Source organism: Lolium perenne, chromosome 2 (genome assembly GCF_019359855.2).
Source record: "Lolium perenne isolate Kyuss_39 chromosome 2, Kyuss_2.0, whole genome shotgun sequence".
NCBI classification, from domain to species: domain Eukaryota; kingdom Viridiplantae; phylum Streptophyta; class Magnoliopsida; order Poales; family Poaceae; genus Lolium; species Lolium perenne.
The window spans coordinates 216,330,588-216,399,339 of NC_067245.2; the positions used below are offsets into that span (position 1 = coordinate 216,330,588).

General features: G+C 44.7%; 4 protein-coding genes across 4 annotated transcripts; 2 read left to right on the forward strand and 2 right to left on the reverse strand.

Annotated features, from left to right (window-relative positions):
* Window positions 1-1,848: 1,848 nt before the first annotated feature.
* On the forward strand, window positions 1,849-2,513 carry LOC127334849 (histone H2A). Its single transcript, XM_051361392.2, has one exon. The coding sequence runs from the start codon at window positions 1,918-1,920 to the stop codon at window positions 2,386-2,388; it is 471 nt and encodes a 156-aa protein (XP_051217352.1). The 5' UTR covers window positions 1,849-1,917; the 3' UTR covers window positions 2,389-2,513.
* A 3,348-nt stretch (window positions 2,514-5,861) lies between these two features.
* LOC127329141 (uncharacterized) lies at window positions 5,862-8,735 on the reverse strand. Its single transcript, XM_051355684.2, has 3 exons — window positions 8,154-8,735; window positions 6,530-7,841; window positions 5,862-6,088 (listed from the first exon to the last, which is right to left on the reverse strand). Exons 1-3 carry the CDS (start codon window positions 8,733-8,735, stop codon window positions 5,862-5,864), a joined length of 2,121 nt encoding a protein of 706 aa, XP_051211644.2.
* Window positions 8,736-23,603: 14,868 nt separating this feature from the next.
* LOC127334850 (small ribosomal subunit protein eS10z) lies at window positions 23,604-25,977 on the forward strand. Its single transcript, XM_051361393.2, has 5 exons — window positions 23,604-23,764; window positions 23,855-23,903; window positions 24,341-24,623; window positions 25,164-25,299; window positions 25,711-25,977. Exons 1-5 carry the CDS (start codon window positions 23,762-23,764, stop codon window positions 25,804-25,806), a joined length of 567 nt encoding a protein of 188 aa, XP_051217353.1. The 5' UTR covers window positions 23,604-23,761; the 3' UTR covers window positions 25,807-25,977.
* Window positions 25,978-27,485: 1,508 nt separating this feature from the next.
* On the reverse strand, window positions 27,486-31,835 carry LOC127334852 (PI-PLC X domain-containing protein At5g67130). Its single transcript, XM_051361395.2, has 6 exons — window positions 31,701-31,835; window positions 28,790-28,888; window positions 28,394-28,697; window positions 28,092-28,315; window positions 27,900-27,986; window positions 27,486-27,777 (listed from the first exon to the last, which is right to left on the reverse strand). Exons 2-6 carry the CDS (start codon window positions 28,868-28,870, stop codon window positions 27,622-27,624), a joined length of 852 nt encoding a protein of 283 aa, XP_051217355.2. The 5' UTR covers window positions 28,871-28,888; window positions 31,701-31,835; the 3' UTR covers window positions 27,486-27,621.
* Between the last annotated feature and the right edge of the window lie 36,917 nt (window positions 31,836-68,752).

Consider the following 68,752-nt stretch of genomic DNA (forward strand, 5'->3'; position numbering starts at 1 on the left):
GAGACACACAGCTCCGCGAAATACAGATCGACCGCTTCAGAGGCTCCTGGCGTGGGCAGTCAGGGCATCTTGTCAAAGGCATGGGTCCATACTGCGACCATGAAGAACGGGAGGTCGAAGAGAAACTAGACATCACCCGCCTGCCGGAGAAGGGCTGCCGCTGGCGGAGAAGAAGAACAATGGGGCACGGGGAAAGAAAGGGGAAGCAATGGCATGGGCACAGGCGCGGGGCTGGCTCGGGCTCCCATTTTGCAACGCTAACGTGGACAAGTTGTGGGTCCGGCGCGCTAACGTGGACAAGTTGTGGGTCCCACAATAATATGGATAAGTGGAGATGTGTCCACTGCGGGGACCAATAGCGGCCCCACTTGCCAGCACCAACCAACGATCAACTAAACGGGATTCTTCCCGTCCGAGCTCCTTGTGAGGGTTTCAGACAAGGGCTTGAGCAAAACTAAGGAAAAACTAAGCGGCTGGGGAAAACTGAGCACAACTAAGGACCCGAGGGCACGAAAATAGAAATCCCTTTTTTATAACGTTTTTCTGTTTTATTTACTTTATATTCAACCATTTACAACACCGCCTTTAAACATTTTGAGATTAGAAAACAATTGAAAAGTAATATTTAGTAGAAAGTAGCAAGGGGCATTAAGACCCTAATCAGTAGCTCCTCGTGGTTCGATACTCTTATTTTGAAACTACTTACAACTGATGTGTGTTCTTGCAGTTATCAAGATATTTTATGGCGCCGTTGCCGAGGAGCTCATCGCTTTTGGTCTTTGTTCTTAGTTGATTATCTATTATTATTTTTACTAAAGTTGTTTAATAGTTTCAGGTAATACCATGGCTGCTCTCGAGCTTATGAATAAGCTTGATGCAAATGAATACCTCCGGAGATTCAACCGAGGGTTCGTTAAAGAATTCCCAAATGGGAGTGACGTGGAGCATGCTATTCAACCGCGATTTATTGCTATTATGAAGGAGAATAATTTTGCAGGAGATGATCCCGATGAGGATCGTTATAGTCATTTACATTTTTTACTGAGTTGTGTTGGACAATTGAATTGAGAAACTACACTCATGATGAACTAAAACTTAAATTGTTTAGTCAATCTCTAACCAACACTGCATAATCTTAAATATCTTAATGAATATTTTTTTGGGACCGTTGTATGGGGGATGCCGGTGTGGAACATCATCCCCAAATGGAGGATGCAGCGCTGACCCCTATTTGGAGGGCACCGGTGGAGATGCTCTCAGTGCTGATCATTAAGTTATCATACCAATGGTTAGGTTTCTCCTTCACATTACCTAGCTCGACAATTATATTTATTTTTTCTTGCTGAACATAGTTAAATTTATCTTTTTAAACAGTCTGAGTCCACCGATCGCACGAGCACCAGCGAAAAATTACATTTAATCAGGCGCATAAATCAACTATCTCCTATATTACTCCAGCCATTTCAACCTCACGCGTTGCCAAGTTCCAAAAGTCCTCGTCGTGAATTAACCTGTTTAATTTATTATTAATGCTACCGCATGTCGACCGAGCGAAATTGGGCGTGCGTTGAGGCCGAAACCGGCCTCTGCTGACGCTTTGCCACTCGCGGCGAAATTCACCCTGGGCGGGAGAACGGAGGCGCGAAACTTCCAGGCCCCAAAATTTCCCTCGCACCTGATTGGTCCAAACCTGAATCCCACGGATCGGTCTCACCGAAACCGCATCCCGTCCGTCCAGTCCTCTCCCGATCGTACCGCCCAGCGCCGCACGCCCACGGATCGACGGGCCCACCAGTGGTGCTCCGCACCGTTTAAATACTTCCCCCACTCTGCCGCATTCCTCCACCACAATCCTCCATCCCAATCTCGAGCTATCTATTCTCATCTCCTCCTCGCCGCCGAGTTCCAGCAGCAGCCATGGACGTCTCAAGCACCGCGGCCGGATCCAAGGGCAAGAAGGGAGCCGCGGGGCGGAAGGCCGGCGGCGGGCCGAGGAAGAAGTCTGTAACGCGGTCCGTGAAGGCCGGGCTCCAGTTCCCGGTCGGCCGCATCGGGCGCTACCTCAAGAAGGGCCGCTACGCGCAGCGCGTGGGCACGGGCGCCCCCGTCTACCTGGCCGCCGTGCTCGAGTACCTCGCCGCCGAGGTGCTGGAGCTCGCCGGGAACGCCGCCAAGGACAACAAGAAGAGCCGCATCATCCCGCGCCACCTGCTGCTCGCCATCCGCAACGACGAGGAGCTCGGCAGGCTGCTCGCCGGCGTCACCATCGCGCACGGCGGCGTGCTGCCCAAGATCAACCCCGTGCTCCTGCCCAAGAAGACGGCCGAGAAGGCCGCCAAGGAGCCCAAGTCCCCCAAGAAGACCGCCAAGTCGCCCAAGAAGGCTTAGAGCGACGCGTTCGGATCTGTTACTTCCTTCACAGAGTAGTCTGCTAGTGTTCGGCTGGTTGTGTAGCTGTACCCTGTTATGTCCTTTGTTAAATGTTAATGAAATGCTAGAAATTTCTTTGGATATGATATTGCGTTTGCCATCGTAGTTTTGCATTGGTATTGACTTGTGCATCACCGTGTTGGGGTCATAGGCTGGATATGTGATTGTGCGAATCTCTGAAATTGCCCCAAATTTTGTCAGACAACATGCTTGATACATACGATTTCGGCTCGGTAGCTTGCTTTGATTCATGTACCCCACGATGTGTCCGACACTGCGCTGAATCGAGCAGATGGCACACCCACAACTACGGTTCGCGTGATCGACGGGGATGCTGTCCATCGGCTGAGCGCGTTACGCACTTCCTACTCCTGGGCGAACATGTTCTCTTCGGCACGCTCCCATGTATGCCTGAATTCTTTTCCTCTTTATGTTATTCCGTGTGTCGGACTAGTTCGTTGTGCATGTCGAGAGGTCTCGTTGGGGCGACTCCTTTCGTTCGTGCTTTGGATGCTTTGCTCGGATAGGAGCATGTATGGATTGTTCGTGTTGTCTGTCATGTGTACTCTGCTGTTGTGGCTTCATTAATTTAAAGCCGGACTCATCTTGAGCCTTCCGTCTAAAAAAAAAAAAATATTTGCCTGAATTCTTAGGTAAATTGTTGGTTCTCTTGCGCCATTTGCTCCACGGAATGCCTGACAAGAGCAACGGTATCTGCAGGATACTCGTTGCATTGCTTATGTAGACGGGAATGATCGGTGTGCTTCAGAGTAGAATGTTGCTGCTTGTACAGGGTGTCGTTGTACCTTCCGATCTGTAATTTTAATGTTGCAACGAGTTGCTTATTAGACATTTTGTCCTGTGGTTCTATCGCTTTGGCCTGGAGATTTTTCATCCGGTGGCTTGCGTGGTTAACTGCAAAGGTTCTGAACATTGGCGGAAAGTAAATTATCTGGCGCGTGTTCGGCCTATCTGGTTGTGGGATTTCCCGCTCAAGTATCGTATAGCACTTCCTGGACAAATCGTTTCAGTTTTACGCGTGTGGACTAATTTCTGCTTTGGCGACGAAATTTGCTGCTCTGGTTTCAGTTCAGTTTAGAGGGTTGGACAAAATTGCATCCTCGCGTCGCCGTTCCTGTTTCCTCGATCTTGTTGGAACTTCAGCGTCTTGTGCACGTTGTCCACCATTAGTGATATCTCCAACGCCAACAATGTCGATTTTATTTTTACATGTGACCACCCCGCCCCGCTCTGTATCCTGCATTCCGGTTTAACAAGTTAACAAACCCATCACCTCCGCACGATCATAGTCAACATTATGGGAAACAACAGTTGTTAGGCCACTTTTGAGTATAACAAAAAAAAGGTTAGGTAAAATCCGCAAGCCATGCCTCCTGTGAAGAAGTAAGGATGTGTTTGGCTAGGTGCAACATCCTGCCCCATAGGCCGCAATGCCCAGGCTAGCACAGCTTCTTCTAGGACTTTAAGGACGCGTTTGGTAGGTTGTATGCCCCTTGGCTCGGGTCATCAATTTTCGGTTCGTTTGGGTGCCTGGCCGAGCCGTGTTTTTCAGGAACCGGTTCTCAAAGCAGCGTCGGGCTAGGTCCTGGAGGAACGCCCGGTTTGGCAGTTTCTCCAGGAACAGGTCCGTTCTCGCGCCACTTTGCATCTAGGGATGCAACAACTGCACGAGCGGTTGCTTATGCTCACTCTTCCTTACACAACTCAACACACCCTCTTTCAAATCAACACAAACATAGTTCGAATCGAAAAAAGATGTACACGAAAAAGATGCGAACCAATTCACACAATCGGTTTCAAGTTTCGCTGGTCGTAAATTTGTGTATGATGTTCAACCGTTTCAGATTTCCTTTCAGGAGTAGATTCACCTCACTATTCCGCATGACTTTCATGTTGACAGGTTTTTGTTTCGGTGTACATACACTGATACATAATTGACTCACAAGTATACTATAATCTGTACACATGTGTGACTAAGGTTTCGAGTACTTTTGCTCAACTTCTCCCTTCCCATTTTCATGAAGGGCGACATGGTGATGATAGGTGAGAAGTGAGAGGTGATAATCCATGGTGGTGGAGTCATGGTGGTTTTCGTCTTCGTGGTCGGCGGCGTGTTGTGTGACCGATGTGACCGACTGTGTCATGGTGACGTTCGTTTTCGTGGTTGGCGATGTGCACATGCTTGTGACCGGCGGTGTCCTGGTGATGTTCGTCTTCGTGGTCGGCGACATGGTGATGCTTGTGACCGGCGTCACCGACGGTGTCATGGTGGTGTTCGTCTTCGTGGTCGGCGACATGGTGATGCTTGTGACCGGCGTCACCGACGATGTCATGGCGGTGTTCGTCTTCGTGGTCGGCGGCGTGTCCATGCGTGTGACCGGCGTCACCGATGGTGTCATGGTGGTCTTCGTCTTCGTGGTCGATGACGTGGTGATGCTTTTGACCGGCGTGACCGGCGCTGCCATCGCCGACGTGCCGAAGCTTGTGAAAGGTGGTGCCATGGTAGTCTTGTGATAGGTGAGGTAAGATCACCATGTTGCCATATAGGTGAGGCTACGAAAACCATGCGACCAACCAATCAAAGTGTCACTTGGGTGCCACCCGATGCAACACAGCCTACCAAACGATATGCCATTCGTAAATCGAAGCTCGGCCGGAACGAGATGGGAGTCCCATCTCGCTGGTGCAGTGAGCCATGATTCTCATGCAGGCTACCAAACGCGCCCGCGCAACGACCAGACAAAACAAATCAATCATCCTCTCGTAGAAAAAAAGCGTCCCAATCGATCCGTGAATTCTCCAGCTGCCGCGCAGGTGCCTTCGGGTTTTCGGTCGGCCGGTGATACGTGGAGCAACAGCCTACGAGTTCCGACTCGTTCTGAAGGCCTCCGAGGACAGTGGCGACTGTTCCCGTGCCACCAGATGTGAGGTTTCTAGCCTAGTATAAAAACGGAAACACCTTTTAAACTTCCTGTGAGAGAAGATCAGCAGAAGAATCCTTGAAAAAATGCCAGATTTTGCGTGAGTTATTCGGCTGACAACTTGGGTCGTACGATCTGCAGAGACGACCATCAGGCGGCTGGTGGCGGAGAAACCGTGGCTCCTGAAGTCGATCTGCAGAGTCAACAACGTCAGGCAACTGGCGGCAGAGAAACCGTGGCTCTGCCAAAGGCGAGCTCAATCATCATCTCCAGCGCTTCCTGTGCAGAAGCCTCGTACATTATCACAGTTGAGCGACTCGGCTAGGGCACGCTTCATGTCAGGGAGGAGGTCCGACCTGGAACTCGTCATAGTCAGCGGCGGAGGGAACAGACTGGATAACGCTGAATTTGTATGCCCGACCCTGACCTGATCGCTGGAACTCGTATGACCGACGGTGACCTTGTTCAGAAGAGAGATGCCGCGATCCCTTAACTTTCGGATGCTAGCGCGTGGAGGAGCATTGGCACCGCGTCGGGAGACAGCGGCGAGGGGATGAATCGATCTAGTTCCTCGATGCCATTGTGTTGCCTCCTGCGGTCGAAAAGCTTGGCAAGAACACCCGTGACATCGCATGTAGGCCGATCGTCGTCGGGCGACACTGGGGCAGGCGTGAGAGGAAACTTTGATGGCGGCACGAAGGGTGGCCCTGCGGTGGCTGTAGCGGAGTGCGTGATCTCGAAGCACCCACCCTCAATCGGAGCGCTCACCTCGCGCAAGACCTCCTCTCTTCGACTTTGATCGTGTCTGCCGTGGTCGCCACCGTGGGTGAGGCAAGAAGAGAACGATCGGGTCTGATCGGGATAATTTATTTGCGAGTTCTTTATTTGCATATATATAGGTCTCCTTTTGGCCGACCCGGTGACAATATCTGAGAGGGTGCATGGTCTCTTTTATCTTTTTTTTTTTGAGACTTCACATGCCTTTATTCAAGTAGATCCAAGGATTACAGGCATGCCTAAACCAGGAGGTGGCCCTAAAAGCCACACAAAACGACCTACTGGTAAGGAAGAAGCAAACCTTGCCAAACGGTGAGCTTCAACATTACACTCCCTTCTCTCATGACAGAAAAAGGTAAAGCCTCTATCTCTACTCCTACCCTTGATCTCGGTGATGATGCTCCCTAAGTATCCCTTGTAGTCACTATGAAGGGCATTCACCACCTCGAGGCAATCCGATGCCACCTGCATCGGTCCTACTAGAAGATCATCAGCAATGTCCAGAGCTTCTCGACACGCCAAAGCTTCCAAGCATCTGGGGTCAGTAATACCCTCATAAACCATTGCCGAAGCTCCCAGATATGTGCCATTACTGGCCCTGCAGACCGCGGCGACCGCACCCTTTGCTTCAGATTTCGCCACCGCCGCATCTACATTGATCTTGCTCCTGCCTTCAGGTGGAGCGATCCAAGCCGCCTGCCTCGGAACAGGTACAGGCTTGCGCTGCTGCACTGGGCTTGCTCTCTCACAAAGAGCTGTGTCCGACAGGAAGTTGTTGACAAAACCCATCGTCGCCATTGGACTCTGGTATATGTCCTCATGCACTGCCTTCCTCTTCGCATGCCAAATCGCCCATAAAGTTACAAGCATACGAGTGAGGTCGTCCTTTCCCATAGACTCTATCATATGGAACAGCCATTGCTTTGCCGTGGGCTCTGTCGACAAAGCAATATGCTCAGTGATATCCTCGGCTGTTAACGCCCACACACAGCGTGCAGGATTGCACTCAATTAATGAATGTCGCCATGAGTCCTCCAACCCGCATATAGAGCATGCCGGCGTCGGAGCCATCTGACGATGATGTCGAATGTCCTCTGTTGGTATCGAGTGTTTTGCCAACCTCCAAAGGAACAGACGTATTTTGGACGGCACATAAATCTTCCATAGTTTGCTCCACGCCTTTTCTTCCTTGGTTGTATCCGATGCTGCCGAATTACCATCCAGCCAGTCTTCACGTACCCGCTTCGTCGCTGCAAGCGCCCGATAGCAAGAGCGCACTGAAAACTGTCCGTTATTCTCGAAATGCCAAGACCAGAAGTCATCTTGGAACCGAGTACACAGCGGAATATTTCGAATTATCTCCACATCCATCGGAAGGAAATACTCTTCTAGCTTCTCCGTGTTCCAAGCTGCAATATGATGATGGATATAATCACCAATCATCTGCGGTGCATCAGCTTTCCTTGGCGCTACAGGTCTCAGCCGTTCATCTCTAGGCAGCCAATTCTGCACCCATGCATCAGTAGAGCGTCCGTCTCCGATGCGCCTAATTAGCCCGATCTTCAGAGCATCGCGTCCCTCTATGATCGAACGCCAGACTTGAGACGGATGAGAGCCCAGAACTGCTGACAGAACATCCCCATCCGGGTAGTAAACAGCCTTCAAGATCTTTGCACACAGAGAGTCTGGTACCTGGAGTAGACGCCAAGCCTGGCGGGCTAACAGAGCAATATTGAATAACTCAATGTCTCTGAATCCCAAGCCACCTGCACACTTCGGCTGTGTCATAGCCTCCCACGATACCCAGCACACACGCCTTTTACCATCTTTACTTCCCAACCAGAACTTGCGAATCATAGAATTAATATGCTCACACAAGCCCCTCGGTAATTTGAAACAAGACATAGAAAAAGTCGGAATAGCCTGCGCTACCGACTTTATTAAGATTTCTTTACCTCCCACAGATAGGAGTATTTCCATCCAGCCTAGAATCTTCTTTCATACTCTGTCTCTCAAATATTTGAATGCTCCATTCTTCGAACTCCCCACATCGGCAGGCATGCCCAAATACTTTTCATTAAGAGTCTCCCGGTCAACTTCCAAGATCCCCTTGATCCCTTCTCTAACTCCCCCTGGACACCCTTTGCTAAAGTAGACAGATGATTTGTCCACATTGATGCGTTGCCCTGACGCATTGCAATACTTATTTAGTAACTCTTTCATCTCCAGAGCACCCTCATTATTTGCATGGAAGAACAGCAGGCTGTCATCAGCAAAGAGCAGGTGGTTTACCGCCGGGGCGGACGCCGCCACTTTAACTCCCTGAAGCGCTGGTGACTGGTTAAACTTGAGGAGGCCCGAGAGGCCCTCTGCTGCCAACAAAAACAAATAAGGGGACAAAGGATCTCCCTGACGAATCCCTCGAGAGGGACAGAACTCTTCCTGCGGTACTCCATTGAAAAGAACCGAGAAAGATACGGTGGACACCAACCTCATCACTAGGGCAACCCAAACAGGACTAAACCCCAGCTTTAGCATGATGGCCTCTAAATAACTCCATTCCACACGATCATACGCCTTCCGCATATCCAGCTTAAGAGCACAACTACGATGTTTCTTCGCTTTGTTTCGCTTCATAAAATGCAAACACTTATAAGCTGTAATAATATTATCAGTGATCAATCTCCCTGGTACAAAGGCCGACTGTTCCTCTGAAATAATCTGGGGTAGAACTACTTTCAATCTGTTTGCAGCCACCTTCGATGCAATCTTGTAGATTACATTACATAAACTGATAGGGCGAAATTGACCCATCTCCCTCGGGCTTGCTACTTTTGGAATCATCACTATGAAAGTCTTATTTATCTCAGCCGGGCTGTCCTCTCCCGACAGCACCCGTAGAACTATCTTAGACACTTCCTCCCCACACACATCCCAGTGGCGTTGAAAGAAGTGAGCCGGAAAGCCATCGGACCCCGGGGCTTGATACGTCCAATTTGCATCACTATTTTATATCATAATTTGCTGTTATTCATTGATATATTTCATATTGGGACACAATACTTATGTTATTTCATCTATTTTGCATGTTTCATCATTATTGGAGGATCAAGCACCGGAGCCAGGATTCTGCTGGAAAAAGCACCGTCAGAACGCAATATTTCGGAAGATCAACTGTGGGAGGAAATTATACCAAAAATCCTATTTTTCAAGATGACGAAGGAAGCCGTAAGGAGGGGCCAGAGGACCCTGTGGTGGGCCCACACCCTAGGGCGGCGCGGCCTGTGCCCCGGCCGCGCCGCCATGTGGTCTGGGGGGCCCACAACCCCTTTCGCCTCCTTTTCTTCGCGAAATCCTTCGTCCCGAAAACCTAAGCCACAGAGGGTACCTCGCGAAGAGTTACAGCCGCCTCTGCGGGGCGGAGAACACCAGAGAGAAAGGAGCTCTCCGGCGGGCAGGAATCCGCCGGGGAAATTCCCTCCGGGAGGGGGAAATCGACGCCATCGTCACCGTCATCGAGCTGGACATCATCGCCATCACCATCATCATCATCTCCACCATCATCACCGCCGTCATCACCGCTGGACACCGTCACCGCCGTAGCAATTTGGGTTTGATCTTGATTGTTTGATAGGGGAAACTCTCCCGGTATCGATCTCTACTTGTTGTTGATGCTATTGAGTGAAACCATTGAACCAAGTTTATGTTCAGATTGTTATTCATCATCATATCACCTCTGATCATGTTCCGTATGATGTCTCGTGAGTAGTTCGTTTAGTTCTTGAGGACATGGGTGAAGTCTAAATGTTAGTAGTGAACTATGGTTGAGTAATATTCAATGGTGTGATATTTAAGTTGTGGTGTTATTCTTCTAGTGGTGTCATGTGAACGTCGACTACATGACACTTCACCATTTATGGGCCTAGGGGAATGCATCTTGTACTCGTTTGCCAATTGCGGGGTTGCCGAGTGACAAACCTAAACCCCCGTTGGTATATCGATGGTGGAGGGATCGCAGGATCTCGTAGTTTAAGGCTGTGGTTAGATTTATTCTTAATTACTTTCTTGTAGTTGCGGATGCTTGCAAGGGGTATAATCACAAGTATGTATTAGTCCTAGGAAGGGCGGTACATTAGCATAGGTTCACCCACACAACACTTATCATAACAATGAAGATTATTTAGCCGTATGTAGCGAAAGCACTAGACTAAAATCCCGTGTGTCCTCGAGAACGTTTGGTCATTATAAGTAAACAAACCGGCTTGTCCTTTGTGCTAAAAAGGATTGGGCCACTCGCTGCAATTGTTACTCTCGCACTTTACATACTCGTACTTTATTCAACTGTTACATCAAAACCCCCGAATACTTGTCTGTGAGCATTTACAAGTGAATCCTTCATCGAAACCGCTTGTCAACACCTTCTGCTCCTCGTTGGGATCGACATTCTTACTTATCGAAGATACTACGATACACCCCCTATACTTGTGGGTCATCAAGACTATTTTCCTGGCGCCGTTGTCTGGGAGTGAAGCGCTATTGGTAAGTGGAATTGGTAAGGAAAACCTTTATCATTGTGCTGATTTTATTTCTGCCTGCCTGCTATAAGTCATTATGGAGAGATCTTCTCTTCAATTTTTATTTGGGAAATCTACTACTACCGCAACGGTAGTGGATGAGGCGCCAGTGAGGAAGTAATACCATATAAAATACCTATGAAAATTATTGAACGTGTTATGGATAACCGCTATGAAGGGGATGGAACCGTCCACCCCGGTGATCATTTACTGTTTTTGCATGAATTATGCGGGTTATTCAAATGTGCAGGTATTGCTATGGATGAAGTGAGGAAGAAATTATTCTCTTTATCGCTGTCTGGTAAGGCGGCGCATTGGTATAAATTATCGGATAATGGGGATTCTCTTGAATGGAATGATATTGTGCCCCGGTTTTATTCTAAGTTCTATCCTCCAAGTGAAATTCATAAGGATCGGAATCGCATATATAATTTTTGGCCTCATGATGGAGAGAGTATTGCCCAAGCTTGGGGAGATTGAAGTCTTTAATGCTCAAATGCCCCATTCATGAGCTTCCCGGTAATGTTATTATTGATAATTTCTATGCAAGACTTTCTTTTCAAGACAAGACCTTGCTGAATACTTCTTATTCTCGATCATTTACACGCAACAAAGAAGAGTTTAAAAGGGACCTTCTTGATCGGATCCAAGAAAATACCGAAGGATGGGAGAACGACAAGGATAGAGAATCGTATAATTTATGATTATAAATGCATTGAAGCTTTTATGGATACCGATAAATTTCGTAATATGAGTGCTACATATGGTCTTGATTCTCAAGTTGTCAGAATCTTTATAAAGCTTTTTGCCTCTCATTATGAATTGCCAAAGAAGAATTTTGATAAGTATCATGAACCGTATAAAGATAAAATTGATTCATCTATTAATAAATGCGTTGTAGTTGAAAACCGCCGATCATGTTATTCCTGAAGCTTATATTGAAAAAACTCCTTTCCCCGCTAAAATGAAAGAGTACTGTTATAAATAGTGCGGTTCATAAAAGTGAAAAGAAACCTGTAGAACCCGAAGAACAAATAAAAGTTGAACTCACTTTGTTGCAATAGTTAAAGATCTTGTGACTGAAAATGTGGAGGATGGTCATATTATTTTCTCGTGAAGATGCTTCTAATATTGTTTCACATCCTAATAAACCCAAACAAGCTAGTGTTCCTATGCTATCTGTTAGAATTGGTGATCATTGCTATTATGGATTATGTGATATTGGTGCAAGTGTTAGTGCTATTCCGTATGAGCTTTACACGGAGATTATGCACGAAATTGATTCTTGTGAACTTGAAGATATTGATGTGGTTATTCAGCTGGCTAATAGAGAAACTATTTCTCCAATTGGTATTGTTCGAGATGTGGAAGTTTTATGCGGTAAGATTAAATATCCTGCTGACTTCTTGGTACTTGGTTCTGCTGCTAGTGATTATTGTCCTATTATTTTTGGTAGACCTTTTCTAAATACTTGTGGAGCTATTATAGATTGCAAGAAAGAGAAAATTTTGACTAAATTTGCTGGTGAATCTTATGAGTTTAACTTCTCTAAATTTACTAAAACTCCTTATAAAGCTGATTTGCCTAGTAATGATTTTAAAATGGAGCAATGTGCATCTATTGTTCTTGTTCCTAATAATCCTTTGCAGCAACATTTGGAGGATAGCGAGAGTGAAATTTTTAGGAAAGAAAGAGATGAGCTTGAGGAAATTTTTCTTCGCCAACCTATTCTCAAGCATGATTTACCGGTGGAAGATTTGGGTACAACACCGCCACCAAAGGAAGATCCTGTTTTTGATTTAAAGCCTTTACCTGATAATCTTAAATATGCTCATATTGATGATAAGAAAATATATCCTGTTATTATTAGTTCTAAGCTTTCAGAGATTGAGGAAGAAAGGTTATTGGAAATATTGAAGAAACACCGAAGCGCTATTGGCTATACTCTTGATGATTTGAAAGGGATTTCTCCTTCTATTTGCCAACATGCTATTAATATGGAGGATGATGCAAAGCCTGTTGTTGAACATCAGCGTCGTCTAATTCCGAAGATGAAGGAAGTGGTAAGGAATGAGGTATTACGACTTCTTGAAGCTGGTATTATATATCCTATTGCTGATAGTAGATGGGTTAGTCCTGTGCATTGCATTCCCAAGAAAGGAGGTATGACTGTTGTGCCTAATGATAATGATGAGCTCATCCCTCAAAGAGTAGTTGTAGGGTATAGAATGTGCATTGATTTTCGAAAAGTTAACAAAGTTACTAAGAAAGATCATTACCCTTTACCATTTATTGATCAAATGCTGGAAAGATTGTCTAAAAATACTCATTTTTGCTTTCTTGATGGTTATTCTGGGTTTTCACAAATTGCTGTTAAAGCTAAAGATCAAGAGAAAACCACTTTTACTTGTCCCTACGGAACTTATGCTTATAGACGCATGCCTTTTGGTTTATGTAATGCTCCTGCTACTTTTCAAAGATGCATGTCTGCTATTTTTCATGGTTTTTGTGAAAGTATTGTAGAAGTATTCATGGATGATTTTTCCGTCTATGGGAATTCTTTTGATAGTTGCTTGCGAAACCTTGATAAAGTTTTGCAGAGATGTGAAGAAACTAACCTTGTTCTTAATTGGGAGAAATGCCACTTTATGGTTAATGAAGGAATTGTATTGGAACATAAAATTTCTGAGAGAGGTATTGAAGTTGATAGAGCTAAAGTTGAAGCAATTGAGAAGATGCCCTATCCGAGGGACGTTAAAGGTATTCGTAGTGTTCTTGGTCATGCTGGGTTTTATAGGAGATTTATTAAAGATTTCTCCAAGATTTCAAAGCCTCTTACTAATCTTCTTCAAAAAGATGTACCATTTGTTTTTGATGATGATTGTAAGGAAGCTTTTGAAACTCTTAAGAAAGCCTTAACAACTGCTCCTATAGTTGAACCTCCTGATTGGAACTTACCCTTTGAAATTATGTGTGATGCTAGTGATTTTGTCAGAGGCGCTGTTCTTGGACAGCGAGTAGATAAAAAACTGAATGTTATTCATTATGCTAGTAAAACTCTTGATGCTGCTCAAAGAAATTATGCTACAACTGAAAAAGAATTATTAGCTGTAGTCTTTGCTTGTGATAAATTTAGATCTTATATTGTTGATTCAAAAGTTACTATTCATACTGATCATGCTGCAATTAGATACCTTATGACAAAGAAAGATGCTAAGCCGAGGCTTATTAGATGGGTACTTCTTTTGCAAGAATTTGATTTACATATTGTAGATAGGAAAGGTGCTGATAATCCTGTTGCTGATAATTTGTCTAGATTGGAAAATATTGCTTATGATCCTGTTCTCAAGTTAATGATAGTTTTCCAAATGAACAATTGGCTGTAATAAAGGTGAGCTCGCGAGACAGTCCTTGGTATGCTGATTATGCTAACTTTATTGTTTCCAAGTACTTGCCTCCAACCTTTTCAGCTCAGCAAATGAGGAAATTCTTTTATGATTTGAGGCATTATTTCTGGGATGACCCACACTTATATAAAGAAGGAGTGGATGGTATTATGTGAAGATGTGTCCCCGAATATGAACAACAGGAGATATTGAGTAAATATCATGGTAGTGCCTATGGAGGACATCACGCCGGAGAAAGAACCGCGCAAAAGGTTCTACAATCAGGTTTTTATTGGCCAACTCTCTTCAAAGATGCGAGAAAATTTATTTTATCTTGTGATGAATGTCAAAGGGTTGGTAATATCTCCAGACGTAATGAAATGCCAATGAATTATACTCTTGTTATTGAACCATTTGATTGTTGGGGATTTGACTTCATGGGACCTTTTCCGTCTTCGGAAGGTAACACTCACATACTTGTTGCTGTTGATTATGTTACTAAATGGGTGGAAGCTATACCTACAAAAAGTGCTGATGGTGAGACCTCTTTAAGAATGCTTTTAGATATTATTTTTCCTAGATTTGGAGTACCTAGATATATTATGACTGATGGAGGTTCTCACTTTATTCATGGAGGTTTTAGAAAAACTCTTGCTAAGTATGGTATTAATCATAGAATTGCTTCCGCTTATCATCCTCAAACTAGTGGTCAAGTAGAATTATCAAATAGAGAGATTAAATCTATTTTGGGAAAGACCGTTAATAAAACTAGAAAGAATTGGGCTGGTAAATTGAAGGATGCACTTTGGGCTTATAGAACTGCTTACAAAAATCCCATGGGAATGTCACCTTATAAAATGGTTTATGGGAAAGCTTGTCATTTACCCTTAGAACTAGAGCACAAAGCTTATTGGGCTGTTAGAGAATTAAATAAAGATCCTAAACTTGCCGGTGATAAGAGGTTGTTGCAATTGAGTTCTCTAGATGAACGGAGAAGTGAAGCTTATGAAAATGCTAAACTCTTTAAAGAGAAAGTTAAAAAATGGCATGATAGGAGGATTATCAAAAGAGAATTTAATATTGGGGATAAAGTCCTATTGTATCGGTCTCGTCTCAGATTCTTTGCAGGAAAATTACTCTCGAAATGGGAAGGACCATATGTTGTCGAGGAGGTGTATCGTTCAGGAGCAATCAAAATTAGCTCTCTCCAAGGCAATGCTACGCAAGTGGTGAATGGACAAAGACTCAAGCATTATATCTCGGGTGATTCTTATAATGTTGATGTTGATATTATTCAAATGGAAACACCGGAGGCTTACATCAAAGGGCAAATTGACAGTCCGCCAGAACTCGACTTTGAATAGGTAACAGTACTGGTAATGAAAAGTACGCAATTTACTTTCCGAACAATATTTTCGCTGTTTTTGGAAAATATGAAAAATTACGAGTTCGAAGCGGAGTGGAAAGGACGCACGAGGGCGTGGCACCATAGGCCGGCGCGGCCTGACCAGGGCCCGCGCCGCCCTATGGTTTGGCCGCCCCGTCGCCCCTTTCCGACTCTGGTTCGATCTGGTACTTTCCGTTTGTCGTGAAAATTTTTGCTATATAATCCCCCGGACCCCTGGAGGTCCGTATATCGTGTTTTCGACGTGTTTTGTTTCGAGTTGTTTCTGCCAGGATTTGCTTCGGATCTAGAGCCATCATGTCTTCGTCGGAAACTCCGAAGGACAGCTCCAGCAAGGATGTTGGCAACTTGTACATGGAGGAGCTGAGGATGCACCCCAAGGAGTTGCTGCTCGTTGAAGGAGAACTGCAGGTCAAGGATGTCCAGGGTCCTAAAGGAGAAGGAAGCCTGGAAGACAGGATGGAGAAGCTAGAACAAGAGGTTTTCAAATACAAGAAGATGGCTGAGCGTGAGGTGGATATCTTCCACAAGATTGTGTCTGAACTCATTGCTGAACATGAGAAGGAAACTGCAAAGCTTTGGAGCGACATCCTCTCACTTCACGACACCACCAACAAGCTCCAAGCACAACTCTATGATTTTCAGAATCAGAACTGTGAGTATGAAAACAGGTTTAAATACATAAGCCGTGCTACTAGTTTCAGGATCCCCGAGACCAAGATGTCGTTTCTTGATGGAGAGCCTCTTCCTTGGAAGTTTGATGACGGGAATTCATCACCACCATCGCCGCAGGAGTAATTCATCATCGGTATTGGCATCCCCTTGGTTTGTTCCAAGCTTGGGGGAGTGCCGCGGTATCACATTATCACTACCTTTTACTTTTATTGTCAAGTAGTGTCATATCATGAGTAGGGAAGTTATCATATAAGATGGGTTGCGTTTGGAAGTATCTCTCCTTTAGTTGGTTATCTATGTATCCCTTGGTGTGAGTTATCGTTATGGAATATTAATGAGAAGTCTTATCATTTACATATTGCACATCTTATTTTAGTTTGCAATCTCTACTATATGATTCACCTTGTTGTTAGTATTGGTATCACTTTGGGAGCATTGAATAAATCTATTTGGTTTTGGCAAACTTAGCATTGGTCAATAGCAACAACACTTTGAGGTTTAAGTAGAAAAGAGAAATACATGTAGATGTTTCATTGTCTTTCTTGTTAGCTCATAGCTTACTATTCTGAAGTTAAAATTGTTTGTGCTTACAAGGAAAATGCATGATTGTTTCTATCACATGTATGTTTGTTTGTTTCCCTCGACTCTTATGCTTGCTAATTAACCTTGCTAGCCAAAGACCTGTACTGAGAGGGAATACTTCTCGTGCATCCAAACCTTAACCCAAACCTATGTCATTTGTGTCCACCATACCTACCTATTATATGGTATTTTCTGCCATTCCAAGTAAATACTTCATGTGCTACCTTTAAACAATTCAAAACTTAGTATCTCTTATTTGTGTTAATGTTTCATAGCTCATGAGGAAGTATGTGGTGTTTTATCTTTCAATCTTGTTGGGCAACTTCCACCAATGGATTAGTGGCTTCATCCGCTTGTCCAATAATTTTGCAAAAAGAGCTGGCAATGGGATTCCCAGTCCCAAATTAATTAAACTAAATAGACACTCCTCCATGGTATGTGATTGATGGACGGCACCCGAAGGATTCGGTTAGCCATGGCTTGTGTAAGCAAAGGTTGGGGGGAGTGTCATCATCATAATAAAACTAAAATAAAAAGGCACTCCTTCATGGTATGAGATTGTTGGCAGGCACCCGAGGATTCGGTTAGCCATGGTTTGTGAAAGAAAGGTTGGAAGGAGTGCCACACAAAATGAAAATAATATGGGAGCCGCTCTTAGGAGGTTGTCCGGGCAAGGGGGTTAGAGTACCCGCTACCAACGTTGACAACAACAAACACCTCTCAAAATGTTACTTTTATTCTCTTTATATGATTGCAAAACTGAAAAAGCTCTAGCACATGATTTAATCCCTGCTTCCCTCTGCGAAGGGCCTGTCTTTTACTTTATGTTGAGTCAGTAAACCTATTTTCCCTCCATCTCAAGCAAGCATTTGAGTAGTTGTGATCAAACCATTATATTGTGATTTGCTACATCATGTCTTTTATTCTTCCTTGTTTAGTACAAGTTTTATCTGAATGAATATAGCTTTGCAAGTTATCAATGATCATGAGAAGACCATTATGATTGTGTATGCAAGTTGTGCCTTATAAACTTTAACATGAGAGCGCTGCTCAATGAGATAAATATAATCTGTTAATTGTTCTCTGACCAAGAACGAAGTTTGCCATCACCAATTATGATTTCTTATGCACCTTTACTTGTGATTACCTTATACTTGTTTCAAGTTGAGTTATAAGAGGTTGTCTACTATAATGTCCTGTGTGAATGAATATGATTCTTCTTGTCCGTATTTTATTTATCGACTCTTCACTCCATAAACATGTGGTCATGTCTATCGAGTTCAGTTTCGCTTGGGGACAAGCGAAGTCTAAGCTTGGGGGGAGTTGATACGTCCAATTTGCATCACTATTTTATATCATAATTTGCTGTTATTCATTGATATATTTCATATTGGGACACAATACTTATGTTATTTCATCTATTTTGCATGTTTCATCATTATTGGAGGATCAAGCACCGGAGCCGTGGATTCTCGCTGGAAAAAGCACCGTCGTAACACAATATTTCGGAAGATCAACTGTGGGAGGAAATTATACCAAAAATCCTATTTTTCAAGATGACGAAGGAAGCCGAAGGAGGGCCAGGAGGACCCAGGGTGGGCCCACACCCTAGGGCGGCGCGGCCTGTGCCCCGGCCGCGCCGCCATGTGGTCTGGGGGCCCACAACCCCTTTCGCCTCCTTTTCTTCGCGAAATCCTTCGTCCCGAAAACCTAAGCCACGAGGGTACCTCGCGAAGAGTTACAGCCCGCCTCGCGGGGCGGAGAACACCAGAGAGAAAGGAGCTCTCCGGCGGGCGAGAATCGCCGGGAAATTCCCTCCGGGAGGGGGAAATCGACGCCATCGTCACCGTCATCGAGCTGGACATCATCGCCATCACCATCATCATCATCTCCACCATCATCACCGCCGTCATCACCGCTGGACACCGTCACCGCCGTAGCAATTTGTGTTTGATCTTGATTGTTTGATAGGGGAAACTCTCCCGGTATCGATCTCTACTTGTTGTTGATGCTATTGAGTGAAACCATTGAACCAAGTTTATGTTCAGATTGTTATTCATCATCATATCACCTCTGATCATGTTCCGTATGATGTCTCGTGAGTAGTTCGTTTAGTTCTTGAGGACATGGGTGAAGTCGAAATGTTAGTAGTGAACTATGGTTGAGTAATATTCAATGGTGTGATATTTAAGTTGTGGTGTTATTCTTCTAGTGGTGTCATGTGAACGTCGACTACATGACACTTCACCATTTATGGGCCTAGGGGAATGCATCTTGTACTCGTTTGCCAATTGCGGGGTTGCCGGAGTGACAGAAACCTAAACCCCCGTTGGTATATCGATGCAGGAGGGATCGCAGGATCTCAGAGTTTAAGGCTGTGGTTAGATTTATTCTTAATTACTTTCTTGTAGTTGCGGATGCTTGCAAGGGGTATAATCACAAGTATGTATTAGTCCTAGGAAGGGCGGTACATTAGCATAGGTTCACCCACACAACACTTATCATAACAATGAAGATTATTTAGCCGTATGTAGCGAAAGCACTAGACTAAAATCCCGTGTGTCCTCGAGAACGTTTGGTCATTATAAGTAAACAAACCGGCTTGTCCTTTGTGCTAAAAAGGATTGGGCCACTCGCTGCAATTGTTACTCTCGCACTTTACATACTCGTACTTTATTCAACTGTTACATCAAAACCCCCTGAATACTTGTCTGTGAGCATTTACAGTGAATCCTTCATCGAAACTGCTTGTCAACACCTTCTGCTCCTCGTTGGGATCGACATTCTTACTTATCGAAGATACTACGATACACCCCCTATACTTGTGGGTCATCAGGGCTTTTGAGGGGTACATTTCAAACAGTGCCGTCTTCACCTCCTTAGCAGCAAAAGGCGCGACCAACATATTATTCATCACCGAGTCCACCTTAACTGGAACGGAATTTAGTACTTCCTCCATTCCCTGGACACCTTCCGAAGTATACAGATGTTTATAGAACTCGGTTGCCAAGGCTCCAAGCTCCTGTTCTGTATTAACTACAGTCCCATCCTCCCTTTGCCTCTCTGAGACTTTATTCTTCTTTCTCCTCTGGCTCGCTCTGAGATGAAAAAAGCGCGTGTTTTTATCCCCCGCCGCTAGCCATTGTATCCGAGATCGCTGCTTCCACATTACTTCCTCTTGTTCGAGAAGCTGCGCGAGTCTCGTAGTAATTTCTTGTTCCCTCTCACACGGACCAGACCTACCAGAAGCATTTCTGAGCTCTCCCAGCTCCCTTTGAAGGCTTCTAATTTGGAACTGTATATTCCCAAAAGTATGCTGTCCCCACCGGGCCAAATCACCTGACAAGTTCCCCAATTTTGTATGCAAATCATGCACTGAATTGCTCTGTCCCTTATCCTTCCAGGACTGTATTAGCATTTTTTCAAACTCCTTATGGCTTTCCCAAGCTATCTCATACCGAAAAGGTTTCTCTTTTCTGCCTCGTATGTGATTATCTGCTGAAACTCTTTTATCTGGAGGAGTCGTGCGTGCGTGGGGCCATGGGGCCTAGATCGTTTTTTTTTAGACCAGCCTGATCGGGTGAATTAAACTTTCTGCCGTTCTGAGCTTTACTGGCCCGGCCCACCGGAATAGTTGGTCTTCTCAACATAAGTCCGGTTTCTTTTACCGACTGAATTAGGAACAGAGTGAAGGTAATAGCGATCGGTTTTCTCTCATCGATTGATCGAAAGAAGGAACAACGGACAAACCAGCGGGAAGAATGAAACGAAAATCTGTCCCGGCTTTTTTACGGACGAAAATTTGTTTCGGTTTTTTTGACCTACTAACACCACCGATCAGTAACATATTAGTAGAGATTGTCACTTTTCAAATTTTGGCTCCCATTCGGTTCAAGCCCTAACACGTACTTAATTTAGTTTATGTAATCTGGTCTCTAGAAAAATTAAACACCCAATACTCAAATTGTTCAAATAATAATTTGGAAAGATTGCATAAAGTGTGACATTGCTAGCATATTGTAACCTGACAGAAGCTATGAAAATTTACATGCTCATCAATTGGAATAGATGTTTTGGCTTTCCTGCTGCCTCCCATCCCTGCCTGCTCCTTCCTCACTTCTCCGTGAGAAACAAACAATGCAAGATTTAGTGCCTGACTGCAAGCAAATAAACATCGAGATATCGGCAAAAATTTACTGACACGTGTACCCCATATTACTGAGTAGATGCATACTTCACTTGAAATCAGAAACCAACTTCTTATGCCCAAACCGAATAGGTGCTGCTGTAGATTGCTTTCCTCTATGTGCTCATTTACAAACATATGCAATGATGATGCATCTGCTACCAGAAATCTAATTGTGTTGTATTATTGAACATCGTGATGTGGTCAGAACCTGGAAGAGTATATATATTTAAGATAAACTCAAACTAATGTTTTTCTCAGGAGTGAACGTACAGGTCTTTCAGGTTTCTAGTGAATCTGATACTGAAATCAATTGTAAAGTTGCTAATGCAGTAACCAAAAAATTACGAACATGCATTATGTATACATCAAGGACTGATATCTGAATCTATAGTGAATTTATTGCTATCTGAATGTTCCTGTTTTTTCGCTAACTGATTAGGGAACTGGAAGACGAAAAAGAAGCACTGATAGCTCTTACCTTGAGTGGAGCACGATGGCAATCTCTAGGACAGGCTTTGGTCGAGGGACGGATTTATGGCTTGATAGACCGAGTTCCAGCGAAGTGGTCAGACAATGGCACTGTCGAGGGACGCCGGAACTTGCAATTGATTTGATTTTTTGGTCGAGAGAGTCCTTGCTTTATATAGGCTCGCCGAACACGTAAAACGTAGTTCATGTCGGAAATCCTACCGCAAGCGTGGTAATGAGTTTGTGTCGGAGTTCCTCTCCGTCACCATCCCGCTGGAGCTCGAAGAGAGTTCGTCTCGGACAGGACCGATCCATAGATTTCGGGGGCTCTAGGGCGACACAGGACCAAGGGCCCCTTGTTTACTGTGTCGAAGCTTTTCTAGGGTAGGGGGCCATTGCCCCCTACTCTGGAAAATTTCTTTAAAAAATATATTTATGCTATTTTTTTTAAATATTATTCATAGTTTAAGTACGATTGGTGTTCTTGGCCCCTTAACAATTTGCATCATGTTCCGCCATTTGGTTACACATAATTTTTAAAAATATTATTAGTACTCCATTAGAGAAATATTAGAGTAATGCAATAGAAAACTAAATAATATTTACATTTGAAAGATCCATAGTCTTTGGAATCTCAGTTAAGATATTGGAACCATTTATTTCTATTGATCGAGCAAACTATATACCATGATTCTTATTTTTACCATAGTTACTTGTGCACACGTGTATACACATATATACCTCTAAATTTAATCGGAGAGAAAATTATGAGAGTCTGTGTTGTGCTGCATATTTGGAAAGGTTGGAAAGAAATCATGTCATCGAGAAAAAATATTTAGAAGTATTGAATTACTTTTATAAAAGGAGTCAGAGTAGATGTTTGGTAAGATGTAGGTTGGATCTTATGTATTTTCTAGCAATATTCTAAGCCGTATGGCCTAAAGAGTAAATATTGATTTTTTTTGGATAGGAGGAATCAATGTAGAGAAGCGGTAAGCTACATCATAAAACATGTATGTTTTCTAAAATTATTTTAAACTATACAGCCAAAAGAGTATAGGTATAAGTGTAGTAACTATGCAAACAAATCTTGGGTCAGGGCCGCTAGATCATAGAGGCCCGAGGTGAGCGCCCCTCTGCCCAACCCTATGGGCTGGCCCTGGCTAGGTGATTATGGTATCCCAACCACGTGGCTAGGGCTAGCCGTTATTTCTGTTTGGTTGGAAGGATAAATGTTGCCGTGGTTAGCCAATTGTATGTTTTGGTTGGAACTTGGAAGGATGAAGAATGGATAGACTGTTCTGATAACTCTTTTGACATGAGGCGATGAGATTAGCATATACATGCATTTTTAATTCCCAATTGTACACGACATGCGATACTAGCATATTATCCACACATAAATATGTATATAATTGACAAAATAAACTTTGAAATCCGAATCTCATAACAACAAAATGAGTGCAGCTTTTCCTCTCGCAATTCAACATTGGAGTAGGGCTACAACATCATAGATTACACAACCGCACATCCATGAACATCATGTTATGTTGTATTGGTACTAGTACTGGCGACTACAGTTAAAGAAAAAATATATGCAAACCTAAGTGCTTGATTATCATTGCTGCTACACTTGTGAATCCCTTATGAAGGATTGAATAAGAATTAGTGGACAAACACTAACCAGTGAGGATGCAATGGAATTAAAAAAGTGTACATGAGTTTTTCCTAAGCTTCAGTGTCGAGCTAGCTCCGCCACTGGCTGCGGTGGCTAGACATTTGGAAGCTGGGAAATTCATCTCCACAGATCTAAACAACACAAGCTATATATCTGTAAACATGTTCATGTATTAGAAAACACAACAAAAGGTAAAAAAAATACAAATGAATAAAAACAACGGAAATTATAAATTGCAAAACAGAAAAAGGAAAAAAGTAAAGTAATAAAAAAAGAAAATCTAAAAACGCCACGCCATAACGAGCCGGCCCATAATAGTCCAAGTTTCAGGCGCCCCATTAGCAACGCGTTGAGCGGTAAATAGGGGTTTGCCAACCTAACAACATTCACACTCTAAATAGACAGCCCACCGGAGCCCAATTAACTGGGCCGGCCTTTATACCCAGGAAGTCGCTCCTCTTGACATTTCTGCCCCTCCCTACCGCGCTCTCGCTCGCTCTGCGCTGCCGCCGTCCAACCCTACACCAGACCGACTATATAAAAGCTTACCCGTCAGATTCTCTAGGGCTCTTCTTCGTTCTCTCCCTCCCGCCGCCGCCTCCTCCGTCACCGCCCCGGCGCACTTGGAGCTCGTCCCACCCACGGCCTGCCCAGCATGGTAAGCTTGCATCCGAGGCCGGAATCCGCCGTTCCTTCCAGGTCTTGCCTCCCATGACGCCGTGCTAATCTCGCGTGTTGTTTCCCACAGATCATCCCCAAGAAGAACCGCAATGAGATCTGCAAGTACCTCTTCCAAGGTCATTAATTCTCCCCCCCTCCCCCTCGTCTCATAGGATTGTAGCTCCAATTTAGGCGTGATTGAGAGTGAATGCGGTGGATCTGATGAGCCCACAGTAGAAAACAGTAGGTTTCGTGGTAGTCGATGCTCGAAGGAGAGCTGACGTTTACTAGTTTATTTTTAGGATTTGATTCCTCGGCGAAATTCTGCATGCGAGGAACTTGTGTATGCTACTAGCTCTCATGTTTTTAGTTAGATAATGACATCATGTGCTACAATAAGCTCCTATATGGCCGTTTGCCCTCTCTGATATTTCAAACAAATTATGAGCATCAGAACCAAGTGAACCGTTTCACGCTCTGATTGGTCCTAGCTTTCACCAGGGAATTTCGAAAATGGATTCATGTGAACCTATCGTGATCATTTTGATTGACGCATGTGTATGTGCTATTGCAGAGGGTGTGCTCTACGCCAAGAAGGACTACAACCTGGCCAAGCACCCGCAGATTGACGTGCCCAACCTCCAGGTGATCAAGCTCATGCAGAGCTTCAAGTCCAAGGAGTACGTCAGGGAGACCTTCTCGTGGCAGCACTACTACTGGTACCTCACCAATGAGGGCATTGAGTTCCTGCGCACCTTCCTCAACCTGCCATCTGAGATCGTGCCCAACACGCTCAAGAAGTCTGCCAAGCCTCCTGGCCGCCCATTTGGCGCTGGCCCACCTGGTGACCGCCCAAGGTATACTTATTTCTGCTCCAGGTTCTTGTCACACCTGTCAGTGTGATGTCTAATGTAGAACTAACTTACCAATTTTAGTTTTAGTAATGAAATGCCTACTAAGTCGGGTATATGAAAGCTGCTAGATGTGTATTGAAAATGACTCAAGTTCTGTCATGAAATGCCTACTATGTTGCCTACTATCTTAGGTTACTCCTGATGCGGCTTGACTTGCTGGTTTATGGCGTGGAGCCTTTGTCCGACATAGCTTTGCAACATTGTTAGAAGAAATGATTTAATGCTATCTCTTTCTGCTATTTTGTAGACCTAATATATCTTGGACGTTGGCTAGAGATTTTGTTTTTTACGGTTTTGCTTCATTTCCGGTTGCACCTATGTCGTTTATTTGTTTGTCCTTTGGTTGTCTTATAAGTTGGAAAGCAAGATAATTATTTTTAGGATTTACAAATGCTGTATTTGGTTAGCACTATGTTTATCCTCTTGATTGCTTTTGCTGAGGCCATGTCTAGTTTTGCTTATATTTACTTGGATTTTTTACAGGGGTCCACCTCGCTTTGAGGGTGATAGGCCAAGGTTTGGTGACAGGGATGGCTACCGTGCTGGTCCTCGTGGCGCGCCTGGTGACTTTGCTGGTGAGAAAGGTGGAGCTCCAGCAGAGTTCCAGCCATCATTCAGGGTAATCTACTATGTCCTTGAAGTGCCTATGTCTTTTTTTGGTCATATGATTTAGCATTGCAATTGACAAACAGGAATACCTAAACATGCAAATCAGAATCATGCACTGGCTGGTTTCTATGTGCACCCTAGAATGTTGATACCATGAACTGCGAATATCTTGCTGAATCCTCTTCTTCGTTACACTCATTAGTTTAATACTGTACGCTAGGAAGATTTTGATTGTCAGGCTATTTTTTTTTCACGCTCAACAGTTACATTCATATATTTTTTTATTTGGACACTTTTCTTTGTGAAATGTGGGCATTGTCCTGCTGCCAGCTGAAGAAATGCCATATACTGTATTAAAGGAACAGCTAATTTCTGATCTGAATTGGATGCTCACCAATTTTTCCACCCTAAATTTTTTCAGAGCTCTGGTGGTGGGTTTGGCCGTGGTGGTGGTGCAGGTGGCTTTGGCCGTGGTGGCGGCTATGGCGGTGGTCCGACCTCTTCCTCAATGGAGTGAACTTCCCCAAGTTCGGATGTGATGTTTCCCTTCTCATGATGCGTTAATTTTGCATGATGGTTATATTATGTAGTAGTGATGTTTGCAAGATTGATCAGTGTTGTCTACACATGCTAAAATGTGCTACCTTGAATCACTCAGTATAATAGTTTTTGCAAACGTTGTCTTAAATGCTTCCCCCAAGTTGATCCTACAGTAATCTTTTGTTTTGCCATGTCTTGTTCTGGTATGATCCCCGATGTTCGTGTGTTGTCTGTCTTACCAGAGAAGTAGTAGTCTCCTGTTCAGTTTTGCTGTAGTGTGTGGGTAACGGATGTGCTGTATGTGATGCAACGGTGTCTTCGAGCAATAAGTAGGATCCTGCAGTTAACTGAATGAGGCTGCACTCTTGCTTCGATATGCATAAGCCTGTTTGTTTTTTGGGTACCTATCAGCGAACTAGCTAAAATGTGCTACCTTGATTCACTCAGTATAATAGTTTTTGCAAACGTTGCCTTAAATGTTTCCCCCAAGTTGATCCTGCAGTAATCTTTTGTTTTGCCATGTCTTCTTTGTTCTGGTATGATTGTTCGTGTGTTGTCTGTCTGACCAGATAAGTAGTAGTCTCGTGTATGATTGTTCGTGTGTTGTCTGTCTGACCAGATAAGTAGTAGTCTCGTGTTCAGTTTTGCTCCAGTGTGTGGGTAAGAGCATCTCTATCACAGCCCGTAAAAACGTGAATTGTAAAACGCAAGTTCAGGTCACCGAACTCGTATTTACGGCTCGAAATTACGGCTCGAAAAAGTGCCGACGCATATTAGAACCTGTAAAGTAAAACAGTAAAAAAGCACATGTCACTCCTCTTTTTTCTCTTCTCTTCTTCCACAACACACGCACGCGTCTGGGAGCACAGGCCGTGCTCCGGCCCCGCCCGCGCTGACCCCGGCCCTGCCGGCGCCGCGCTGCCCCTCCTTCGGCCGCGCCCCAGCCACTTTTCCCCGGCCGCGCCACAACGTCCTCGGTCCCGCTCAGGCTGTTTTCAGCCCCGGCTCACTTCGCTACAGTCACCGGCTTTCTCCTCGCCGCGACCGCTTCGCTCCCAGCCTTTCGCTCGGCTCCGCCTTGCACGCCTCGGCCCCGCCCGATGTCGCAGCCAGGTCGCCCCGCCCCGCTCCGCCTTGCCCCGTCACGAGCTCGCCGGAATTTGGTTGAATTCCGGCGAATTTAGTTGGATTCCGGTGACTGTAGTAGTGGAAGCCGTTAGCTCGTTCTGAAATTTCAGCGCGCCAAGAGTATAGGTTCATTGTTCAGTTCGCTCATTCAACCCCTACAAATATAGTCTGAGTTGGGTTTTCGGTCTCGGCGAAAAAATAAATTTGGTTTTGCCTCGTTTACGGTAACTGATCGCCACCATTTTTCAGACCGAACCCGTAAATTAGCGGTTATTTTTCGGTTTTGACCCTTTTACAGGCTCTGCTAGAGATGTTCTAAGGGAACGTGCTATACCTATGTTGCAACGAGTGTCTTTGAGCAATAAGTAGGATCCTGGAGTTAACTGAATGAGGCTCTTGCTTCGATATGCACAAGTCTGTCTGGTTTTTGGGTACCTATCAGCGAACTAGCAATTGTACTGTATATTTGCAATGGGGGTCAAACAATTTTCGTGATCTCGTCTGTCTGGTTTTTGGACACCTATCAGCGAAGTAGCAATTGCACTGCTTTATATTTGCAATGGGGGTCAGACAACTTTCGTGATCTCTCTGCTGCTAAGCAGCTGATTTACAATCTCCAAACTGATCTATCCTTAGACGAAGCTTTCTACATTCCACTGCACTTCTACAAGCACAATAGTAGAGCAATGACAGTGGACGGCAGCATCAGCAGCTGCCACTGCAACGTTGCGGGCCACCGCCGCACAGCAGCGTCTGAGGTCGCGTTGAAGATGCCTTTCGGCGTGGCCCCGTGGTTGCGCGGTGAGCACGTACCATTGCTCTGCATGGAACACAACCATCGATTTCTGTCAGTAGGGAAACAACCTGCTTCAATGGAACACTAACTGAAACACCAAAAATGTGCAGTTAGCTTGGCAAAGAGCAGTCAGAATGGCACATTACATTGCAAGCAGCTATGCTTCCGCATCCACAGACCAGCCCGCCGTTGGCCTTGTCCGTGGCTTCCGCCGCACCGCCTCTGTCGCTTCTCTGGGCAGGGTAGAACAATTCAACAACATTAGCACTCGCAAATCGTAGACATTCACTCTCATCTTTTAACTGAAAACTTATCCAGCTCGAAATAAAATCTCAGACCTTGTAGAAGTCGACGGCGATGAAGTTAGGCCATCTGTTCCCGGAGGCGGAGTGGCATGTGTCTAGCATGCCCAGTAGCTGCGCCGAGTTGTCCTTGCAGGCCTCTGGGAAGTTGGGGAGGTCCCTGAAGTAGTTCACCAACACCAGTGACCTCGACAGGTCGTTCATGGTGGCCGACTCGGCCCTGTTCGGGCACGCCCCGTTCACCATCCCTTTCGTCCCGTCTGCAGCACATGAAACATTTTCACATTTGTCATGCCCCGCATGCCGCCGTGATGATTCGTGCCTGCGTGAGTACGTACACTGGTTCTCGACGACGTAGCGCCACTCGTGGGGGAACCCCTCGGCGGCCTCCTTGGCGGCCTTGGAGGTGAAGGCGAGGAGGCGGTGGTTGTCGCGGACCATGTCGCTGAGCAGCGGCCAGTCGCCGCCCTTCTTGGGCATGCGCCACGCCGGGAACAGGTACCGCGTCAGGCCGGAGGCGTTGAAGACGCGGGTGAGCCCCTTCGGCGACTCCACGTAGTCCTCGATGAAGATCGTGATCACCTCCGACGGGTTCCTCGCCAGGAACACCTCGATCTCCCGGAGCACGTTCACCGCCGGCGTCTGTCCGTCCATTGGGACATGTACCCAACGGTAGCTGTTAGTGTGCGTGTGTTCGTCGATCATAGCAGCAAGTTTTGGTTTGGTGCGCTTACGAAGGCGGTGAAGTTTTGGCAGGCGCCGCCGTAGGAGTGGCAGAGCCATATGTCGTTGCGGAAGTCGTACATGTCCAGCATCAGCCCTCTCACGCCGTTCTGCGACAAACGGCAAAGTCAGCCGCCCCAGTTTGACAAAGTTGAAGCTTGTTTCAGCTTAATTGTTGAACCGAAACCCAAATAATATAGGAATCATCAAGTCGTGCTCAAGCTGGCTGACACAATCAGCCTTCTTGTGCTCATTGTTGCACTGCTTCTAGGGCTGCGAGCATGAGCCCGCATAAACCAGCATATAAGTGTTTTAAAAGTCAACCTACTGCAATTTTTATATGAGATTAACACATATTTTACTTACGACACTTTTAAACTTGAGAGCATATGCTCCTGCTATCTAAAAAGCATTTTAAAATAAAAAAATCTGAAAGTCGACATTATATGTGCGTATGCTAAGATTCATCGAAAACTGACATTTTTTGTGTCCTGCGAAAAAAGATAAACAAATGTGTCGTGAAAAGCTCTATTTAAGCACCATTTTTTGTCTTTTTGCACACGACACAAACAATGTCGATTTTTGGGCAAACGACTTCATGAGAACATAGAATGTCGATATGTACGCGACAATTTTTCGTTCGATTTTTTTTTTTTTACATTTTAACTGCATTTAGAACTCATTTATAAAAAGGGAGCATATGCTCCCAGGTGCAGAAACACCTCATCCATTTCCGTTTACTTTTAATATACCTACACACGGATAGGGATGTCATCCACATGGTATGGGTACGGCTAGAGCCATCCCGTACTCGTACACGTCACCTTCAATCTTACCCGTCACCCGTACCTATACCCGTCAACCAGTCACCCGACATGGTAAATGGGTACCCGCGGGTAAAAATACCAGCACTTACAACACATCAAATTAATCAAAAAATTATGACTGGAGGTGAAGCTATCCTAAATAGGGATCTAATCCTCACTAACCTATTAACGATTGTGAGAACAGAAAGCATCATTGTTCAGTCTAGCAATATGAAGGCATGATTAGGGAAAAATTAAGCAGTTTACAATATTACAATGACCCACTTGTTAAATTTAGATGGGGTATGAGTTCTATGATCCCATACCCATACCCACTCTACCCGATGAGTAAGATATTTTCCATTTACAAATTCATAGGTAATATTTTATCTCGTACCTATATTTTTATTGGGTTTTAACCGGCGAGTATGTGGATCATGGGTACCCATTGACATCCCTACACGGATTTGCCTAATGTCCGCCTTCGCAACCTTAACGGCTTGTAAGTATCACGCGTATCGCGCGAGCTGCGCCGATCAAACAAATCAAATCAAATGCACTTTGGTTCAATGCACAGGAAATTGCTCATTCCGCCTGTTTTTTTATACTTTTTTTTGCACAAACCACTAGTTGAATGCATATCTTTTCTGCACATTTCACCACTCAGCTCTAATCTGTTGCAAGTTTCAACAGTTTGTCATCTAATCAACGTTTTAGCTCGATTTGACAGCAAAACTGGACATGTGGGCTCGGAATGTCAATGCTCTACAAAGATTTCAGAATGCTTAAAGTTTCATTGAAAAATAATTAACCATGTAAAAACCAATATAATAGACTTGTTTTATAAGAAAAATCTTTAGGCAATTGTGTTACGAAAAAATTACAAGTGCTTTACAAAGTGCAGTGAACTAACTTTTTAACATAAATTAACCGTATAGCAGTTTGAATAGATATTCCTGGATGGACAGTTTTTCCACTTATTGTTTGTGAAGACGGTTAAAGTGATGAAGAATTTATGTTAGAAAATCGGTTTACTACACAATATAAAAAAGAAGCATTCATAAAAATAAAAAAGCTCGGTTGTCAAAATCATTTTAGTGTAATTTAATTGGCGATCTGATTATTTATTTGCAAGAGTAAACATTGATGTTTCATGTAAGATGCGTCGAGTACATCCTAGAGCGCGTCAACATTTTTTTCGCAATCTTTGGGTGACAGATTATTTTTTCTACTCCATTTTTTTGCAAGAGTATCATTTTTGAAACATCCCACTACAATTTTTGTGTGTACCATCGGCACCTGTAAGCTCTGCTATTAATTGGGCCAGATTAGATGATGAACTGATGCAAGCCGCAATAGATCTAGACCAAAACCAGTGAAATGTGCAAAACAGGAATACGTTAAACTACTCCCTCTGATTCATATTACTTGTCACCAGCATGAATGTTCCTAGAACTCAAATATGTCTAGATACATGTATACTAGTTGCAACTAATATGGATCAGAGGAAGTTGTTGTTTGTGCAAATGAAGGACGAAAAAGATGGTGGAATGTGCAATTTTCTCTTCAATGCGCACATGGAGGTTCGAAATGGCTAGCAAAATTTCCTTGGAAGTAGTAATTTTGAAGGAATGAGAGCCACGCATCGCGTGGGGTTGATTGGAGCGAGAGTGGAATGGACGTGTTACCCAAAATGGAGGAGACACCGCACGTCTCATCCACAACTCTGAAACACAAGACGAGGAGTGTCCATCACGTGTGCCTGACATAGTGACATAGTGCCATTGCAGCGTTGCCGCGCCAACGCTTGAAGCGAACGCAGCGGCAGCGTGCGGTGTGGGTGTGTGGCTGCTGGTCCGTGCACGCAAACCGGCGACAGAAAAAGACCGGCGCCTGGAGGTGGCGCTGCTCGTTCGACGCGTGGACGACCCGCTCGCGACATCTGTTGCGTCCCGGGACACCTCACCGCACACTGACAGGCTTTACCATCACACTGACAGGCTCCGGCGATGCTCCGCCGTCATTGCCCAAGTGGAGAGCTTGACGACGAGCGCGCGAGGGGGCGGTGGGTAAACGGAAGGAGAACAGATTAACAGCGGCGGTTGGGTTGACTTACGTTGAGCTGCTGGGTGACGGTGTCCTGCTGGTTCCACGCGGTGGCGATGGCCGTCCCCGTCTGGGAGCGGGCGCCGAGGCGGGCGAAGGAGTTGTGGGTGGTGAGCCACGAGTAGCGGTTGAAGGGCAGGTCCGCCGCCTTGCTCTGCGGGTCGACGGGGGTCACCCGGGTGCACCGCGGCCGCACGCCGCCGTCCGCCGCGCACGTCTCGCAGTGCAGCCCGGCGTCGCAGTTCCGCCCCAGCGCGCACGTCTCGCCCACCTGCGCAGCCAGAACCGGAAACCATGTCACGAGCGCACGCGCAATCGCCGCGCGCCCAGGAAGCTCAATGTGCCGCAATCGTACCTTCCGGGCGGAAACGACGGCGGGGCACGAGCACAGGAGCAGGGCGGCGGCGGCGACGGCCACGGCGAGAAGCGCCGGCGGCCGCCGCTCCTTGTGCAACTTGAGCATCTTGGTTCTTCTTGCCGCCGCGCGCCTGCTCTAGTGCTCTCCTCTGCGCCGCGCGATTGGTGTTACGCTCGTCCTGGCCTGGCCGGCAAGCGGCGGAAAGCTAGGGGTGGTGTACGGCTTGTGTAGCTTGCAAGGCCGGGTTGCGCCGTCGCTTCGCTTGCCGCTTGCTTATGCGCGTGGTTTTCGCTCTGTTTCCCCGCGTCCTATTCCCGGTCTTTGGTCGCTCACCGCAGCATTGTCATTACGCTTGCTTGCCTTGCGTGTCATGGGCAGGGCGATGGCACGGTCGGTAGCGGCCAGGCAGCGGGTTCGTCCCGTTGCGGTGGCCGTTACGGTGGTCCGGTGCGGGATTCCAGACACAGACGACCGGGGTCCGTCCGTCCAGGCGTCCAGCCAAGGTTCAAGTTCAGCTGATTTTGAACTGTGGCCTGTCATTCGTCCAAAAATGAAGGGATTTGGCTACTGTTACGTGGTGAGTTTACCTCTTCAAAATTACTGAAAGATGCCATTGATGCATCCAATCCAAGGGGTCAATGAGCTCAAGAGACGACTCCAACGGGACACCGGGGCGCATGTTCGATGTAAGTAGGTACCAGCCATGTTGGCGTTTTTCTAAGACCAACATGTATTTTTTTTTGAAAGCAACCAACATGTATTCATTCATTTTGACTATGCAAAGTGACAGGTCGTCTCCTACAGTCATGGCCAATGTCATGTCTGGATGTATATATGCACTAATTGGGCGTTAGCTGGTTCCGCTCGTCGCGGCGGATCTGGGAGGCGAAGCTCCGCTCGGTCGGGAGGACAATGGCAGAGCCCATGGGTGCTACTACCATGTCGAAGGCGGCACCATCGCTGAGAATCTCATGCCACACGCAATTCTAGGTGGAACTCCAAATATGGGCCCCTCTCCTGGATCAGATGACGAAGGCGATACTTTCGGTGTCGTTCTCTCTCTCTTGGGGACATTGTTTTGGAACAAGCTTCGGCTAGAGGGGTCTAGTCATGCAGATGTGTTGCATCTATCACTTTGGCGATAGCGAGTCCTGACGGCATGGTGCAACATGGTTTTGTGGCGAACGTGCCAAGATGGACTCACATAAGGTAGATTCGATGCCTGGCGCCGTGGCAGCGTCGATGGTAGACCTATCAACGGCTATGAGGGTCTCCAACTTGTAGTTGGCTCAGCGGTTTGACAAAGGTGACGACTTCTAAAACGAGGATACGAGGTCGTTTTTAGAGCATAATGCCTTGATGCCATTTTCTTCTCCCATTGTCAGCTTTTAGGTCGTTTGATGTATGCTCCTAACAATTCTTGCTAAATAAAACACAAATAAATAATGTAAGCATCTCTTCAGTGCAGAGGTTAGAGTCTCAACCTCTTTTTCGAAAAAGGCTCAAGTTCTAGAAGTGTTCTACCACTGAGAGTAGATGTTGTTGCGTTGCTTAGTTACGAAGTTGCATTCGCTAAGAAAATGTTAACACATGTGGTGAGTTTACTTATGAGTTGAAAACTAGTCAAGTAGAGGCGGAAATATCACGACATACCCCGACCTCGTCCTGTGTTGCCCCCCAGGCGACACAGGGGCGACTCCCCGCGCGCTGCCGCTCGAACCTCCCCGGCCGGCCTACACCGCCGCTGCCACGGTGGCGGCGGGCCCCACTGCCAAAGGTGGTGGGATGCATCTCCCTCTTCGTCTGGGCCGATGGAGGCTGGTAGGTGCGGCTGGGGGGCGGCAGCCGGAGCTCGCAGCGAGCGTACGCCGGGCCGGCGGCCCCCGATCTTGGTGGGCGCTTCTCCTGAGTGGCCTGCTGCCCTGCTGGGGCTGTTAGGGGCGCGTCGACGACAATTTGTGGCGCGGCGGATCTGGGGATCCCACGCCCAGATCTTCCGCTGGCGGTGTTGCTCGGGCTGCTGCTTGGGTTTTTTCTCCGGCGCAGGCGTGGGGCGATGCAAGCTTGAAGATGGTGCTGGAGTTGGGCGCTGGGAAAGTCAAGGACGCGGCCGAGGCGGCGCCCCTGGTAGGCTGCAGGGCGCGGCTCTCCCTCAAGCGCGTGGGCATGGAGGACGTCGGGGCGGTGGCCCCAGATTGCCATTGGTGGTCTCATCGGCGAGGTGTCCGTGGTGGGTCGATTTGGCTTCACGCCGATCTACTGCCCATGGGGTTTTGGTTCCTCTTGCTGTGGCGGGAGGTGCTGCAGTAAGTGAATCACAAGGTGGAGCTTGGCGGACGTCCATGGGGCGAGTTCCTGCTGATTGCTACATGCCTCGGCGATCAAGGTGCTATTTGGTGCCGCTGATCTGCCCGGACTTTCACCCCATCAGTGACGGCGTGGACGAGCTCTAAGCGAAAGCCTAGCCTTGGCTGTTGGTCGGGGCTGACAACGGCGGCGCCTCGGCGTCGTTTACCTTCTTGTAGGCTTTGTTGTTGAGCTTTGTTTCTCGCCCACGTGGGGTTGTGGCTCTCCGGGAGAAATCCCTAGCTTTGGTTTGCCAAAGCAGGCGATCGTGACGGATGCGCCACTACCTAGTTGAAGGCATCGCCTTGGAGAGTCAGCTTGTGGTTGCTAGCTTGGTCTTGCTTGTCGACGAGGTGGTGGACGTCGGGGTGGTGGCCCTGAGAGATTGTGCTTGTGCGCCGAGGTGGCGGCCTCGGGATTCATCGCGGGTGGTGGCCCTATGAGGTTAGGTCGTGGCTCGTCATGGCTTGGGCGGTCGGACTTTATGTCGGGGCGGCGGCCCCGGATGGGTTGGTCTGATTGCTGTGGTCTGCGACCGTCTGCCCTGTGTAGCTTGGGCTACGGGTTTTTGGTTCGTGCGACATTGCAGCTCGAGAGCGAGCGGTGGTACTGAAAGGACACGGATGTCGCCTAGAGGGGGGTGAATAGGCGATTTAAAACTTTTACGAGATGGGCTTAACAAATGCGGAATAAAATTAGCGTTTACTTTGTCAAGCCCAAAGCCTATATACTATTGTTCACCTATGTGCACCAACAACTTATTCTAAGCAATGGTTCACCTATGTGCACCAACAACTTATGCTAAGCAATACAAGCAAGTATGTGAAAACAAGATATATATAACTTCAAGCACGATGGCTATCACAAGGTAAAGTGCATAAGTAAAGAGCTCGGGTATAGAGATAACCGAGGCACACGGGAGACGATGATTTATCCCGGAGTTCACACTCTTGCGAGTGCTAATCTTTGGTGGAGAGGTGCGGTTGCTTAGTGCTCCCGAACGCCACAAGAGGCTCACCTTGAGGTGTGGTTGTTCGATGCACACCAACGCCACAAAGGCCTCACCCCAAGATGCGGTACTCACACCACACACCGAATGCCACGAAGGCGCCTCACCTAAATCTCCGGTGACCCTCGCCACAAAGGCCTAGGTCACGATTCCACTAAGGGATTTCCTTCGAGGCGGAAACCGGGCCTTACACAAAGATTGGGGCACACATCCACAACTCAATTGGAGGCTCCCAACAAATCGTCACAAAGGCCTAGAATCCGTCTAGGGTTCCAAGAACCCAAGAGTAACAACTTTCTTGCTTTCACCTCCACGAATCACCGTGAAGAACTCAAATCGATGCACCAAATGCAATGGCAAGAACACCACAAAGATGCTCAAGTCCTTCTCTCTCAAATTCCAACAAAGCTACACAAGCTATTGGGGGAATAAGAGAGAAAGAACAAAGGAATTCACAAAGAACACCAAGATCAAGATCTAGAGAGTTCCACTCACAAAGAGATGGATTTGATTGGTAGAAATATAGATCTAGATCTCCTCTTCCTTTTCCCTCAAATGGATTCAAGAATCATTGGAGGAGTAGAGGGATGTGGGAAGCTCTCAAGGTCAACAATGGTGGAGAGCAAAAGGAGGAAGAAGTGGGGAGAAAGAGGAGGAAGAAGGCCATAAATAGGGGTCTCAGATTTCTTCCCGTTGGGGCAAAAATCGCGACAGGCCGGCAGTGCCGGCCTAGTTTCACCGGCAGTGCCGGGGTGGCCGGCAGTGCCGGCCTTGTGACACCGGTAGTGCCGGGGTGCTCCCGGCGGCAGTTCCGGCCCCCCGTTTTTTCCCAAACACCCGATACGAAAACCTCAAGAATTTTTGCATCCGGACTCCGATTTTCATGATCTTGGGCTCGTTTCGAAGCTAGTAACAAGCTCTACAAGATCATGCAGGGAACCATCATAGTCCAGTAAGGTAGGATAGAAATAAAAGACGAAAGGTTTGACCTATCTAAAACAGACATACCGGTAAAACCTCCAACCTAAAAAATGCAACAAGTTGAGTTAGGAAACTCGGATTTAGGTGAAACCAATTTTGTCGTAAAGGGGATGACAAGAGATACCCCAAAAAGAGTGAAAAGCTTAAGAACAAGTGGGGTAGGTTTTTCTATGTATTTTAGAGTGAAACCTCTGAATACGAGAAACCGAGAAAAACTCCAATATCGAAAACGCAACAAGTGATTCACGCGGAATCCGTTTTCGATGAACTAGAGATTGCTATGGAAGTAAGCACAAGCTCTAAAACATCACATGGATAAGATCCAAATAACAACCAAGAAATATGATGATGAACCAAACTCGAAAATGCAACAAGTGATCTATGCGAAATCCGTTTTCGATGAACTAGAGCTTGTCATGAGAATAAGCACAAGCTCTAAAACATCACATGGATAAGATCCAAATAACAACCAAGAAAGATGATGCAAGGATGCAAAGGTTTGAGCTCTCTCCGAACGATACGATCGAGTTACTCACTCGAGAGCCCTCTTGATAGTACGGCAACTAAACTATAAACCGGTCTCCAACTACACCATGAGACCGGTGAGAAAGAAACCCTATCAAGAGCAAACCTTAACCTTGCGCCTTCCACTTGAGCTTGATGATGATGGTCTTGACCGCAACAAGATGGAACGCCTTACTTGATTGTGCTTGCTTGACGAAGTCTTGTGGATTGCTCCCCCATAATCCACCATGGGAGAGCTTCTTCTTCGGCGCTTCTTCACATATCCATGATCACCATATGGATGGCAAGAGTCAAGCAAAGGATCTCTTCGAGATGGATCATCTTGATCTTGCACTTCATTTCTTCATGGCAAGCTTCAAGCTTATGATCTCTTCGAGTTGGCTCATCTTGAACTTGCACTTCATTTCTGTTGATGTCTTGAAGTAACTTGAGGGCTCACTTCATCTTCATCTTCAAGACATACTTGACACTTGATATCCTTCATCGATTTCTTCTTATTGCAACCTTGAAGCCAACATATGGTTCAAGCATTGCCTATGGATAACACCTACAAATATAACTCAATGCAAACATTAGTCCATAGGGATTGTCATTAATTACCAAAACCACACATGGGGGCTCCATGCACTTTCAATCTCCCCCATTTTGGTAATTGATGACAATTTCTTTGAGAGGGTTTATATAAGGAATTGAAGTGGCAAGCAAGTTGAATATATAGAGCAAACTCCCCCATAATATATGCGTGTGTGAATGATCTTGACTTTCTATGCATATATTGGCATTCAAAGCCTAGTGGAGTTTCCTCTAACTATTCAACTATGCAAAGCAACAAGATGCAATGCAATAAAGGCACATGCTTAAGCACAAAGCAAAGACATAACCAAATTCCCTTAAACCCTCCAAACTTCTCCCCCATTGGCACCAATTGCCGAAATGGGTGAAAAATTTAGAAGGTCAATATAGTGAGAGTTCCTCCATAGCGTGTGCATTTCTCATAATTCGAGTGGAATCAAATGCACGTATCCAATGACGAATATTCGGAAGGAATCACACTATAGATAGGACCAAAGATTGCAAAAAGATAACAAAGTCAAGAAGCTTCAACAAATGAAGCAAGCAACCAAATGAACCACAAAGAAGATACCAAAAGAAAGATAGATATTATGATAAGATCAAGAAGATTGCTCTAAATAAAATGAGGAAGCTCCCCAAGGTTTGTGCACAAAACTAGACAATTTGCATTGGAGTATAAAGTGCACAAACATGGAATCATCACTCCCATAATATCATTCAAAAACAAAAGATACCAAGTGAATCAAACTCTAATGATCACCACAAGATAGTGTTCTAAATCAAATGAGGAAGCTCCCCAAGGTACATGCATAAAATAAAATGTTGCATTTGAATACAATATGCATAACATGGAATCCTCACTTCCTCATTTAAAACACAAACATTTGTAATAGATCATAGATAGAAAAGTAAGCTAAACACTTGCAACAAACAAATAGTTGAGCAACAAGTAAGAGGCACCATAATAAAAAGGATCAACCAAGAGGATATGTGAAAGGCATGATAAAGCATATTATAAGACTATTACAAGGATGAGCAAAAAGCATCATCATAGTCTTCAATGAATTATATTGCTTGGCATGACCAATCAACATGCAATAAATAAATAAGATATCAAAAGGAGATGTATCATCTCTTATGTGTATAAGTTTCTCTAAGTGGGCAATATCACAGAGATTTTATCCACAAAGAAACATGCACACACAGAATAGATACGCAAGGAAAATAGTATGATATCCAAGATGAAGTCATGCAATATACCAATAAGAATTTTTGCTTAATAGGATGGCCAAAGGCTCAATTTTATCTTATTGTACATTCAAGAACTTCAACCACAAACAACTAAAATACATCACAAATATCAACAAGGTATAGAAGATAGTTGGGATGCATTGAGAAAGGCAACAAGTATCACAAACGAGGATACCAAAAGAAGTAACTAAATTTGCACTTTCATCTATATTGCACATGTGAGAGCCTTGAGGAAATGATATGCAATAAAATTGCTAGATAGGCATAGTTGGGATGGATGAATCATGAGCATGATTTAAAATACTTCCCAACAAATGCACTCATCTCAAATTACTCACATTCACAATAAAGAGGTTTCATTAAGACTTTTGCAAGAAGCACAACATTTGCAAATCAAGAGATTCATGCCAAGATGCAACCATGAGGTTGGATACAAGAAAAGTATGCATGAGAAGATACTTGTTACCAAGATAGCATTGGTGTGGATGTAGTAGATATGTGTTCGTTGACCATCCTAGCTTGCCTCAAGTTACCATTGAGTCACCACTTCTTTCCAAGAGTGAGACAAGCATCCAATGCATATCCATTGTACCTAACATAAAGGTAAGTACAAAATGGTCCCCAAACTAATTGGGTCCGAAGTAGTTAGACACACTACAACATATAGGACAAACTCCACAATTCTATGTGCATATAGATATCAAATTGAATTTCATGCACATCTTAGCCAAATTAGGATTTGATGGAGTTTACCCTATATATTGGATCAATGAAAGTGACACATGCCATAAGATATACATATATTAAATATGCATGCACAATACTTTCAAGGACCAAAGGAAGATACAATTTGGACAAAACACCAAATAAATCAAGAGACAATGGTTGCCCAAATTATATCAAAGAATCAAATCAACACAAGATTGACTCCAAAGACTTATCTCATTATAAGAAGTTAATTAAGCCTAAGCACAAAGGAATGAGATAACCAACTCCCAAGAGAGCAAGGTTCCAACAAATAAACCAAACCGTCGACACTTTTTTATGATGGCACAAAGTACCAAAAAGAAAATTTATGTCTCCCAAAACCAAATTTTTGATAATGATCAAGATAAGTTTAAGCATTATAACAAATATAGGAGAGCTCCCCCAAGATTAGTGCATTATCTAGAATTTAGAATATGGATCCAAAATGCACAAAACTAGGATCATCACGCTACCTATATCTACTAAAAATGCTAAGAAAGTTTGAATAGACAAATTAGATCCATAAGATGCAAGGAAGACACATGGGAGTCAAAGCACAACAAATTCATGGCAATAAATAAGGCAATTTAAACACAAGAGCCAATGTAGATATGATCAATAAATATCTACCTCATAATTGATTACCAATTGTCCTAGGACAAGAGGTATTAGGAAATATTTCCCGGTGGTAGTTTGTAAGTATACATAAGACCATATTTACAACGAACAAAGCATATGGTAAAAGATAAGAGTTAACCATCATGCAAAGATAGTTTCTTGATAGCTTCATTTAGTCATACCAACATGCACGACAATTAATAGTATTCATACCAATATGCAAAGCAATTAATAGTATTCACACCAACATGCAAAGCAATTAATAGTATGACTTGAAGCACATGGTTTTCCAAAAAATGTATTGAGGGACACGTTGTGAAAAACCATGCCAAGAAAAACTTTCACAAATAAGATCCACAAAGATATTAGCAATGAAGCCATTTAAGCAAATTGGAGCTTGTTTGAGCAAACATGCCACATAGGAGAGAGATAAATTATGGTATCAGTTCTATGTGACACAACCTCAAATGTTCACATTTTCTAGGCTTGTAATATGCACAAAGCTTATTACTTCCCCACAATGTGATAAGGAATTTATTTTCACAAGAGGCAAATAAGATCCAACTAGAGATATTAATGAACATTAGAATTTTAATTTCTCATGAAGATGACATACCACATAGCGACTAGATAATCTCGCAATATCAATTCTAAGTGATATTCCTCATGTACACACATTGTTTAGGATCGTGAAATTCCCAAAGGAATATCACTCCCCCAAAATGGGATAGTCCATTAATCGCTCATAAGAGCCATATAAGATACAACAAGATGCAAAGTGGCTTCAACACAAACACAAATACATGTTGTGCAACCCATCATGCATAGACTTGATTTCTCAAGAAAAGTAAGTAGGAAGCACAACATATACAAACACATGTTAGGAACAAAAACTAACACATGCAAAGGGGCGAGTAACTTTCAATATAAATGAGTTGAGCACATGTTACCGCAAGGAGGAACATTGATCATATGATAGAAGCAAGATAACCAAGACTTGGCTTGAGATAATACAAATGATGAAGATCCCTTAATTCTTCATGATGTAGCCAAGTCTCCAATGCGCTCCAACAAGCACCTATTGATCAAGTTTTGGATTGTTGGTCCCCAACTAAGTTGGGTCCTAAGAGGTTAGTCACAATAGGCTTGGCAACCCAAATGGTTCTTTTCTTGACACCACTTTGAGCACCAACAAATTTGGCAAACACATTGCCACCCTCATCCTTACAAAGAGAATAAACATCATCAATGGTGATAGAGTTGGATGAGGTACCAATAGTGCAAAAGGAGGAGATGTGGCCCTTCTCACGGCATATGTAGCAAGTTCTTTTCTTATCCTTCTTCTCACTAGATTTCTCCACAATTGGAGCATTGGCTTGATTCTTCTTGGGAAGTGGCATTTCTTCAACTTGAGGTTGAATATGAATTTGAGCTTGAGGCCGCTTCCCTTTTTTGCTTCTTCTTCAAAGGACAAGATCTAACATGATGCCCTTCAATTTTGCACTTGAAGCAAACAATCTTGGCCGGGTCTTTGACTTGTAATTGGTCCTTCTTAATCTTGTTGTTCTTGGACTTATTCTTGTTGTTGGAGTTGAATCCAAGTCCACTCTTGTCATTGGGGGATTGTTGCACACTTAACATCTTGTCAAGTTTGCATTTCCCTTCATGACCCTTTACCAAGTCGTTCTTCAAAGAAGAGACTTGGGCCTTGAGCTCTTTGATTTCCTCTACATGGTTAGTAACAACACAAGTACTAGAGGAAGTAGAACCTTCATTGTTAGAGCAAAAAGGCAAGGAAGATAATTCATCACAAGATTTAGCAATATTATGAGTGGATGAATTACTAGGACTAGCACATGGCAATATAACATTTTGAGTAGTAGTGCTAGTACCCATATGAGGCTCACAAGGTGTTGCCTTAGATATTATAGCCTCATGAGCTAACTTTAGCCTATCATGAGAGGCTAGAAGATCCTCATGGGAGCTAGAAAGCTTTCCATGATTTTCTTCCAATTTCCCATAATTGCTAGTTAACAATTTAAGTTGAGCCCTTAGCTCAATATTCTCCTTCAAGATAGATGCTTCACAAGAAGTAGAGTTAGTAGCACAAGCATCATTATTAATAGTAATGGGAGAAGGCAAGTTGTCATGCTTTTTTAGATAAGAAGCTTTAAGTTGCTCATGCGACTCGGTGAGTTTGGTGAGCGCACTCTCAATAACCTTTGAGCCCTTTTTGAGTTGCTCAAAATCCTCAAGGAGTTTAGCATTAACAAACACAAGCTTATCATTTTTTTAGCTTTAGTTCATTTGCCACCTCAAGAGCATTATCATGGTTTTCCTTTTCTCTAGACAATTCTAGAGCAAAGGTTTCCTCAAGAGCTTCCTTGGTGGTTTGTTCTTCTTCAAGTTCATCCTTTAGAGATGCCACATCATTGGCGTACTCACGTTTAAGAGCACCCATTTTATCAATGGTGTTCTCATGCATCCAAATAAGTTTTTGGCTCTCAATAGCGGTAGTCAAGATTTCAAAGAAGTGAGTGCTAGCAATTTTATCTTTGCAAAGAACCTGGAATACACTCTTACCCTTATCGCGTAGAGAGACAACCCAATCCTCTTCTTCATATTCATCGTCATCCTTATCACCACGAGACATATTAGGTTCCATGGTAGGAGGTACCGTGGAACCCTTGGCCATAAGGCATACATGAGGACCGTGAGATAAAGATGAGGAGTTACTTGAGGCTCCTTTCAAGATCTTGTCTTGACCAATAGAACTTTGGTTTCCTATACATTGTTAGACACACAACAACTAGAGGAAATAGAAGCATTTTTATCATGGCCACAAGATAATGCAAGCATATCATCATTAGATTTATTCAAGCAACTTACACATGATATGCAAGGACTATCAACACAAGCATGTAAATCATTTCTAGTGCTAGATGTGTTTGAGTCCGTAGATGAAGCATTGCAATGAGATAGAGATGAAGAATCATCAATAGTAAGCTCAATATCAACATTGCAATTTTCATCACCACTCACCATATCATTACCTTGTGTCTTGACACACTTTGGTGAAGTGGATGAAGATGAGAACTCATCACGGCCGGAAGTGGAAGCAATACAATCATCCTCAATAATATTGGACACATCATATTTGTCTTGAAGCTTTGTCCATAATTCATGAGAGCTCCCAAAAGGCATGATTGACGAAGTAACTACATTGCTCACAACAATGGAAAACACATGAGAAGCAAGAGCATCGAGGCAAGAGTTTTTCTCCTCCTCAAGAGATAAATTTTGAGGATCCTTAGGAGAAGAAAAACCCATGCCAAGATATCGCTCCATGTCCGGGGACATTCCCCGTAAGATTTTAAGCACATAAATTTTCCATAGATCATAATTTGTGCCATCAAATATAAACAAGTTATTGTGCGCTAATCCCCTAACCGACATCTTTACTCTCAAGGCGGTGAAGCCTAAGAATGAGAGACCTTGCTCTGATACCAATTGAAAGGACACGGATGTCGCCTAGAGGGGGGGTGAATAGGCAATTTAAAACTTTTACGAGATGGGCTTAACAAATGCGGACCAAAACTAGCGTTTACTTTGTCAAGCCCAAAGCCTATATACTATTGTTCACCTATGTGCACCAACAACTTATTCTAAGCAATGGTTCACCTATGTGCACCAACAACTTATGCTAAGCAATACAAGCAAGTATATAAAAGCAAGATATATATAACTTCAAGCACGATGGCTATCACAAGGTAAAGTGCATAAGTAAAGAGCTCGGGTATAGAGATAACCGAGGCACGCGGGAGACGATGATTTATCACGGAGTTCACACTCTTGCGAGTGCTAATCTCCGGTGGAGAGGTGCGGTTGCTTAGTGCTCCCGAACGCCACAAGAGGCTCACCTTGAGGTGTGGTTGCTCGATGCACACCAATGCCACAAAGGCCTAACCCCAAGATGCGATACTCACACCACACACCGAACGCCACGAAGGCGCCTCACCTAAATCTCCGGTGACCCTCGCCATAAAGGCCTAGGTCACGATTCCACTAAGGGATTTCCTTCGAGGCGGAAACCGGGCCTTACACAAAGATTGGGGCACACATCCACAACTCAATTGGAGGCTCCCAACAAATCGCCACAAAGGCCTAGAATCCGTCTAGGGTTCCAAGAACCCAAGAGTAACAACTTTCTTGCTTTCACCACCACGAATCACCGTGGAGAACTCAAACCGATGCACCAAATGCAATGGCAAGAACACCACAAAGATGCTCAAGTCCTTCTCTCTCAAATTCCAACAAAGCTACACAAGCTATTGGGGGAATAAGAGAGGAAGAACAAAGGAATTCACAAAGAACACCAAGATCAAGATCTAGAGAGTTCCACTCACAAAGAGATGGATTTGATTGGAAGAAATATAGATCTAGATCTCCTCTTCCTTTTCCCTCAAATGGATTCAAGAATCATTGGAGGAGTAGAGGGATGTGGGAAGCTCTCAAGGTCAACAATGGTGGAGAGCAAAAGGAGGAAGAAGTGGGGAGAAAGAGGAGGAAGAAGGCCTTAAATAGGGGTCTCAGATATCTTCCCGTTGGGGCAAAAATCGCGACAGGCCGGCAGTGCCGGCCTAGTTTCACCGGCAGTGCCGGGGTGGCCGGCAGTGCCGGCCTTGTGACACCGGCAGTGCCGGGGTGCTCCCGGCGGCAGTTCCGGTGGCAGTTCTGGCCCCCCGTTTTTTCCCAAACACCCGATACGAAAACCTCAAGAACTTTTGCATCCGGACTCCGATTTTGATGATCTTGGGCTCGTTTCGAAGCTAGTAAAAAGCTCTACAAGATCATGCTGAGAACCATCATAGTCCAGTAAGGTAGGATAGAAATAAAAGATGAAAGGTTTGACCTATCTAAAATAGACATACCGGTAAAACCTCCAACCTCAAAAATGCAACAAGTTGAGTTAGGAAAATCGGATTTAGTTGAAACCAATTTTGTTGTAAAAGGGATGACAAGAGATACCCCAAAAAGAGTGAAAAGCTTAAGAACAAGTGGGGTAGGTTTTTCTATGTATTTTAGAGTGAAACCTCTGAATACAAGAAACCGAGAAAAACTCCAATATCGAAAACGCAACAAGTGATTAATGCGGAATCCGTTTTCGATGAACTAGAGATTGCTATGGAAGTAAGCACAAGCTCTAAAACATCACATGGATAAGATCCAAATAACAACCAAGAAATATGATGATGAACCAAACTCAAAAACGCAACAAGTGATCTATGCGAAATCCGTTTTCGATGAACTAGAGCTTGTCATGAGAATAAGCACAAGCTCTAAAACATCACATGGATAAGATCCAAATAACAACCAAGAAAGATGATGCAAGGATGCAAAGGTTTGAGCTCTCTCCGAACAATACGATCGAGTTACTCACTCGAGAGCCCTCTTGATAGTACGGCAACTAAACTATAAACCGGTCTCCAACTACACCATGAGACCGGTGAGAAAGAAACCCTATCAAGAGCAAACCTTAACCTTGCACATTCCACTTGAGCTTGATGATGATGGTCTTGACCGCAACAAGATGGAACGCCTTTCTTGATTGTGCTAGCTTGATGAAGTCTTGTGGATTGCTCCCCCATAATCCACCATGGGAGAGCTTCTTCTTCGGCGCTTCTTCACATATCCATGATCACCATATGGATGGCAAGAGTCAAGCAAAGGATCTCTTCGAGATGGATCATCTTGATCTTGCACTTCATTTCTTCATGGCAAGCTTCAAGCTTATGATCTCTTCGAGTTGGCTCATCTTGAACTTGCACTTCATTTCTATTGATGTCTTGAAGTAACTTGAGGGCTCACTTCATCTTCATCTTCAAGACATACTTGACACTTGATATCCTTCATCAATTTATTCTTATTGAAACCTTGAAGCCAACATATGGTTCAAGCATTGCCTATGGATAACACCTACAAATATAACTCAATGCAAACATTAGTCCATAGGGATTGTCATTAATTACCAAAACCACACATGGGGGCTCCATGCATTTTCAGGTACATCGGGGCGACGGCCCCGGAAGGTGGTTGTCATGGTTGACCGCGCAGGGCGTGGCAGAGCAGTTGAATGTCGGAGCGGCGACTCCGAGTGTTTGCCAGCTTTGAGGGTGTTTGACCTTGTGTGATGTGGGCGATGAGGTGACTCTCAGTGTTGGACGTCGGTGTGTCGGGCACCACTTCTGGCGCATGGTCTTGTGAGGAATACTTCTTCATCTTTGTTGGAGTGTCCCGGGTCTACTCCTTCCATAGCAGATGCGGCTTCTTCTCTTCGACAACGGTGGGAGTTTTGCTAGTTTGGCGGAGCGGTTTGTCGTCGGTTGTGTTTGTGTGGTTGGCGCTCTTTTGTGATCTTCGATGTGTCATCGGCGAGGGTGGGCATGACCCTTTGAGTTGTTGTTGGGTGGGCTTAGCCCTGTTTGCATCGGGTTTTGCCCGGTTTCCCTCCAAAAAACTGGGCGCCTTCTTCTTAATTAATAGATAAGGCAAAGCTTTTGCCTTCGTTTAAAAAAAACTAGTCAAGTAGTGCTAACATTGTAGGGACAGGATAACCGAGCACTGTGCTTCTGTCAACACCCGGATTTTTAAGTCCGGATGCCTATTATGTCATACATCGCAATCCCAGGAATATTGTTGTTGCGAGGCATAATATTTAAGTATCACAGTCATCATTCATTACAAACCATATTGTCTTACAATTGGAATCACATCATCCATATTACACGAATAGTTGATCTATTGATCAACGAACAAACACAAGTTCATAGCGGAAGCGTAAGATACAAGGACTCTTTAGTCCACAGGCCAACGCTTGACGTCGGAAGACTCCTAGTTGTCGTAGGCGTCCTGCTGGTCATCTCCTTGTTCATCTTCATACTCTGGCCATTTGAATAGCCAGGGACAAAGCCGTGAGTACTTCAAGTACTCGCAAACTAATACTAGTGTAAGTGCTAGACATTTCTAGTAAGGTTTGCTAAGCTCTAGTTTATTTGCATAAAGCCAATTTTAGTTCACAAGTATTTGAGTAAAGTCTTATTCATGTGCTAACTAACTCAAGTGGGAACATTAGTGTCATTCCCACCATTCAAGTGGTGATTTCAATTCAATTCACCACTTCACAATTCATTTCACCATCATTTTCAAGAATTTGACATCGGAAACTGTATGGCCTTTCCAACCGTCCGTATCCGTGGACACGGCTATTCGAATAGATTGACACTCTGCAGAGGTTGCACACTTGTGTCACAACATTTGATTTCATCCGTCGGGATTACCCCGAATCATCGTAACACAGTACGCGGATCATCAACCATAACCTTTCACTTACAAATCCTAGTATGAGCACCTCTCCCCATGAGTTTGGCCTCCCAGTGAAGACCAACTATCAACCTGGGAACTTCACAGGGCTTGGCCGTACAATTCACTTCAGTTCACATCATTTCTCAACAACGGAGGCAGCCTCAAGCATAACCCCTATGATGTGTGTTCAGAGGGAACCCATACTATGATTCATAAACTTCCAGTTAAGCCCTACCCATAATCAGGTATTGTGGGGGTACTCAATATTGGAAAGGCATCGCATTCAAACCAATATCAATTTTATCAAAAATCACCATCTTCTCTTTGTCATATTCACCTTCAAAAATCATTCAATGGAATGCTTCATCATTCCAAGGTTTCCAAATTCAGTTCAAGTCACATTGTTCCCATCTAGAGTAGTCAAATTTTAATTCATTAGCACTAGCTCTAATCATGAGGGGTGCTATCTTGCTTTGCTAGTTTGATACTCATTTTACTACTCTAGTAACCATCTTGAACTTAGACCAAAGTTAACTATAACAGTAACTTCTTGAGAAAACAAGTAAAAACTTGTAAGGTAGAAACTTGGGATAGGCTTATGGTAAGAAAAGGTAAGGCTAATGGTGCCTTGCCCCAACGGGGCTTTGCACTTTGCAAGACTATTAGCTTGCCTTGGTAGTTCTCAAAGTTCTCCTCCTCCTCCTCTTGGTAGCAACCTTCTTCCTCCGGGTATTCTCCGGTGCTAGCGTCTAAATTTGAAATACGAGTATAATCACTCAACTAATTCAATGGCTATTCCATACATCACATATATTCACACAAACTATTCTAAGCACACAATTAATCTAATTAGGGTGCATTGGTTGTGTTGCTTGAGGAGAAATAATTTCCTTTTATTTAATATGTAAATGATAGTTTCCATAGGGTTCTTGAGAAATAATTTCCTCTCATTGAAATCTTATTAAGATTTAATTTCTCAAACAATCATGCATGAATTTATATTGACCTAAGTCAAACATTCATTATCATCATTTGAGAAAATGATTTAAATGAGGTAGACCACCTCATATTTATCATTTAATAACTCTACTAATGATTTAAATCTCCAAGTATTTCATATAAGAGTGTTTGTCTAGGGGTTCAAACATCTCATGAATTCATTTGGGACAAGATTTAAATGAAGTAAAATACTTCATATGGTTTGCATAATAGTTTTGGACAATATCACTTACATAAACTAGCCTTATTGTCCATTAATTAAACTAGGGCATGATCATGCAAAGTGACCACACCATTTTCTTGCAGAAACAATTAGTGTAAGTCAAATGTGAGCTATTGGAGTTGGAATTAACTTAATATCTATTTTGGTTGATTTTTAATAATTATTTGAATAGGGAAAAGTCCCTGCCTTATTCTTTTTATCAGATTAATTCTACAACAGATATTGAGGTTGGACCAGTGGCATATTGTAGAACTTTTTCATAGCTTTCAAACAATATCAAATTTGTTAAATTTGGCCAAGCCAAACAGATTCTATGAATTTTCAAAGTTGGGTTCAATATTGATTTGAATTGGATTTGAATTAAACTTTATTTGAATTAATGGGCTGGCGGGAAAGCAACGTGGGCCGAAACCAATTCAAACGTAGCAAATCGGCCCAGTAACGCGTCCAATGCGCGTGGGCTTGCTGACAGCATGGGGGCCACCCGTCAGCGAGTTATAAAACCAGAAACGGTACGTTTGATGTGGGGCGTTGGATTAAAACAGAATCGGACGGCACAGGGCCATCGTCTTCTCCGGCGAGATGCCGAGGGTCTGGCGGCGAGCCTAGGGGGTCGGAGGGCTCACTGAGGCTCCAACAAGGGTTGGCAGTGTGCGCGAGGAAGTTGTGGACGACGGTGAAGCAGCCTGTAGCAGTGGCGGAGCTCGAGGCGGCCTGGATCGATGGCGATTCCTCCAGGGCTTCCGCGGCTCCGAGCTTGCGATTGCGGTGACTCCGACGATGATTGGCTTGGCTAATGGTGCGAGGAGAAGCGGTGAAGGGTGGGGAGTGAGATGGTGTGTTCAATGGCGTCCAGGGAACGCTCTATTTATAGAGGCGGGGAGGTGCTGCGGGGCAGTGGCAAGGTCGACCATGGCGCGGCGATTCCGGCGGGCTAGCGAGCTAGGCGAGGGCGCAGGATCGTTCCGCGTATCCAGGCGATGCTAATGGCGGCGACAGCACGGTCGGGCGGCGTTGGATGTTGACGCATTGCTTCCATGTCTGGCGGTGTCTACGGGATTTTCTTCTTCGTCTCCGGCGGCGGCGGTCCAGGGTCGGGTCGAGCGCGTGTCTGGTAGGTCTGAGGTGTCACGGCGATGCTCAACGCGTTGCTAGCGGGGCCAGAGCAAGTGCGAGCTGGCGAGGCGGCAGGTGGCCAGTGACGTCCACGGCGCGTCCACGCGCGACGCGAGCGGCATCTGGCGCGATCTTGGCGCGCGATCTCCGGCGATGGTCGGCGTCGAGCTGGACCGTGGCTTGTGTAGGCGGTGCTAGGGTGGTGTGGTGGCGAGTTTTGGCACGGTGGCCAGGGCAGGAGAGGAAGGGAGAGAGAGGTGGCGCGTCGGGGTGGCGACATGGCCGGCATGGCCATGCACATGTGAGCTAGCCTCTCTCCTTAGGGTTTCTATGCAGCATTGAGTGTGAGAGGGGACAAGGGGACCAAGTAGAGTAGTTTGGGGCAGGTTAGGGTGGTGTAGATCACAATTTGAAATAGTGTGTAATAGTTCCATATTAGCAATTTGCAAATTTGTCCAATTTTTGAGTGAATTAAAATGGTTGCCTAATTTGAAATGTGTGTGTTTAGTTGAGTTGTAAATGACCAGAGAAGATGAGAGGTGGTGGTGGAATGGTCAAATTCAAAGAAATGCAAAAATGACGAAGTGTGAGATTGTTCCACTTAATAAAAAGTTGCAACTTTGGATGAGCATAGTATTTGATCTAAACAGAATTTGGCATGGTGATCTTTACAAAAAGTGTTCACCTTGATGTGCTCTTGGATGAGGTGCAAAGAGTTGACAAAGTTTGGTTTGGAAAATTTGAATTGCAAGGGCTCAAAGTAGGGATCAGACTATAAATGGCAGATTTGACCATTATCATATGTGATCCAAATTTGAGTTTGAAATTCATTTGATTTGTGTTTATTTGATTCCAAAAGTTGTAATAAGTGTTTAGTAACATTATTCAACTAATGGTGAAGACCAACATGGTCTAGGGTGAAAATTTATAAAAATGGCATAAGCCATATGTGAGGGTTTTAGGTTTTTTTCTTTTATTTGATTTCTTTCTCTTTTTGATTTATTTGGTTGGTGATCTTCACATGATCACATTAGGGTTTTTGGGTATAGCACATACACCTAATAAAAATAATCATGACATATCACTCAAATGCACAAGTCCTATGCATGGCACTATATGCAATTTAAAAAGTTTTTGTTGGTTTGAAATTTTGCTCTCTGGAATTCTTCTAACTTTCTTTTTTATTGAAATTTGGGATGTTACAAACCCTTCCCCCTTACAAAAGATCTCGTCCCGAGATCTAAAAGAAAGTTAGGTACTAAAGAGATCTGGGTACTCCTTCTTCATGATGTCTTCGCGTTCCCTGGTGGCTTCATCTTCGGTATGGTTGCTCCACTGAATCTTCAGGAACTTGATGCTTCGGGTGCGGGTGGTTCGGTAAGCTTCCTCCAGGATGCGAATCGGCACTTCGCAGTATGTCAGGTCCTTGTTGATATCCACCGATCGGTGATCGATGTTCTTGAACACTTCGGTCTTCTCAGGGACTTCAAGGCACTTCCGGAGGAGTGAGATGTGGAACACGTCGTGCACAGCCGACATTTCTTCGGGCAACTCCAGTTGGTAAGATACTTCGCCTCGGCGGCTGAGGACTTTGAAGGGTCCGACATATCGGGGTGCGAGCTTTCCTTTCAGTTGAAATCTCTGCATTCCTTTCAAGGGGGATACCTTGAGATAGACGAAGTCTCCGATCTCGAAGGTCATCTCCCGACGTCTCTTGTCAGCGTAGCTCTTCTGTCTTGATTGCGCCGTCTTGAGGTACTCGCGAATCTTGTGCACTTTCTCTTCGGCTTCACGAAGAACATCTGGGCCAAAAACTTGGCTTTCTCCGACTTCTGACCAGTTCAGGGGGGTACGGCACTTCCTTCCGTACAAGGCTTCAAAGGGGGCCATCTGCAGGCTAGCTTGATAGCTGTTGTTGTAAGAGAATTCTGCATAAGGCAAGCAGTCTTCCCACTTGGATCCATATTCCAGTACACATGCTCTCAGCATGTCCTCCAGTATCTGGTTGACTCTCTCAGTCTGTCCGTCGGTCTGAGGGTGATAGGCGGTGCTGAAATTCAAACGGGTTCCTAGTCCTTCGTGCACCTTCTGCCAGAATCTTGAGGTGAACTGTGATCCTCTATCTGACACTATCGACTTCAGGGTTCCGTGCAGGGCGACTATTCTGGAGATGTACAGTTCAGCTAACTTTGGGCCTTGATATGTGGTCTTGACGGCGATGAAATGGGCTACCTTGGTCAGTCTATCGACAACTACCCATATTGAATCATTGCCTTTGCTGGATTTGGGCAGTCCGGTGATAAAGTCCATTCCTACGGAGTCCCACTTCCATTCTGGAATCTGCAGTGGTTGTAACAGTCCGGCGGGTCGTTGATGTTCTGCCTTGACTCTCTGACAGATGTCACACTTGGCGATGTAGCTACCGATTTCTCTCTTCATTCCATGCCACCAGAATTGCTCCTTCAGGTCTTGATACATCTTGGTACCTCCGGGGTGGATTGAGTAAAGGGTGTCATGGGCTTCTTGCAGGATGACTTGCTTCAAGTCTGAGTCCGATGGTACGCAGAGGCGTTCTTTGTACCAAAGAACTCCGGCTTCATCTACGGTGAATCCAGGGGCTTTTCCTGCGGCTATCTGTTTCTTGATTCCGTCGATGCTAGCGTTTCCCTTCTGGGCTTCCTTGATCTGGCTAACCAAGGTGGGTTGGAGTTCTATGCTGGTTAGGAATCCTTCACTAACAAGTTCAAGTCTGAACTGTTCGAACTCTTGATACAGGCTGGGCTGCTCGGTTGCGATCACGGAGTTCAACTGGCCACGGCAGTCGACTCAAAGCATCCGCTACCACATTGGCCTTGCCGGGGTGGTAGTGAATCTCCATGTCGTAATCCTTGATCAATTCGATCCATCGGCGTTGTATCATGTTCAGCTCCTTCTGGGTGAAGATATATTTCAGGCTCTTGTGGTCGGAGTAGATCTCGCATCGATTACCCATGAGGTAATGACGCCAAACTTTCAAGGCTAGGACCACGGCTGCAAGCTCGAGGTCATGGGTTGGGTAGTTCTCTCATGTTGCTTCAACTGTCTTGAAAGGTAGGATACAACTTTGCCTTCTTGCATAAGCACACATCCAAGACTAGTCTTGGAGGCGTCGCAATATACGTCAAAGGGCTTGGTGATGTCTGGCATGATCAGGATTTGGGCTGTGGTCAGTCTACTCTTGAGCTGTTGAAAGCTCTCTTCACATTTGTCAGTCCACTCAAACTTCCTGTCCTTCTTCAACAGTTGGGTCATTGGTCGAGCGATGCTTGAAAAGCCTTCTACAAATCTGCGGTAATATCCGGCTAATCCAAGAAAAGCGCGGACCTCAGTTTGGGTGGTTGGGGCTTGCCATTCCATAACGGTCTTGATCTTGGCGGGATCTACGGCAATACCTCCTGCAGACAAGATATGTCCCAAGAATCCTACTTCCTCCAACCAAAACTCACACTTGCTGAACTTGGCATACAACTGGTGGTGTCTAAGGGTTTCTAGGACAGTCTCCAAATGCTGTTCATGTTCCTCTTCGGACTTGGAGTATACAAGGATGTCATCGATGAAGACAACGACAAACTTGTCCAAAAAGTTCATGAAGATCTTATTCATGAGATTCATGAAATAAGCGGGGGCATTGGTTAGTCCAAACGACATGACGTTGTACTCATACAACCCATATCTGGTGGTAAAGGCAGTTTTTGAAATGTCGGTGGCTCGGATCTTCAGCTGATGATATCCAGTTCTAAGGTCTATCTTGGAGAAAACTTTGGCTCCGGTTAGTTGATCAAACAAGTCTTCTATCTTGGGTAGGGGGTATTTGTTTTTGATGGTGACATCGTTAAGCTTACGATAGTCCGTACATAAACGATTGGCACCATCCTTCTTGTCCACAAACAAAACTGGGGATCTCCGGGGGGGATGCACTAGGTCTAATCAGACCTTTGGCTAACATATCATCTATCTGTTTCTTCAGCTCCACAAGCTCTGTTGCGTTCATGCTGTAGGCTCTCTGGGCTATGGGTCCAGTTCTGGGGATTAACTCGATGATGAACTCGATATCCCGATCCGGGGGCATACCGGGTAGATCATCCGGAAACACATCAGGGTAGCGACAAACGACCCTGATTTGATCCGGAGTTGGCTTGGATACACTTTGGTTGCAGGTGAATTTTCTGGGTAGTCTTTCAGAGACATGTTCTACTATGATACCGGTGCTGCTAGTCATGGTGATGGCTTTCTTGGCACAGTCTATCAATCCATTGTGTTTTGACATCCAGTCCATTCCTAGTACAACTTCCAAACCTTTGGTTCCCAGAATGATTAGATCGGCATAGAAATCTACATCATGGATTTTGATGGGTACATTTTTGCAAAATTTTCTGGCTTTGGTGGTTGATCCGGGAATTTGAACTATCATAACATGCTTCAAACTGATGGGTTGAATTTTACTTGTTGATGCAAAGTCTTCAGTGACAATAGAATGAGATGCTCCGGAATCAAACAACACTCTGGCAGGGATGTGGTTGACAGAAAACATACCCAGTACAACATCTGGTGCTTCTTGGGCTTCTTCGGTGTTCATGTGGTAGAGACGGCCGTTGCGGTTATTGGGGTTGTTGGGGGCGAACTTCTTGCCGGTGGAGACACGGCGTTGCTGCTGAGCAGGTGCAGCGGTGTTGCCTGCAAGCTTGGCGAGCCTCTTGGGACACTCGTTGGAGTAGTGCCCCACTACACCACACTCATAACAAGTGATGGTGGACTTGTCCTTGGTCGCAACGGGGATGGCGTTGCTTCCAGTTCTGGGAGCGGTGTTGGTGTTGCTGTTGTTGTTGTTGGGGGCTCTGGGCGGAGCGCGGTTGTAGTAGTAGTTGTTGTTGTTGTAGTTGTTGTTGTTGTAGCCTCCTGGCGTGGAGTTTCCTCCACTCCGGTTCTGATAACCGGGGCGCGAGTTCTGCATCGGGGGCTTGTTGTTGTTTCTCGGAGTGAAACCTCCGCTTGAGCTAGGGCGATACTTCTGGGCATTGCTAGACCCACTTTGATGCATCATGCGGCGCTTTCGGTTCTCATTGGCTTGGTTCAGCTTGCCCTCCATCTGGATGGCAGAGTCAACAAGGGCTTCAAGGTCGGCGAAGGGGATGTTGACGAGGACAGTCTGCATCTCATCATGCAGTCCGTTCAGGAATCTCTCCTGCCTCTTCTCGGTGGTGTCGGTCTCGTCTGGGGCGTACCTTGACAGTGTAAGGAACCTGTCACGGTCTTCTACCACCGTCAAGCGACCTTGCTTCAGTTCACGGAACTCATCCCTCATCTTCTTGATAAGACCCGGGGGTACATGGTACTTGCTGAACTTGAGCTTGAAATCCTCCCAAGTCATGAACTGACCTCCGTTCATGGCACGGGTGCTTGTCCACCAAGCGCGGGCTGGTCCGGCGAGATAGTGGGTTGCAAACAAAACCTTCTCATTGGCTTCCACTCCGGCTACTTCCAAGTTATTCTCCATAGTCTGGAGCCAGTCGTCGGCGTCGAGGGGTTCTTCAGTCTTGCTAAACACCGGAGGATTGGTGTTCTGAAAGTTCTTGAGCTTGGATCCGGGGTGGTCATGATTTCCATGGCCTTGATTGGCAAGGTTCTGCAAGGCTGTGATGTTGGCTTGGCGTTCAGCTCTTTCTGTCTCCCTGTCGGCAAGCAGGGTTTGCAGCAGTTGCATCATTGCATCGTTGTTGGTGCGATTGGGAGGGCCATCTGAAGATAGAGAAGATCATGAGATAAGAGGGAAATTTCTATGGTTTATTTTGAGTCAGTTGGAAAACATTGAAACTTGTAATCTTTTCATGACAAACATAACATTCATTCATTCATTCATCACATAGTACAAACTAACACCCACATACTACCATGGTTTTAAGAACCATTCTCATGCTACGATACAAAGGACGGGATACAACTCACACCTACATAAGTGAAACTAGTGCAACTACTCCTCATCCTCGACGTCGATCGGGACGTAGTCGTCAGGTCCTGCCTCCAGGAACTCGTAGTCCTCCTCCTCGATGAACTCGTCCTCCTCAAAGTCGTCGTCGTCGCTCAGGAAGGCTCCTCCTCCCTGAATGTCGATACCTCCGTCGTCGTCCTCCATCTCTCTAATCTGATCCTACTGGGCCTTGACAGTGGCCTCAAGAGACGCGATCTTGGCGCGAAGGCGCGCAAATCGTAGAGTCCTTCTTGGCACGCTGCTGGCGAAGGCTCTTGCGGTCGTTGTTGAGTAGCTTGATCGCCTCACCCTGCTCGATGATGTGAGCATGGGTCTGGTTTGCGTAAGCGCGAGTGGCGTCGAGGTCCTTCTGAGTCTGGTAGAGCATGAAGTCCAGGTGCTCAGCATGGTGCCTCAACTGCGGGTGCGGCTGCAGCTCCATGGGCACTCCCATGGCATCACGCCTCACGAGATGCGCGAAGCGCGAAGCGAGGATGCGCACCACGTTCTGTCCACAGAGGCGCGCAAGTGCCTCCTGAAGGCCACGTGCGAGTCCGTCGAGCCAGTTGCTCTCGCGGAAGGAGAAGAGGAACCTCTCCGAGGTGGGAGGCTCCATCTTGCCCCTCAAGTCGGCAGTGATGATCCACTGCAACTCTCCTCCAGGAGTGTCGTCCACCTGAATCCCGTGGAACTCAGGGTGCGGGCGCTCGAGGAAGTCCGAAAGGGCGTTGAGGTCGTGCTCGAAGATCAAGCTCCCTCCGTTCCCAAGCTGGTAAAACTTGGTGTTGATGGGTTCATTCGGCTCCATCTGAAAGAGAATTGGATGAGTAAGTTAGAGAGTGAATAAGTGTGGCAAAATTTTAAGTAGATTCAAATAAGATAGAACATGATTCATCAAATTTTGAAAAAGTCTCAAAGACAAGAGTGTAAGTAAATTTTCACAAATATTCTGTTCATTTGGTTTCAAAGTTAAGTTTTTCAGAACGCCCATTCTAACTAAGGTCTTCTAAGGTCAAACAATGGCTCTGATACCAACTTGTCAACACCCGGATTTTTAAGTCCGGATGCCAATTATGTCATACATCGCAATCCCAGGAATATTGTTGTTGCGAGGCATAATAGTTAAGTATCACAGTCATCATTCATTACAAACCATATTGTCTTACAATGGAATCACATCATCCATATTACACGAATAGTTGATCTATTGATCAACGAACAAACACAAGTTCATAGCGGAAGCGTAAGATACAAGGACTCTTTAGTCCACAGGCCAACGCTTGACGTCGGAAGACTCCTAGTTGTCGTAGGCGTCCTGCTGGTCATCTCCTTGTTCATCTTCATACTCTGGCCATTTGAATAGCCAGGGACAAAGCCGTGAGTACTTCAAGTACTCGCAAACTAATACTAGTGTAAGTGCTAGACATTTCTAGTAAGGTTTGCTAAGCTCTAGTTTATTTGCATAAAGCCAATTTTAGTTCACAAGTATTTGAGTAAAGTCTTATTCATGTGCTAACTAACTCAAGTGGGAACATTAGTGTCATTCCCACCATTCAAGTGGTGATTTCAATTCAATTCACCACTTCACAATTCATTTCACCATCATTTTCAAGAATTTGACATCGGAAACTGTATGGCCTTTCCAACCGTCCGTATCCGTGGACACGGCTATTCGAATAGATTGACACTCTGCAGAGGTTGCACACTTGTGCCACAACATTTGATTTCATCCGTCGGGATTACCCCGAATCATCGTAACACAGTACGCGGAACATCAACCATAACCTTTCACTTACAAATCCTAGTATGAGCACCTCTCCCCATGAGCTTGGCCTCCCAGTGAAGACCAACTGTCAACCTGGGAACTGCACAGGGCTTGGCCGTACAATTCACTTCAGTTCACATCATTTCTCAACAACGGAGGCAGCCTCAAGCATAACCCCTATGATGTGTGTTCAGAGGGAACCCATACTAAGATGCATAAACTTCCAGTTAAGCCCTACCCATAATCAGGTATTGTGGGGGTACTCAATATTGGAAAGGTATCGCATTCAAACCAATATCAATTTTATCAAAAATCACCATCTTCTCTTTGTCATATTCACCTTCAAAAATCATTCAATGGAATGCTTCATCATTCCAAGGTTTCCAAATTCAGTTCAAGTCACATTGTTCCCATCTAGAGTAGTCAAATTTTAATTCATTAGCACTAGCTCTAATCATGAGGGGTGCTATCTTGCTTTGCTAGTTTGATACTCATTTTACTACTCTAGTAACCATCTTGAACTTAGACCAAAGTTAACTATAACAGTAACTTCTTGAGAAAACAAGTAAAAACTTGTAAGGTAGAAACTTGGGATAGGCTTATGGTAAGAAAAGGTAAGGCTAATGGTGCCTTGCCCCAACGGGGCTTTGCACTTTGCAAGACTATTAGCTTGCCTTGGTAGTTCTCAAAGTTCTCCTCCTCCTCCTCTTGGTAGCAACCTTCTTCCTCCGGGTATTCTCCGGTGCTAGCGTCTAAATTTGAAATACGAGTATAATCACTCAACTAATTCAATGGCTATTCCATACATCACATATATTCACACAAACTATTCTAAGCACACAATTAATCTAATTAGGGTGCATTGGTTGTGTTGCTTGAGGAGAAATAATTTCCTTTTATTTAATATGTAAATGATAGTTTCCATAGGGTTCTTGAGAAATAATTTCCTCTCATTGAAATCTTCTTAAGATTTAATTTCTCAAACAATCATGCATGAATTTATATTGACCTAAGTCAAACATTCATTATCATCATTTGAGAAAATGATTTAAATGAGGTAGACCACCTCATATCATTTAATAACTCTACTAATGATTTAAATCTCCAAGTATTTCATATAAGAGTGTTTGTCTAGGGGTTCAAACATCTCATGAATTCATTTGGGACAAGATTTAAATGAAGTAAAATACTTCATATGGTTTGCATAATAGTTTTGGACAATATCACTTACATAAACTAGCCTTATTGTCCATTAATTAAACTAGGGCATGATCATGCAAAGTGACCACACCATTTTCTTGCAGAAACAATTAGTGTAAGTCAAATGTGAGCTATTGGAGTTGGAATTAACTTAATATCTATTTTGGTTGATTTTTAATAATTATTTGAATAGCGAAAAGTCCCTGCCTTATTCTTTTTATCAGATTAATTCTACAACAGATCTTGAGGTGGGACCAGTGGCATATTGTAGAATTTTTTCATAGCTTTCCAACAATATCAAATTTGTTAAATTTGGCCAAGCCAAACAGATTCTATGAATTTTCAAAGTTGGGTTCAATATTGATTTGAATTGGATTTGAATTAATGGGCTGGCGGGAAAGCAACGTGGGCCGAAACCAATTCAAACGCAGCAAATCGGCCCAGTAACACGTCCAACACGCGTGGGCTTGCTGACAGCATGAGGGCCACCCGTCAGCGAGTTATAAAACCCGAAACGGTACGTTTGATGTGGGGCGTTGGATTAAAACAGAATCGGACGGCGCAGGGCCATCGTCTTCTCCGGCGAGATGCCGAGGGTCTGGCGGCGAGCCTAGGGGGTCGGAGGGCTCACCGAGGCTCCAGCAAGGGTTGGCAGTGTGCGCGAGGAAGTTGTGGACGACGGTGAAGCAGCCTGTAGCAGTGTCGGAGCTCGAGGTGGCCTGGATCGATGGCGATTCCTCCAGGGCTTCCGCGGCTCCGAGCTTGCGATTGCGGCGACTCCGGCGGCGATTGGCTTGGCTAATGGTGCGAGGAGAAGCGGTGAAGGGTGGGGAGTGAGATGGTGTGCTCAATGGCGTCCAGGGAACGCTCTATTTATAGAGGCGGGGAGGTGCTGCGGGGCAGTGGCAAGGTCGACCATGGCGCGACGATTCCGGCGGGCTAGCGTGCTAGGCGAGGGCGCAGGATCGTTCCGCATATCCAGGCGATGCTAATGGCGGCGACAACACGGTCGGGCGGCGTTGGATGGTGACGCATTGCTTCCATGTCTGGCGGCGGCGTCTACGGGATTTTCTTCTTCGTCTCCGGCGGCGGCGGTCCAGGGTCAGGTCGAGCGCATGTCTGGTAGGTCTGAGGTGTCACGGCGATGCTCAACGCGTTGCTAGCGGGGCCAGAGCGAGTGCGAGCTGGCGAGGTGGCAGGTGGCCAGTGACATCCACGGCGCGTCCACGCGCGACGCGAGCGGCATCTGGCGCGATCTTGGCGCGCGATCTCCGGCGATGGTCGGCGTCGAGCTGGACCGTGGCTTGTGTAGGCGATGCTAGGGAGGTGTGGTGGCGAGTTTTGGCACGGTGGCCAGGGCAGGAGAGGAAGGGAGAGAGAGGTGGCGCGTCGGGGTGGCGACATGGCCGGCATGGCCATGCACATGTGAGCTAGCCTCTCTCCTTAGGGTTTCTATGCAGCATTGAGTGTGAGAGGGGACAAGGGGACCAAGTAGAGTAGTTTGGGGCAGGTTAGGGTGGTTGATACGTATCCGACGTATCGATAATTTCTTATGTTCCATGCCACATTATTGATGATATCTACATGTTTTATGCATACTTTATGTCATATTTATGCGTTTTCCGGAACTAACCTATTGACGAGATGCCGAAGGGCCAGTTGCTGTTTTCTGCTGTTTTTGGTTTCAGAAATCCTAGTAAGGAAATATTCTCGGAATCAGACGAAATCAACGCCCAGCATCCTATTTTTCCACGAAGCTTCTAGAACACCCGAGAGTCGCCAGAGGGGAGCCCTGGTGGGCCCAGGAGGTAGGCCGGCGCGACCCAGGCCCTGGCCGCGCCGCCCTATCATCTCACCGCCTCTTCGACCCGCTGACGCCGCCTCTTCGCCTATTTAAGCCCCCTTGACCTAAAACCTCGAGACGGAAAAGCCACGGTACGAGAAACCTTCCAGAGCCGCCGCCATCGCGAAGCCAAGATCTGGGGGACAGGAGTCTCTATTCCGGCACGCCACCGGGACGGGGAAGTGCCCCCGGAAGGCTTCTCCATCGACACCACCGCCATCTTCATCAACGCTGCTGTCTCCCATGAGGAGGGAGTAGTTCTCCATCGAGGCTCGGGGCTGTACCGGTAGCTATGTGGTTCATCTCTCTCCTATGTACTTCAATACAATAATCTCATGAGCTGCCTTACATGATTGAGATTCATATGATGATGCTTGTAATCTAGATGTCATTATGGTAGTCAAGTGGATTTTACTTATGTGATCTCCGGAGACTCCTTGTCCCACGTGTGTAAAGGTGACAGTGTGTGCACCGTGTGGGTCTCTTAGGCTATATTTCACAGAATACTTATTCACTGTTATGAAGAGCATAGTGAAGTGCTTATTTATATCTCTTTATGATTGCAATGTGTTTTGTATCACAATTTATCTGTGTGCTACTCTAGTGATGTTATTAAAGTAGTTTATTCCTCCTGCATGGTGTAATGGTGACAGTGTGTGCATCGTGTTAGTACTTGGCATAGATTATGATTGTGATCTCTTGTAGATTATGAAGTTAACTATTGCTATGATGGTATTGATGTGATCTATGCCTCCTTTCGTAGCGTGAAGGTGACAGTGTGCATGCTATGTTAGTACTTGGTTTGGTTATGTTGATCTGTCATGCACTCTAAGGTTATTTAAATATGAACATCGAATATTGTGGAGCTTGTTAACTCCGGCATTGAGGGTTCGTGTAATCCTACACAGTTAGTGGTGTTCATCATCCAACAAGAGGGTGTAGAGTCTAGCATTTATTTCTTTATTCTGTTATGTGATCAATGTTGAGAGTGTCCACTAGTGAAAGTATGATCCCTAGGCCTTGTTCCTAAATACTGCTATCGCTGCTTGTTTACTGTTTTACTGCATCTCTACTGCCCGCAATATTACCACCATCAACCACACGCCATCAAGCTATTTTCTGGTGCCGTTACTACTGCTCATACTTATTCATACCACCTGTATTTCACTATCTCTTCGCCGAACTAGTGCACCTATTAGGTGTGTTGGGGACACAAGAGACTTCTTGCTTTGTGGTTGCAGGGTTGCATGAGAGGGATATCTTTGACCTCTTCCTCCCTGAGTTCGATAAACCTTGGGTGATCCACTTAAGGGAAACTTGCTGCTGTTCTACAAACCTCTGCTCTTGGAGGCCCAACACTGTCTACAAGAATAGAAGCACCCGTAGACATCAAGCACTTTTCTGGTGCCGTTGCCGGGGAGGAAAGGTAAAAGGCACTCATACTCCGGTTCCAGGTAAAGTACTTTTCTGGCGCCGTTGTGTGTGTGCTCGAAGCTATTTCCTTTAGATCCTGCAATTGCATCTTTTTGTTTCTTGTTTACACTAGTTAGGCATAATGGAAAACAACAAAAATATGAGAGATCTTTATGAACTTTATCTTGAATTAGGACATGATGTGTTTGAAGAGAGAATTAAAAAAACCATGGAACTTTATATGCATGCTAATGGGAATGTTATTAATATGAATGCTTTGAACATTATTGTTGCTAATGCTATGGAAAATTTTAAGCTTGGGGAAGCTGTCTTTGATGAGCATGATCTTTTTAGTCCCCCAAGCATTGAGGAGAAAATTTACTTTGATGATACTTTGCCTCCTATTTATGATGATTATAATGATAGTAGCCTTTTGGTACCACCTGTTATGGAGGATAAATTTGATTATGATTACAATATGCCTCCTATATTTGATGATGAGAATAATAATGATAGCTACTTTGTTGAATTTGCTCCCGCTATTACTAATAAAATTGAGTATGCTTATGTGGAGAGTAATAATTTTATGCATGAGACTAATGATAAGAATGCTTTATGTGATAGTTATATTGTTGAGTTTGCTCATGATGCTACTGAAAGTTATTATGAGAGAGGAAAATATGGTTGTAGAAATTTTCATGTTACTAAAACACCTCTCTATGTGCTGAAATTTTTGAAGCTACACTTGTTCTATCTTCCTATGCTTGTTGCATTATGCTTCTTGAATTTATTTATTTACAAGATTCCTATGCATAGGAAGCATGTTAGGCTTAAATGTGTTTTGAATTTTCCTCTTGATGCTCTCTTTTGCTTCAAATACTATTTCTTGCGAGTGCATCATTAAAGTCACTGAGCCCATCTTAATGGCTATAAAGAAAGAACTTCTTGGGAGATAACCCATGTGTTTAATTTGCTACAGTATTTTGTTTTATATTTGTGTCTTGGAAGTTGTTACTACTGTAGCAACCTCTCCTTATCTTAGTTTTGTTGGATCGTTGTGCCAAGTAAAGTTTTTGATAGTAAGGTTCATACTAGATTTGGATTACTGCGCAGAAACAGATTTCTTTGCTGTCACGAATCTTGGCAAAATTCTCTGTAGGTAACTCAGAAAATTATGCCAATTTACGTGAGTGATCCTCAGATATGTACGCAACTTTCATTCAATTTGAGCATTTTCATTTGAGCAAGCTGGTGCCTCAATAAAATTCGTCTTTACGGACTGTTCTGTTTTGACAGATTCTGCCTTTTATTTCGCATTGCCTCTTTTGCTATGTGGGTTGGATTTCTTTGCTCCATTAACTTCCAGTTGCTTTAGGCAATGTCCATAAGTGTTAAGAATGATTGTGTCACCTCTGAACATGTGAATTGTGATTATGCACTAACCCTCTAATGAGTTGTTTCGAGTTTGGTGTGGAGGAAGTTTTCAAGGGTCAAGAGAGGAGGATGATATACTATGATCAAGGAGAGTGAAAGCTCTAAGCTTGGGGATGCCCCGGTGGTTCACCCCTGCATATATTAAGAAGACTCAAGCGTCTAAGCTTGGGGATGCCCAAGGCATCCCCTTCTTCATCGACAAATTATCAGGTTCCTTCTCTTGAAACTATATTTTTATTCGGTCACATCTTATGTACTTTACTTGGAGCGTCTGTATGTTTTTGTTTTTGTTTTTGTTTGAATAAATGATTGTTTGGGAGAGAGACACGCTCCGCTGGTTCATATGAACACATGTGTTCTTAGCTTTTAATTTTCATGGCGAAGGTTGAAACTGCTTCGTTAATTGTTATATGGTTGGAAACGGAAAATGATACATGTAGTAATTGCTAAAATGTCTTGGATAATGTGATACTTGGAAATTGTTGTGCTCATGTTTAAGCTCTTGCATCATATACTTTGTACCTATTAATTAAGAAATACATAGAGCTTGCTAAAATTTGGTTTGCATAATTGGTCTCTCTAAAGTCTAGATAATTTCTAGTATTGAGTTTGAACAACAAGGAAGACGGTGTAGAGTCTTATAATGTTTTCAATATGTCTTTTATGTGAGTTTTGCTGCACCGGTTCATCCTTGTGTTTGTTTCAAATAACCTTTCTAGCCTAAACCTTGTATCGAGAGGGAATACTTCTCATGCATCCAAAATCCTTGAGCCAACCACTATGCCATTTGTGTCCACCATACCTACCTACTACATGGTATTTCTCCACCATTCCAAAGTAAATTGCTTGAGTGCTACCTTTAAAATTTCTATTCCTCTACCTTTACAATATATAGCTCATGGGACAAATAGCCTAAAAACTATTGTGGTATTGAATATGTAATTATGCACTTTATCTCTTATTAAGTTGCTTGTTGTGCGATAACCATGTTCCTGGGGACGCCATCAACTACTCTTTGTTGAATATCATGTGAGTTGCTATGCATGTTCGTCTTGTCTGAAGTAAGGGAGATTTACCACTAAAATGGTTAGAGCATTGCATAATGTTAGAGAAGAACATTGGGCCGCTAACTAAAGCCATGATCCATGGTGGAAGTTTCAGTTTTGGACAAATATCCTCAATCTCATATGAGAAAATTAATTGTTGCTACATGCTTATGCATATAAGAGGAGTCCATTATCTGTTGTCTATGTTGTCCCGGTATGGATGTCTAAGTTGAGAATAATCAATAGCGAGAAATCCGATGCGAGCTTTCTCCTTAGACCTTTGTACAGGCGGCATAGAGGTACCCCTTTGTGACACTTGGTTAAAACATGTGCATTGCGATGATAATCCAGGTAATCCGAGCTAATTAGGACAAGGTGCGGGCACTATTAGTATACTATGCATGAGGCTTGCAACTTGTAGGATATAATTTACATAACACATATGCTTTATTACTACCGTTGACAAAATTGTCTCTTGTTTTCAAAACCAAAGCTCTAGCACAAATATAGCAATCGATGCTTTCCTCTTTGAAGGACCTTTCTTTTACTTTTATGTTGAGTCAGTTCACCTATTTCTCTCCATCTCAAGAAGCAAACACTTGTGTGAACTGTGCATTGATTCTTACATACTTGCATATTGCACTTGTTATATTGCTTTGCATTGATAACTATCCATGAGATATACATGTTACAAGTTGAAAGCAACCGCTGAAACTTAATCTTCCTTTGTGTTGCTTCAATACCTCTACTATGAATTATTGCTTTATGAGTTAACTCTTATGCAAGACTTATTGATGCTTGTCTTGAAGTACTATTCATGAAAAGTCTTTGCTATATGATTCATTTGTTTACTCATGTCATTTACATTGTTTTGATCGCTGCATTCATTACATATGCTTACAATAGTATGATCAAGTTTATGATGGCATGTCACTCCAGAAATTATCTTTGTTATCGTTTACCTGCTCGGGACGAGCAGAAACTAAGCTTGGGGATGCTGATACGTCTCCGACGTATCGATAATTTCTTATGTTCCATGCCACATTATTGATGATATCTACATGTTTTATGCATACTTTATGTCATATTTATGCGTTTTCCGGAACTAACCTATTGACGAGATGCCGAAGGGCCAGTTGCTGTTTTCTGCTGTTTTTGGTTTCAGATATCCTAGTAAGGAAATATTCTCGGAATCGGATGAAATCAACGCCCAGCATCCTATTTTTCCACGAAGCTTCCAGAACACCCGAGAGTCGCCAGAGGGGAGCCCTGGTGGGCCCAGGAGGTAGGCCGGAGCGGCCCAGGCCCTGGCCGCGCCGCCCTATCATCTCACCGCCTCTTCGACCCGCTGACGCCGCCTCTTCGCCTATTTAAGCCCCCTCGACCTAAAACCTCGAGACGGAAAAGCCATGATACGCGTACAGCACGCGTCCGTTGGGAACCCCAAGAGGAAGGTGTGATGCGTACAGCGGCAAGTTTTCCCTCAGTATGAAAACAAGGTTTATCGAACCAGTAGGAGCCAAGAAGCACGTTGAAGGTTGATGGCGGCGAGATGTAGTGCGGCGCAACACCAGGGATTCCGGCGCCAACGTGGAACCTGCACAACACAAACCAAGTACTTTGCCCCAACGAAACAGCGAGGTTGTCAATCTCACCGGCTTGCTGTAACAAAGGATTAGATGTATAGTGTGGAAGATGATTGTGTGCAGAAAACAGTAGAACAATTGCAGTAGATTGTATTTCAGTATAGAGAATTGGACCGGGGTCCACAGTTCACTAGAGGTGTCTCTCCCATAAGATAAACAGCATGTTGGGTGAACAAATTACAGTTGGGCAATTGACAAATAGAGAGGGCATGACCATGCACATACATATTATGATGAGTATAGTGAGATTTAATTGGGCATTACGACAAAGTACATAGACCGCTATCCAGCATGCATCTATGCCTAAAAAGTCCACCTTCAGGTTATCATCCGAACCCCTTCCAGTATTAAGTTGCTAACAACAGACAATTGCATTAAGTATTGCGCGTAATGTAATCAATAACTACATCCTCGGACATAGCATCAATGTTTTATCCCTAGTGGCAACAACACATCCATAACCTTAGAGGTTCTTGTCACTCCTCCAGATTCACGGAGACATGAACCCACTATCGAGCAAAAATACCCCCTCTTGGAGTTACTAGCATCAACTTGGCCAGAGCATCTACTAATAACGGAGAGCATGCAAGATCATAAACAACACATAGATATAAATTGATAATCAATATAACATGGTATTCTCTATTCATCGGATCCCAACAAACACAACATATAGAATTACAGATAGATGATCTTGATCATGTTCGGCAGCTCACAAGACCCGACAATTAAGCACAATGGGGAGAAGACAACAATCTAGCTACTGCTATGGACCCATAGTCCAGGGGTAGACTACTCACACATCACTCCGGAGGCGACCATGGCGGTGAAGAGTCCTCCGGGAGATGATTCCCCTCTCCGGCAGGGTGCCGGAGGCGATCTCCTGAATCCCCCGAGATGGGATTGGCGGCGGCGGCGTCTCTGGAAGGTTTTCCGTATCGTGGCTCTCGATACTGGGGGTTTCGCGATGAAGGCTATTTGTAGGCGGAAGGGTAGGTCAGGGGGCGTCGCGAGGGGCCCAGGAGACAGGTCGGCGCGGCCAAGGGTGGGGCCGCGCCGCCCTACCCCCTGGCCACCTTGTGGCCCCACTTCGTTGACTCTCCGGTCTTCTGGAAGCTTCGTGGCAAAATAGGCCCCTGGGCGTTGATTTCGTCCAATTCCGAGAATATTTCCTTACTAGGATTTCTGAAACCAAAAACAGCAGAAAACAGCAACTGGTTCTTCGGCATCTTGTTAATAGGTTAGTTCCAGAAAATGCATAAATATGACATAAAGTATGCATAAAACATGTAGATATCATCAATAATGTGGCATGGAACATAAGAAATTATCGATACGTCGGAGACGTATCAGCATCCCCAAGCTTAGTTTCTGCTCGTCCCGAGCAGGTAAACGATAAACAAAGATAATTTCTGGAGTGACATGCCATCATAACTTTGATCATACTATTGTAAGCATATGTAATGAATGCAGCGATCCAAACAATGTAAATGACATGAGTAAACAAATGAATCATATAGCAAAGACTTTTCATGAATAGTACTTCAAGACAAGCATCAATAAGTCTTGCATAAGAGTTAACTCATAAAGCAATAAATCCATAGTAGAGGTACTGAAGCAACAAAAAGGAAGATTAAGTTTCAGCGGTTGCTTTCAACTTATAACATGTATACCTCATGGATATTGTCAACATAGAGTAATATAACAAGTGCAATATGCAAGTATGTAGGAATCAATGCACAGTTCACACAAGTGTTTGCTTCTTGAGGTGGAGAGAGATAGGTGAACTGACTCAACATAAAAGTAAAAGAATGGTCCTTCAAAGAGGAAAGCATCGATTGCTATATTTGTGCTAGAGCTTTGATTTTGAAAACATATAGAGAGTAATAAAAGTAAAATTTTGAGAGGTGTTTGTTGTTGTCAACGAATGGTAGTGGGTACTCTAACCCCCTTGCCAGACAAACCTTCAAAGAGCGGCTCCCATTTTATTTTATTTTTGTGTGGCACTCCTTCCAACCTTTCTTTCACAAACCATGGCTAACCGAATCCTCGGGTGCTTGCCAACAATCTCATACCATGAAGGAGTGCCTTTTTATTTTAGTTTTATTATGATGACACTCCTCCCCACCTTTGCTTTCTCAAGCCATGGCTAACCGAATCCTTCGGGTGCCGTCCAACAATCACATACCATGGAGGAGTGTCTATTTAGTTTAATTAATTTGGGACTGGGAATCCCATTGCCAGCTCTTTTTGCAAAATTATTGGATAAGCGGATGAAGCCACTAGTCCATTGGTGAAAGTTGCCCAACAAGATTGAAAGATAAACACCACATACTTCCTCATGAGCTATAAAACATTGACACAAATCAGAGGTAATAATTTCTGAATTGTTTAAAGGTAGCACTCAAGCAATTTACTTTGGAATGGCGTAGAAATACCATGTAGTAGGTAGGTATGGTGGACACAAATGGCATAGTGGTTGGCTCAAGTATTTGGATGCATGAGAAGTATTCCCTCTCGATACAAGGTTTAGGCTAGCAAGGTTTATTTGAAACAAACACAGGGATGAACCGGTGCAGCAAAACTCACATAAAAGACATATT

Excerpts from the sequence above, each read along its gene's own strand:
- LOC127334849 (XM_051361392.2), top strand. The coding sequence starts at position 1,918 with ATGGACGTCTCAAGCACCGCGGCCGGATCCAAGGGCAAGAAGGGAGCC.
- LOC127329141 (XM_051355684.2), bottom strand. The coding sequence starts at position 8,735 with ATGCGGAAGGCGTATGATCGTGTGGAATGGAGTTATTTAGAGGCCATC. Across the intron at positions 7,842-8,153 it reads TCAAATATTTGAGAGACAGA|GTACCAGACTCTCTGTGTGC; the intron begins GTATGAAAGAAG and ends CGTCTACTCCAG. Across the intron at positions 6,089-6,529 it reads CATCATCACCGAGATCAAGG|CCACCGCAGGGCCACCCTTC; the intron begins GTAGGAGTAGAG and ends ACTCCGCTACAG.
- LOC127334850 (XM_051361393.2), top strand. Across the intron at positions 23,904-24,340 it reads CTGCAAGTACCTCTTCCAAG|AGGGTGTGCTCTACGCCAAG; the intron begins GTCATTAATTCT and ends GTGCTATTGCAG. Across the intron at positions 24,624-25,163 it reads CCACCTGGTGACCGCCCAAG|GGGTCCACCTCGCTTTGAGG; the intron begins GTATACTTATTT and ends GATTTTTTACAG.
- LOC127334852 (XM_051361395.2), bottom strand. The coding sequence starts at position 28,870 with ATGCTGGACATGTACGACTTCCGCAACGACATATGGCTCTGCCACTCC. Across the intron at positions 27,987-28,091 it reads TCGCCGTCGACTTCTACAAG|AGAAGCGACAGAGGCGGTGC; the intron begins GTCTGAGATTTT and ends TACCCTGCCCAG. Across the intron at positions 27,778-27,899 it reads GAAGCATAGCTGCTTGCAAT|AGCAATGGTACGTGCTCACC; the intron begins GTAATGTGCCAT and ends TGTTCCATGCAG.